Source organism: Carassius auratus, unplaced genomic scaffold, assembly GCF_003368295.1.
Source record: "Carassius auratus strain Wakin unplaced genomic scaffold, ASM336829v1 scaf_tig00016903, whole genome shotgun sequence".
In the NCBI taxonomy this organism is placed as follows: Eukaryota; Metazoa; Chordata; class Actinopteri; order Cypriniformes; family Cyprinidae; genus Carassius; species Carassius auratus.
The window spans coordinates 1,072-73,160 of record NW_020524722.1 but is presented as its reverse complement, the minus strand read 5'-3'; the positions used below and the strand labels follow the sequence as shown (position 1 = coordinate 73,160).

General features: G+C 36.7%; 1 protein-coding gene across 1 annotated transcript; it reads right to left on the bottom strand.

Annotated features, from left to right (window-relative positions):
• Positions 1 to 35,252: 35,252 nt before the first annotated feature.
• Positions 35,253 to 50,640, bottom strand: LOC113075368 (zinc-alpha-2-glycoprotein-like). Its single transcript, XM_026248069.1, has 5 exons — positions 50,468 to 50,640; positions 37,732 to 37,971; positions 37,360 to 37,629; positions 35,927 to 36,175; positions 35,253 to 35,383 (listed from the first exon to the last, which is right to left on the bottom strand). Exons 1-5 carry the CDS (start codon positions 50,529 to 50,531, stop codon positions 35,253 to 35,255), a joined length of 954 nt encoding a protein of 317 aa, XP_026103854.1. The 5' UTR covers positions 50,532 to 50,640.
• Between the last annotated feature and the right edge of the window lie 21,449 nt (positions 50,641 to 72,089).

Sequence of the window (72,089 nt, the reverse complement as noted above, 5' to 3'; positions counted from 1 at the left end):
GCACTATTAATGCCATATATTTCAATTTTAAACAACATGTTATCTTTATAAAACCATACTTATTTTTTCCACACTTCATAAATAAGTTCATAAATAAAATTGCTTTTTTATTTTAGGAAGCACTGACACTTCATTTTAAGTAAGTAATTAGAGTTAGTTGACATATGCTGTAGTTGCAAAGTTATTGTTAACAGCATGTCTAAAAGGGAATATCAAAATAAAGTGTAAAAACAATATGACAAATATGTTTTTCACATAAGAGTGTGATCACTTGAGTTGTCAGATTCAGCTGTCCATTTTGTTTTATGTATCTCTATACATGTGCATCTTAAGATTTTCTCTATATTTAAGTTTAAATAATACTTATAATAATAACAATAACAATAGATGAATCTTGAATAATTTACATCTGTTCAAGATTAAATTTTGAAGACGGTTAATTCATACCTTTCAGTTCTATTAAAGGGACATTATAAACATCATCGGCAGTAATCATTTTGTTGACTCGCATGTTAGTTTTCATAAGATTGTTTGCATTCTCTTTTGCATGACACCTTTCAAAGCTCTGTTTTTGCCCTTAGGCTGAGGTTGCGTGCATGAAAATCATGATAAACTGGATTGATGTTTGCCACTCCTTACCAAAAAGTATTATACTTCAAGTTGATTTTATGAAGGATACTTTATGTAGCAATTATACAAATATTGGTGTTCTAGTAGTGTGCTGTTTCAATACTCCTTGGGACTAAAGATATATTATTAGATATAATTCCCTCACGGTTATTCAAACAAGTCTTCAGTGTAATCTGTATCTAGAGCCCCAGATACAGATCCCCTGTAAAGACCTTGTCTCAGAGGACCACCAGGGCAAGACCACAGGAAACAGATGAATCTTCTGCACAATCTGACTTTGCTGCAGTCTGGAATTAAACTACTGGTTTCATCTGGTCAGAGGAGAACTGGCCCCCCAACTGAGCCTGGTTTCTCCCAAGGTTTTTTTCTCCATTCTGTCACCGATGGAGTTTCGGTTCCTTGCTGCTGTCGCCTCTGGCTTGCTTAGTTGGGGTCACTTCATCTACAGTGATATCGTTGACTTGATTGCAAATAAATGCACAGACACTATTTAAACTGAACAGAGATGACATCACTGAAATCAATGATGAACTGCCTTTAACTATCATTTTGCATTATTGACCCACTGTTTTCTTAATGAATGTTGTTCAGTTGCTTTGACGCAATGGATTTTGTTTAAAGCGCTATATAAATAAAGGTGACTTGACTTGACTTAATGGGCTGACACTTTTAAATTTGATCAATAAATGCTTAGAGTTAGGAGATGTTTAAAACATGCCTTCAGACTTAAGTGGCCTAATTTAGATTCCGTTGACGCATCAAATTTTAGACCTATTTCCAACCTTCCAATTTTAGCAAAAATTATAGAGAAAGTGTTTTTTCATGAACTATAAAGTTTCTTGGTCGTTTAGAACATTTTTGATGCTTTCCAATCAGGCTTTAGAAAAATTCAATCCACTGGGATGGCTCTTTTAAAAGTGTTCAATGATGTACTTTTAACTACTGACTCTGGAGATTCTGTAGCTCTGGTACTTTTAGACTTGAGCACTGCTTTCGACACTGTAGACCACAATGTTCTTCTGGTCCACTTAGAACAGGTAGCGGGCATTAGAGGTTCAGCTTTAAATTGGTTACAGTCTTATCTTACGAACAGGAGTTACTCAGTTAATATTGGCAAAAAAACATTTGACCTGTGGGGTCCCTCAAGGCTCTACTCTAGTGCCCATGTTATTTTCCTTGTATATGCTTCCCCTCGGTTCTATCTTTGAGAAGTATGGTATGAGCTATGATTGTTACGCAGATGACACACACATATTTATATTCCTTTGAAACATAAGAATGGATTAGACCCGGTGGCCGACTGCCTCGTGGATGTTAAAGCATGGATGTCTCTAAAAATTTTTAAAAGTCATTTAAGTCTGAATGACAGTAAAACAGAGACTTTGGTGTTTACCCCTTTGGATACACACGGTATACCAAATCAAAATTTTGGTGTTCTGGCACCTTATGTAAACCCATACAAGACTCAAGACTACAAGACACATTTATTAACCCTCTGGGTCACCCTGAGTTCGCCAAGTAAGACATCTTCCTGGATCAACATTTTTTGTTGATCCTGGTTCAACATTACTGCTCAAAAAATATAGATCTAGCCAAATCCCTTCCCCTAAACCTACCCCTACCCATAATTGATTCCTAAAATTAGAGAGAAATGATGGCTGATTAACAAGGGTGTAGAAGTACCTAACCCTGACTGTAAGGCTAAAACAGACATTTCTCGAAAACTTATCCCTCAATTCTGTTGATGTTGATCCAGGAACATGTTTCTCTTGCTGAAATCACTTTTAGCTTATAAACATGTTAATAGCTAAAGTCTGATAACACTGTATTCAGCACAGACAGTGCTACAATAAAATATGAGCAGCATGTAAGAAACCACACCATGCTTTTTTTCAACATTAATGCTGTTTATTTCCGTTTTAAACAACATACAATAGTATCTTTAGAAAATCATACTTATTTTTTTCCACACTTCATAAATAAGTCTTAAAATACATAGATTGCTTTTTATTTTAGGAAACACTGACACTTTATTTTGAGTAAGTAACTTTGCAAGTATGTCTACTTATCCTACTATCTTAACCTAACAGACTACTAATAATACTCTAATTAGAGTTGGTTGACATATGCTATAGTTACAAAGTTATTGTTAACAGCATGTCTAAAAGGGAATATCAAAATAAAATGTAAAAACAATATAACAAATTTGTATTTAACATAAGAGTGTGATCACTTGAGTTGAGATTCAGTTGTCCATTTTGTTGTTTGTATTCTATACATTTGCATCTTAAGATTTTCTTTATATTTAAGTGTAAATACTACTACTAATAATAATAATAATAACAACAACAATATTAATAGATGAATCTTGAATAATTTACATCTGTTCAAGATTACATTTTGAAGACGGTTACTTCATACCTTTCAGTTCTATTCAAGGGACATTATAAACATCATCGGCAGTAACCATTTTGTTGACTCACATGGTAGTTTTCATAAGATTGTTTGCATTCTCTTTTGCATGTCACCTTTTAAAGCTCTGTTTTTGCCCTTAGGCTGAGGTTGCGTGCATGAAAATCATGATAAACTGGATTCATGTTTGCCACTCCTTACCAAAAAGTATTATACTTCAAGGTTATTTTATTTAACTTTTCCGGCCTCTTATTGCTACCTGGAATGTGTAGCTCTCATGAAATATAAAATGAGCTAATATTTGTCATGACATTTCAAAATGTCTCACTTTCAACATTTGATATGTTATATATATATTCTGTTGTAAATTATTCCATTCCTTTTTTACTCACAATTTGTACAGAGTCCCAACTTTTTTGGAATCGGGTTTGTAGTTTGGTCGGACTTGCCAAAAACAAGTAAGTAAAACAATGTACAAGACCCTCACGCAGGGATGAAGGGAGAGAAAGAGAGAGAGAGAGAGAGAGAGAGAGAAAGCAAAGGACGCTGGCGCACTTCTTTTGTGTGATCTTTGATGTTCACTCACTTAACACACGCATTGGGATTTCTACAGTTTAAAGGGACATTCACTATAAACATAATTTATTTCCATTATGAGTTCTTGTCATATTTTATTAAAAAGTGCTATTGGTGCATCCCTAACTTGTCCCTATTTAGGTTTTAATTTGCATATATTTTGTTATATGAATATCTGAACATAGAAAACATCCAAAGCAAGAACAGGGTATCTGCTTGTAAACAAAAACATTTGATTCTAGCTTCATGCATTTTTTAAAACACTTTAATGTGGGTAAGTTTAATAAAAATAAAGAAATAACATTTTGAATAAAAAAGTTGAAAAAGACTATGAATAGGGCTTGGGCGTCGTGACGTCATTACTTGCAGAGGTGTCAAGTAACGAAGTACAAATACTTCGTTACTGTACTTAAGTAGAAATTTGGTCCAGCCAGGACATAGACAGTTTTGGGTTCGTTGTGTCGTTTCCACAACGCAATGGTGACAGGACTGTGAAATAGCAAACACGAGAAAAATAGGCATGACTTATTTCGCAACCAGCTAGACAACTCTGCCGTAGCTGTTATCATAGCCTAGGCTTTTTATTAAAAAAGAAAACAGCAAGGGGCCATGGAAAAAGACTGTTGCATTTTTTTTATGGTATTATTTTTTTTTCTTTCAGCAGGGCAACTCTAGAATGTTGGGCACACAAGTACTGTGGCTCTTTTGCCCCATGGCCAAGATGGCCAAGCCAACATCAAAGTTAGTTCACTAACTTTTAATTCTAGTTAAGTTGGCTTGAGAAAGCCAACTTACTGAAATCCTATTTAAACTTATTATGTTGGCTTGGCAACAAGGATAGAGCGGTGGTGTGTGCTATATCTTTTCAGACTGATCAGACTTAAAGTTTTTTTTTAATTAATTTTTTATGTAAAAATATATTACCCATAGACTTACATTGTCTGAGAAAAATTGCGCCCCTAGTTGCAATACCCGGATCCCCAGATTAAGGGAGGAGTCGGGTTTCGTTTCACTTTTAAACTGGTTAAAAATACAAGTAAATAATACAATTTCCTTCAAACTGACAAGCTAAACCAACATATCTGATTATTACAGGGGTAAGGGCTCATTAATAATTTATTTCTGGGCAGAGAGCAGTCAGATAGACGAGAGAAGAATCATGGCTGGTCAGCTCAGGCATTGTCTACACAGAGCTCACAACGAGCGAATTTATTCTTATTTAAGACCTTTTAAAATTAAATTATATCGGCGATTGCACGCAATCTACCCATTAGAACACACCAAGAGCTAAATTCAGATGTTTCTGAACTGTTTAAAGTAATAACATGATATATTCGCGACAGCCAACTGCCCGCGAGCTCGCTATGTATTTCTCTGAACATTTGAAGTCCCACAATCCACCCATTAGAACAGAACAAGAGCAAAATCCAGGGGTTTTTGAGCCCCCAGACAGCAAGCCAAAATTGAATAAACATTGTTTTTCCATCTGAATCATCATTATGGTTGATATTGAAATTTCGATGCAAAATAAATGTTGAATCACCATTACCATATCGATGAAAACCTGATGTTATTAATGTTGATGGCAACAATATTGGAACAACATTGATCTATAGTTATCTTTATGATTGATTAAGCATTGATATTTGGTTACCGGGTGATCCCTGAATGTGTTGAAAAGTAATTGATTTATAGTGGACAGAGAAACGATGCGGTTGCTGAAAAGTCATCGAAATATAGTTGACCGGGAAATATGATTGAAAATGCATCGAAATATAGTTGACCGGGAAATTGAAAATCCATGGATTTTTGGTTGACCGGGCGATCAACGGGTGGTATACCCAACGTACTGCACCGGACACAGCTCATTTCTGGACCCTTGGCACAAGTGTACAGGTAAGCTTGCTTAATGTTCGATATGAACCCAGACAGCACAGGCACGCGTGTGTTTTTATACAGTCTAATGGCAGCTGAAACGACTGGCTCATTTTCAAATAATTTTACCGTTAACTTGTTTAGACAACGGTCACGGTAAATTAATGTTAAAGCCTTGAGTTTCCAGCAGTTTCTCGGAGGGAAAATGTAAAAGCGGTTTATTAAAGAGAAGTCCTGACTGCTTTTTCGTCGTGTTTTTCACTCTTTTACAGGCTGCCAGAAAGAATCCGTCTCTATAGTGAGTGATCATTGAATGAGAATGTAAATTATAAATGTAATGTTTTAAGTCGAGATGTTTGTTTGTGTAAATGCTGTGTGTGCGGTGAGTTCTGCGCGAGCGGGGCGCAGAGTTGCCATAGAAACGGGGCGTCAACACAAAAACCGTTACTGGCAAGCAGTAATCTCCGTCTCTCGCGGAGAGTCTGATGGCGCAAGATGGCGGATTGAACGGTTGGAGGAAATTAGTGCACCTGGTTTTGTATATTAGTTACCCTGCTAAACAGCTGGAACTGACTGTCTGGCCATGCCGAATGAACAAAAGAACAAAAGAGATGATGAAAAAACCCTCCGAACTACGCGATATTCAGACCATGATTTCGGAATGGACATTGAGATTGTGTCCAACAGTGAAGGAAAAAGAGGCCATGATGAGATTAATAACTCCCCGCCATCAACTCCATCCAAAGGAGCACATGTCAAGAAAATGTCCGAGCAAAATCCAACCGCGGTGGAGGTTTTAGAAGCAATTCAAGCACTTCACTCCAGGTTTGATAGTCAAGACTAAAAGATGGCGGAGCTTGATGTTAAGCTAACTCAGAACACTGTGATGATTGCTAATCTTACGAAGTCAAATTGAATTCAATGCTGAAGGGGTCAAGGAATAATAATAATAATTCCTTACATTTATATAGCGCTTTTCTAGATACTCAAAGCACTTACATAGTCAGGGGGTCTCTCCTCAACCACCACCAGTGTGCAGCATCCACCTGGATGATGCGACAGCAGCCATATTGCGCCAGAACGCCCACCACACACCAGCTTACTGATGGAGAGGAGACAGAGTGATGAAGCCAATCAGTAGACATGGGGATTGTTAGGAGGCCATGATGGTCAGAGGCCAATGGGCGAATTTAGCCAGGATGCCGAGGTCACACCTCTACTCTTTTCGAAAGACATCCTGGGATTTTTAATGACCACAGAGAGTCAGGACCTCGGTTTAACGTCTCATCTGAAGGACGGTGCTTGTTGACAGTATAGTGTCCCCATCACTACACTGGGGCGCTAGGACCCACACAGACCACAGGGTGAGCGCCCCCTGCTGGCCTCACTAGCACCTCTTCCAGCAGCAACCTAGTTTTCTCAGAGGTCTTCCATCCAGGTACTGACCAGGCTCAGCCCTGCTTAGCTTCAGTGGGCAACCGGTCTTGGGCTCCAGGGTGATATGGCTGCCGGCGATGCAAGGAGAATGCAAGGACAAGATTTTTACTTTGGAAACCCAAATGTCTGTTTTACGGAAAGAAGTTGACGAATTCACAGAAAGATCAAAGGAGCAAGACAGATATAAACAATGCTGGAATTTGAGAATAAAGGGAATCAAAGAGAAGGTAACGTTGGATGAAAACATCAGGCAAGAGGTGATACGACTGCTGGGGGAGATCGCACCAGAATGGTCCCAGAAAATGGAGGAATACGTGGATACTGTACACCGCCTGGGGAGGAAGGAGGATAACAAGACACGCCAGGTGATTGTGCAGTTCACTAAGCGTCAACATAGGGATGCCATCTGGAGAATGACTAAGAAGTCGCAGGTCTGTGAGGCTGCAGGGATCCGTTTCGCCAAGGATTTGATGAAGGACGACATGCTGGAAAGGGGAAAACTCTGGCCGCAAATTCTGCAAGCAAGGAAAGCCGGTGAGAAGGCATATTACAGGGGACCTTTTGGCTACATAAACGGTCGTCGCATATATGCCAGAGAATAAAAAAAAAATTCATCATAGGCATGGAAAGACTTTTGAAAATTATCATTTAAAGGCAGGGTAACATTACATCCTTATTTGTTTAAATGTTAGAGGATTAACCGTTAGTTACATTTCTAAAGAACTAAAAAAAAAGATCTTTACTAATATAGTTATTAGTAAATTATATATAGTTATATATTAGGCTAAATATATATTTTTGTTTCCTTTGGTGGCTATTGTTACCGCTTTATTGTTACAGCAGTATTTTTTGTTAAAACACATTTTTCTATGTTAAAGACAAGTTTATTGTTTACTTCTTTGAACACAAGAGACCTTAGAGATTCAGTGAAGAGGAAAGCAGTATTTTTGTTTTGTAAGGGTCAAAATGCCCTCTGTACTTTCTTACAAGAGACTCACTCCTGTGACGCTGATGCCACCTTCTGGTCAAACCAATGGGGGGAAAAGATTATATTCAGTCATGGTTCTAATCGGTCTGGCGGTGTAGCCATCTGCTTCAATAAATGTCCAGGGAAAGTAATCACTTTTAAAGCTGATGGATTTGGTCACTGGCTTGCTGTTGTGTTAAATATTGAAGGGATTTTTATTATTTTGGTAAACGTTTATGGCTTTAATGGTACTAATCAGAACAAAATGCTGTTATCAGAAGTTACGGATGTAGTCACTGAATATAAGGAAATGTATCATACCGAACTTATTTTGATTGGTGGAGATTTAAATTTGACACCTGATGAATGGCAGGATAGATATCCTTCTAAATATAGCACAAACCACTGGAATACTACTCTTTGTGATTTCTTAAATTCAAACAGTTTAATAGACATTTGGAGGGATAGGAACCCAGAGGTCATACAATTCTCATGGATCAAACCCAGTGGTAGCAGTAAATCCAGAATAGATTTATGGTTAGCAACACCTGGAATTTCTAGCAATGTCTCAAATGTGTCGATTAATAGTGCACCTTTAACTGATCACTGTGTAATAAATCTTGAATTAAATCCAGATAATAGGCCCAGAAAAAAAAAAAAAAAAGATTACTGGAAATTTAATGCAGACCTTCTAAAAGATGAGGAATATAATAAAATTATCCGAAATTTGATAGAGAAAATTAAAAATGATATACATGTAGGCAATTATAGTAGTAGATGGGAGTACTTTAAGTTTAAGGCAAGGGAGTTTTCGATACAATACAGTAAATCCAAACATAGCAAACAAAAGCAATATGAGATCCAATTGGTACAGGATATTAATAGATACTGTGACAAAACTCTAAGGTCCAATGCTGATAAAAGCACTTTAATTAACCTTCAAGAAAAATTAGATCACTTGTATCTTAAAAAAGCTCGAGGGGCTTATGTAAGGTCTCGGGGTAAATGGATAGAGGAAGGGGAGAAAAACACGTCTTATTTTAGTGGATTAGAGAAAAGGAGACAGGAGAGAAAGGTAATTAATTCATTAATGATTAATGATATAGAGTGCACAGATCGTAAAACAATATCTGAAGAAATTTATAAATTTTACTCCAAACTTTATGGCTCTGAATATTCAAGGTATGACTCAGATATTTTCCTTGGTGGTTTGATGCCGTATATCCCCAAAATAGAATTAGCCTTTAAAGAAATATGTGACTCTGAGATCAGAATAGCAGAATTAGATAAAGCAATTAAGAGAATAGCAGTAGGGAAAGCACCAGGACAAGATGGCCTGACATCCAATTTTTACAAATTCTTTTGGGTTGACCTGAAAGGTTTTTTATTGGAGGCTATAAAGGACATTTTGAGCAATAGGACACTTACACCTACAATGAAACAGGGTTTAATAACTCTCCTTCCCAAACAAGGCAAAGACAAAAGATATATCAATAATCTTCGCCCTATCACCTTATTGAACACTGACTATAAGCTGTTTTCTCATGTGATTGCTGACAGGTTGAGGAATGGTCTGGCTGATGTTATAAGTGATACTCAATCTGGTTTTCTCCGAGACAGATCCATACATAACAATATAAGATTGGTATTAGATCTGTTAGACTATAAGCACTTAATTAAGGATGATGGAATTATTCTTTTTTTGGACTTTTACAAGGCCTTCGACATGGTCGAACATAAATTTCTTTTAAGGACTCTGGAGTGTTTTGGGTTTGGGAATAAGTTTATTGACATAATCAATCTGCTATATACAGACATCAACAGTTCAGTGTCTCTGCCATTTGGAACATCTAAGCGCTTTGATATAAAGAGAGGCATTCGACAAGGTTGTCCAACCTCGCCTTTGTTATTTATCATGGTAGCGGAATTACTAGCAATCCATGTTAAAAATAGCCCGAACATCCAACCTCTAAATGTCATGGGAAATTCATTGGTAATAAGTCAATTGGCAGATGACACCACACTTTTTTTAAAGAATGCAAGACAAATTCCAGTGGCATTAAAAGAGATTTCTTTGTTCTCCAAAGCATCTGGTTTAAAGTTGAATATGGAAAAATGTGAAATTTTAACTATTCAAGACCATGACATGATTAATATGTATAATATACCAGTTAAAAATGAAGTCAGATACTTGGGTATTATAATTTCTAAAGATAAAAAGGTTAGAGAAACATTCAAAAAAATAGAACTATTTTTAACAGTTGGCTTCAAAGGGACTTATCTGTTTTTGGACGTATTTTACTTACTAAGATGCAAAGCTTGTCAAGACTTACCTACCCAGCCTACTCATTGGATATACCCGACAAATTAATTAAGAAGATCAATCAAGATAATTTCAATTTTATATGGAAAAATAAATATCATTATGTAAATAAAAGCGATACAGTGAAACCTGCCAAAGATGGGGGGTTAAATGCCATTGACTTTGACCCAATGAATGGTACCATCAAATTAAAATGGTTACAGAATTTTATTATAAAAGGTGATAATTTCTGGTTTAATTTCCCCTTCAAAGTCTTCAAAATGTTTGGTGGCATACATTTCTTGTTAAGATGTGACTTCAACATCTCCAAACTACCGATTAAGCTTTCAACTTTCCATCAACAGGTTCTCCAATACTGGAAACTCATATACAAACATAACTTTACTCCTCACACGGTCCCAATATGGAATAACAGATGTATATTAATTAAGAGAATATCTTTTTTCTACGGTGAATGGATGGTAAAGGGTGTCTGGTCAATTGTTCATTTATTAGATAATTCTGGCAACTTCTTAACATATGATGTTTTCATCCGGAAATACAGTTTGATGTGCACTGAGAGGCAATTTAAAACTGTAATTCAGGCAATCCCACAAGCTTTGATCACTTTAGTAAAAGGCATGTTAACATACTCTGTGGTTATTCCTCGAGAGCCTATGTTAATCATAGATGTTTATAATTTCTTAGATAAAAATAAATGTAATAATACTTTTTTTAGAAATGTTCTCACTTCGATCTGCTTCCCATCACCACTTGTAAAAAAGCTATGGGTTTCTATTATTCTAACTCTATTTAAATCTCTCCTTCTACATGTTGAGACAAGTACATACACAGACCACTTCACCTGAGCGAATTAGCGTCCAGAAACCTTGACCACGTGATTCCCCTCGCCCTCACAGTGACTGAAGATCAGTGCAGCGGGATCCGGGCTGAAGGCTTAAGTTTCTGCATTATCATTGTTTTTGGACTGTTTAAAGATCGCCTTTTGGACAAAGTGTTGTGCGTGAATGCAAAAGTAAGTTTGAATCGCTAATTATATAGTCAATGAGAGACTCATTCACGTTTGTATACAAGTTAATATGTCCGTGAGGTAATGATGTCTATGTGTATGCGTGCATTTATAATTAGCGTGTAACATTGTAAACATTGTAACCCCGTTGTTTATATGCTTATATACATGTTAGAGTGCTAGAGTAACATCTGTTGTTATCAGTACAAGTTAAGTTCCCGTTTGAAACAGGGTTCGCTGCATTTCTTTATATCTAACGGGCATACTGTTGAATATAACTTTCTAAGCGCATGCGCTCTCGTAGCTCAGACTGAGTGGCGCTTCATAAGCGCCCGGCTCTAAAAGGATGTCAAGTTACAAATGTGCGCTGCTTATAATATAAGAATTACAGCCTGCCTTGTATTCTACATATCTTTTGTAAATAATGTTCATATTGATTTTTAATAATCAAGTTTAATTTACTTTGCTGTGTTATTGCCAGTTTGTTATAATTTATTTTTACTATTATCTTGTATATTATGTATATTTATGTTCATGTCATTGGTTTTATATTTTTTGTAGAAAAACCACAGCCACGACCAAACCATCTGTTGAGTGGTGACAATAAAGGGTTATTCCCCGAAAAGTGCATCTTCGTTTCGTCTCTAATCGGACAGTCTTTGGTGGGTCAGCACCCTGATCTGGCAACTTGTGTCTTATAAGCTCTACTAAGCAAACAAACTAAATTACACTACTCAAGAGAAAACATATCTTCCAGAAATTTACCAGTGATTGTTTAGTTAAGATAAGAACCAGTTACCTTTCTTTTCCTATTTCACCGAAGGTAAAAGAAGTTCACTTCAAAGTGATGAATGAGATTTATCCATGTAACAACTTCTTGCATCAAAGATTTAATATGGATGTGAATGTTTGTACTTTTTGTAATTCTGACTTTGAAACCGCAGAACATCTCTTTTTCTCTTGTAGTGTAACCCAGACCTTCAGGGTTTGCAGTACTGGATCATGTACGATACACAAAATATCCCAATGTTAACATATGAATAGGTTAAATTTGGTCTTCAATTAGAGAACAGAACAACTGAGTTTGGAGTGAATAATCTGATTTTAATGGCAAAATATTTCATACACAAATGTCGATTTCTTAAAACATCCCCTGTCTTTAATGCCTTTCTAAATGATATAATTTTGTATAAACAATCCCTGAAATGTTGCAAAACAAAAAAAGCCCTAATTTTTTTATGAATACTTATGCAAACTCATTCCTTAGTGTCTACTGCTGAGTCTCTTGGTCTCGTTTCCCTTTTATTTTATTTATTTATTTATTTATTTTTTGGAAAATGCATCAACGTTGTACTCCATGTTCAATTCATGTTGTAAGATTGACTGAATATGAATACAGTGTGCCTTGTTGTATGTTTGATATATGAATCTTTAATAATAATAATAATAAAAAAAAACATTAAGGTTCCGCTAGAGGGCAGTGTGTGTTATGTTGTGGATGTGTAGAAGTTGTTGCATCCGGTCTGTGTGCGTGTGTGTGTGTGTGTTCTAGTGGCGGTATTAAAGCTGATCAGCAGTCACAGTGCTCTCCTCTGATGTTTTATATGAACAAGCCCACATAACAAGAACATGATAATTTCAGAGTTATTCGATAATTAAATCTCTAATCAATCATGAATCGGTTAGTTGTGACAGTCGATGCTTTGGCTCGAGCGCTCCGTAAAAAACGGTTTGGATCAGACTCCTAGTATGTGAGAGAGAGAATGAAGTGGACTCTTGAAGCGCACAGCTGGAGCAGAAAACTACTGTTCATGGTTTCAAGTGCAGGTCAGTTTCAGCTGTAAAGATGCTATTGTAGTTGTATCTTTGTTTACTTAGTTACGCAGCAGTTCATTGCTCACAACAGGGTGACAAGTGACATTCAGCCAAGTATGGTGACCCATACTCAGAATTTGTGCTCTGCATTTAACCCATCCGAAATGTGAACACACACACACACACACACACACACACACACACACACCCGGAGCAGTGGGCAGCCATTTATGCTGCGGCGCCCGGGGAGCAGTTGGGGGTTCGATGCCTTGCTCAAGGGCACCTAAATTGTGGTATTGAAGGTGGAGAGAGAGCTGTTCATGCACTACCCCCCACCTACAATTCCTGCCGGCCCGGGACTCGAACTCACAACCTTTCGATTGGGAGTCCGACTCTCTAACCATTAGGCCACAACTTTCCTTCCGAGGGGCGGACTCGGACCAAAAAGTGGAATTTATTAATTTAATATTTAAGTAAACAGTTTGGGGATTTTAACCAATATGGCAACTGATTCTCTGTTGAAACAAACACACAAACAAAAAAAGCTGTACATTTAGCAACTCCTAGCATGCATACATGCTCATCACGACACAAACATTCTCCTAGAACTCACACTTTGCATTCAGTTAACAGATCCATATGAATCATGCATGAAATAGAAGTTGATAAACTCAAACGATAGCTTTATGTGCTTTACAGATGAACTTCAAGTCTTAATTTATTCGAAAATGTTCAATAAATCACCTTTGACTCGTTAAAACAAGTGCATGATCCTAATCGTGAATACACAGATGATTCTTCTGAGTCAATCTTTTGCTGCCCGATGGGCTGTCTTTAGTGGTGAAAAATTCTAAACTTTATTTGCGTTGTTCACTCGCTTGAAGGGGTGAAAGTTTTATATATATATATATATATATATATATATATATATATATATATATATATATATATATATATATATATAGTGAACAGGGGTGAGCTTAAAGGATACAAAAATGTTCTTCTTGAGCACAGACAGACTTTTGCATTTAATGATGTATATCTTAATTTAAATGCTTTTGTCATTTAAAATAAAACTGAATATGTTTGTGTGAGAGATTAATATTTTGTAACAACATTTTGTACTGAAACCAATATCTTGTGCACTAAAAAAACCTCTCTTTTGTGAGCTTAATATGTACATTTACTTGAATGAATGAATGATGCATTTATATATCACTTTATTGTGTATTGGTGTACACCCAAAGTGCTTTTCAATCATGTGGGGGTCTCTCCTCAACCACCATCAGTGTACAGCATCCACCTGTGACGGCAGCCGCAGGACAACGGCACCAGTGCGTTCACCACACACCAGCTACAACTGGAGAGGAGAAAGAGACAGAGAGCCAATCAAGTGGTTGGGGATTATTAGGAGGCCATGATTGACAAAGGCCAAGGGGGGATTTGGTCAGGACACCAGGGTTACACCCCTACTCTTTACAAGAAGTGCCATGGGATTTTTAATGACCAAAGAGAGTCAGGACCTCGGTTTAACATCTTATCTGAAATATGGTAATTTTTTGACAGTATAGTAGTGTATAATATAAGTATAATAGTGTCCCCATCACTACACTGGGGGGCTAGGACCCACACAGACCACAGGTTGAGCGCCCCCTGCTGACCTCACTAACACCTCTTCCAGCAGTAACCTAGTTTCCCAGGAGGTCTCCCATCCAGGTACTGACCAGACTTCAGTGGGGGACCAGTCTTGGGCTGCAGGGGGATAAGGTTCTTATATATGGCATCTTTTTATGCTTTTAAACCTATTTTTTTAACTGAAAAAATAAATAAATGCAATCGGACCGTAAATTTAGGCGTCATGTCATTGACCCATCCACTGTTAGAACTATTGTTTAAAAACAATAAAAATGTTTCCAAATGTAAAAAGCTGTGATGATTTTTACCTATTAAAGATAAATGTTTCATAGCTAAAAACTACTTATTGCTTTAAATGTATTATTGATGATAAGATCCTAATCACAGAGATATCGAGAGCCTTTAAAATGAGGTAAATAAAAATATGTTCAGCTGTTTACTAGGAGTAATGTTGACTCAGATGTTAGGGGCAATGATTTGGTGGGGAGTTGATATTCAGCACAACACTGGCAGCTCTTTCTTTCTTTTTTCCTACTTCAAACACATAAAAAATGCTAGGTTCAAAGAAATCCATGGCTGGGTGTTATGAGTATGGGTGTGTTTATCTTTCTTGGTATTTGTTGGTTTTGTTTATCCTTGTTTTGTAGGTGGCCGCAGAGATGCAGGACACCTGACTCCCATTGAGGTGGAGATATATGTCGTGGTTTCAGGCAATGAGGGAGGCAGGCCTCGGGTTGCCTCGCTTTAGGATCGATGTCTGCATTTTGTATTGTGTAAACCCCAAGATTTTGTAATAAATATTAATTATTATATTCATTCAGTGTTGTGGCTGTTCCATCTTTGTTGCGGTTACGAGCTGGCCGTAACAAATTGGGGGCTCGTTCCTGCGAGAGGTACGCGTTTGGTAATTAGAAACACCCCTCTCTCTCACTCTGCACATTGAGTTTCTCTGCAATATCAAATAAGCACTTTCAATAATCTATATTAATTATGCAGCCATCAATTGTATGTCCCCATGATCACAGTTCTTATTAGGGTAATCAAATACTGTACAGCATTGCATTTTGGACTATAAATTATATGCAAAATGTCTCCGTTCACATTACTTAATGTCCGATCTCTGTGTGCTAGTGTTTTGTTTGCATGTATGTCATTGCAGCAGCACATTAAACTTTAATTGTAATTAAACTGACTGGAACTACCTGTGAATCAAAATATTTTAATTATTTTTAAAACTAAAAACATCAACTTTTCAAAACGCACCTCAGGTCATGAGACAAGAACCAACCAATCGAGGAATCAGCTTCATCCTTTCCCTTGACAACGTTGAAAGTTCAGCCAATATGAAGGAACAGCTGATCATAGCTGTATATGGATAGGCATTTTTAACTAATTTAGTATCTAGTTCTAATTACGTTTTCCACGCATGTCTAGGTGTGATATGTGAACTCGTATTTTTTGTTTTAATAATGTGCCTTTTAACATCAAGTATATTCAAAACCTAAATAAATCGTGCCTACAAAGTGCACGCATCTAGGCTAATGTAAAGTTACATGATGTAGTCACAACTGCGCGTGTGCATTTTGAGTGCGTTCTTTCATTGCATTATTCGGTGTATTCAAATGTGGAGGAGAGCAGGGGCGAAAGTACCATTTTTCAGAAAAACTTCATTTTAAAATATAATGTTGTATACAGATATATATTTCTGCTGTGGCCAGTAACTCATAAGTGTAGTCTAACAATACCAGGTGGTATTTTGTAGAAATGTAGAAAGACTTCAGTATAATTTCACTTTGAACATAAGTTGAACATTGTTACTTTCGACTCCATCGGTTGGGACGAAAGTAACACACAGGTGGGTCAAAAGTAACACAGCAATATAAGTTAGATTTTTTTCTGTTAGTCTTATTTTTCTTAAGTATACCGGATTGTGACCTTGTTAATAAGTAACTACAAACATATTTTGTCCTTTAATCTATGCAAAAAAATTATTAAATTACATTTTCATATTTTCATTTTAAATGTAAGTTTAAGTTTCATCAGATGTCTTAAAACCTGACTGTATTTTTTTATTGTAAATTTCAATGTATTTTTATATAATAATAAAAAAGTTCTACAGAATGCACAATATAAAAATTTAATCACATTAGCATAATAAAAAAAAACTCTAAACATAATGTAACAGTAGACCTATTTATGTTTCCATCCAGTTGTTTTTATGCATGAATTGAAAATGTGCATTAAAACCTCTGGAAACACTGCAAATTCACAGGTGGAGGTGTAAAGGCTAAGATAATGGCTAAAACCTAAATATAAATGTGATGTAGCAGCTGCCCAGAGTGAGATGTTCCTCTATGTCCAGAAACGCCCTGTCATAAACATCTGGATAAAACCAGACCTCTGTCTGTCTTTCTGACCCTCACTAAGACATATTCTTTCGGTATAATATGACATAAACATTTGTAAGAAATGATGCAAGACACAGAAATTCACAATATAGCTTGCACTGGAACAAAATAAATACTTTTTGGGACTGTAGCGGGAAAAAAGTAACAATTGTTACTTTCGTCCCGACAGGAACTCCTAACATTTAAACTCGATTTAATTTTATATAAAAAAAAATTTGAAAATGCAAACTTTAGGATGTGTTAAAGCACTAAATAACATGTAGATCGATCATTACTTTGACACATGAAACAAGAAAAACAACACGACTAATAAAAAACAATTACCGCTTCAACAGTTTTTCGGACCTAACTTCCGGAAACGATGAGGAAATCACATGATATTTCTTAGCTCCGTCAAGGATTGCATGCTGAACATGCTGTCATAGCTGGGAATGCAAATGCAGAAAGAGGCTCGGAGAAAATCGCTTTGTTACTTTCGTCCCAGTTCTCCCCTATTTATGAATGCATGTGAATGATCACAAAATTCAAGATATGGGGGTTAGAAAATGTATATATCTATTAAATTTTATGTAGTTAATCAATATCACAAGAAGAGTGCCATTTCAGTTTTCTCCAAAAATCTGCATGATTAAAATGTGATATTATGTTACTACAAACAATAATTTAATTACAAATACAAAATGTTAAAAGAGGTGGGAGTTCAAAGGAGGAATCTTTATATTACCAAACTGCAGGTAGAGTTCGGAGAGTTCGGAGAGGATTCGCAAATCATTTAAATCAGTTTGGGGATCGCAAATCATTTGAATCAGTTCGGGAGTTCGGACTGGGATCGCGAATCATTTGAGTCAGTTCGGGAGTTCAAAGCGGGATCACAAATCATTTGAATCAGTTCGGGAGCTCGGAGCGGGATCGCGAATCATTTGAGTCAGTTCGGGAGTTCATAGCCAGTTCACGAATCATTTGAGTCAGTTTGGGGATCATTTTCGAATCATTTGAATCAGTTCGGGAGCTCGGAGCGGGATCGCGAATCATTTGAGTCAGTTCGGGAGTTCATAGCCAGTTCACGAATCATTTGAGTCAGTTTGGGGATCATTTTCGAATCATTTGAATCAGTTCGGGAGCTCGGAGCGGGATCGCGAATCATTTGAGTCAGTTCGGGAGTTCATAGCCAGTTCACGAATCATTTGAGTCAGTTTGGGGATCATTTTCGAATCATTCGAATCAGTTCGGGAGTTCGTAGCGGGTTCGCGAATCATTTGAGTCAATTCGGGTGTTCAAAGCGGGTTCGCGAATCATTTGAGTCAGTTTGGGGATCGCGAATCATTAGAATCAGTTCGGGAGTTTGTAGCGGGTTCGCAAATCATTTGAGTCAACTCGGGAGTTCAAAGCGGGTTCGCCAGTTTGGGGATCGCGAAAAGTGGATAATTCGGGATTATTTGTAGTCTTTTGAAAATAAACCGTGATTTTACTACAGCTTTTGCAGTAAAACCATAGTAAAAACAAAAATAACCATTACTACAGTACTTGCATGGTTAAATGTTGTATGAGTATAACACTTTTTTTTTTTACAATACTTATATCAAAGTAGGTTTACAGAAAATGCATTTTTTCAAGGTTACAGTTTAAAAAGCCAGATGACTGAGACTCACTGGGAAGACCATCTTCTAGTTCATAATAAAAAGTAATGTGTTCATTATCAAGTATATTTAAAAAGTTCGGGAGTTCGCGAATCATTTGAGTCAGTTTGGGGATCGCAAATCATTTGGATCAGTTTGGGAGTTCAGAGCGGGTTTGCGAATTATTTGAGTCAGTTTGGGGTTCACGAATCATTTGAGTCAATTCGGGAGTTCAAAGCGGGTTCGCGAATCATTTGAGTCAGTTTGGGAGTTCAAAGCGGGTTCGCGAATCATTTGAGTCAGTTTGGGGATCGCAAATCATTTGGATCAGTTCGGGAGTTCAGAGCGGGTTTGCGAATTATTTGAGTCAGTTTGGGGATCGCGAATCATTTGAATCAGTTCGGGAGTTCGTAGCGGGTTCGCGAATCATTTGAGTCAGTTTGGGGATCGAGAAAAGTGGATAATTCGGGATTATTTGTAGTCTTTTGAAAATTAACCGTGATTTTACTACAGCTTTTGCAGTAAAACCATAGTAAAAACAAAAATAACCATTACTACAGTACTTGTGTGACCTTCAGGAGTCTAACACTCTCTATATTAAATAAAATCCAATTATAACATATTCAGCTCAAAAGAGCCACCTGGTTTCACGCAAGCCACCCTAATTAAAGGACGCAGATGGAAGCTGGTATGTCAGAAAAAAATACATTTATTTATATTTTTTACAATTGTTAGATTATATAAACAATCTTTAAAAGACAACTGTTATACTTTATGAAACTTCCCTCAATCCAAACACCAAATGGTTAAGGGCAGGCACGGAGTTTCCCTCCTGAGACGTGTCAGAATTTAAAGCACACCACACGTCACTCTTAATAAATAATTTAAGAATACACAGGGAACACAACCCAATTAAATAGGTCACACGTGATTCACAGCAATATCCCCTCTTCACTTCACACACACACCACTACAGGCGTTTTGTCTCTTTGGAAAACTACACAATCACCCTAGTATTTCAATTAGAGAACCTCACATTGTATACACAAGTTATCAGAGGGAGTAAAAAAACAAAACAAAACAAAACAAAAACAGTGTAAAACACACAGTCCGATATCTCTCCCCTCTCTTCACATGCCTCTAGGGCGTTCAGCAAACACTAGTATAAAATATGGTAAGCAGTTTATATAGCTAAAACTAAATAGGAAAAACAGTGACTGGACACTGGACGTCCTGAATAGCAAACAAATGTTTGCACAATGCGTCTTCACCACAATCGCACGATGTTACTGCAACAGTTTGCCCAGAACAACTGTTTTGTCCACTGGCCAATCTCCAGCCTCAGGCAACGACAACAGCACTGGTTTAAACCATCGATCCTGGTGCTTTCATTCCCCACGCTGTACCGACACGCTATGTTGGAATGCCAGCTTAGCTTATCGCTCTGTGACTACGTCACCCTAAATAGCTGGCTGAGTAATGCCGCGCTTCGAGGTGGTATCTACTGGGTCCTAATGTCCTACCGCTTACACTTGCATGGCTAAATGTTGTATATCACTTTTTTTTTTTTTTTTTTTTACAATACTTATATCAAAGTAGGTTTACAGAAAATGCATTTTTTTCAAGGTTACAGTTTAGAAAGCCAGATGACTGAGACTCACTAGGAAGACCATCTTCTAGTTCATAATAAAAAGTCATGTGTTCAGTGCTACCAGCATCGTAGGCTAACCTTATGCCAAAAACTTTTTAAAAAGAGTAACACAAAATAAAACCAGGAAAACAATAATTAAGCAATTAAAATGTTTTAAATTGCATGATAAAAATTCTTAAATATTTTCTGATAAAATCTTACAAAACGAGTCTCTAGTTTTGTGTTCAGTTAACATTAACAATGTTTTTGAAAATTTTTAAAGGGTAAGTTAAAAATATTTTATCCATTTTGCATTGTTACAAATTTGGTAACATTTGTAAAAGAACAATGTTTATTCTTTCTCCAAAATACCATTTATTTGCCTGCAAAACAGCAGGTTTTCATTTAGATACTGCATTGTGTCATTTTCTCAAAACTCATCATTTAATTTTGCATCATGCTGCGGAGTGCTGCTTACAAATAAAAGGGGACATGTAGGTCCACATAACTCAGAGAGTAAATACTGTTCATTTACATATATTAAATACATTGCAATAAAGCAGTTTGAAAATCATAAAATTTAGTCTTATAGGCAAAATAAGGATAATTTAGATAGTTTTGTGTGTTCAATGTTTTTGTGTTCATGTACAGTCGCTGTCGTCTGTAGTCTTTGTGAGCGTTGGTGTCATCTGAAGTCTTCACAAGTGAGTTTGGATTCAGTCTGGAGCTGCTGTAATCTCTAGAAACCTTGGGATGGGCATCCTCAGATAGAAACAGGAAATAAAAAATAGAAAGTTTAGCATAGCTGCTGCTGTTCATATTATTTCAGACAAAAGATTATGTATTTAATCACATATAACTGGAGTGCATGGTTATTAGATGTGTTGTGTGAATACTAAACTATTTATTTTAATCTAATTTAAACTAAAAAAGTGTGCCCGAGCCCCAAATATTATTAGGAAGGCTATTTCAAAGAAAAATACCAAAAAGTTCTAGTTCCTTGATCACAAGTAGGTTTAATAATGGCACATCCAAAAACTTTAGGCAGGTGCTCAATCACGATACACTTCACCAATCAATAAACAAAAATCAACACACTGCCACTAATGCTCTCAAAAATCTGTTTATTGATGGTGTTTCATGTGATCCTTTAGTAAAAGTATTATTTGTGGAACAGGTAGCCTCTTTAGAATATAATACACATGCCATAGTACCATTATAGTAGGTGGAACATCATATTTGTAATTTTGTAAGTTTGGGGTCAGTAAGATTTATTACATCTTTGATAAAAGTCTCTTCTGCTCACCAAGGCTGCCTTTATTTGATCTAAAGGAAGTAAAAAAACAGTAATATTGTGAAATACTACAATTTAACACAACAGTTTTCTACGTTAGTATATTGTGAAATGTAATTTATTTCTGTGATCTAAGCTACTTTTTATTACTCCAGTCTTCAGCATCACATGATCCAAGTCGAGTCAAGTCACTTTTATTGTCAAATCACCACAGCACATGTGCCTTGGTGAGTGAAATACTTTTGAGCTTGCTCCAGAAATTGCAGAAACATTATAACCATACAGACTTCAACAGGTGAAAATGTACAATACATATAGTCAGTACACACAGTGTACTATTAGACATACTTACAGTTAACACTTAACATTATACGCAGTATGTACATACATACAGTTAGCACCAAACATTATACACTATACACAGAATGTACACGTTCCACATTATGTAAACATATATAAGCATAAAAATATGCTAAGGTGCAACAGAGTGTACGTGAAATGGATACAGAAATGTCATGAATGTGCATTGGATGGTATCCAGCAGAAATGGGTAGAGTATTGTATTAAAAGCAGTGTGTATGTGTAGTCCAGTGTTGAACTGTTGGAGTTAAAGTGCAGTGTGGCATACCATATTGTGGGAGGGTGCTGTAGTGTGTATTAGTTCTGACTGTTCATTAGTCTGATAGCCTGAGGGAAAAAGCTATCCCTGAGTCGGCTAGTGCGGGATCGGATGCTGCGGAAACATCTTCCTGAGGGCAGCAGAGAGAGAAGTCCGTGGGATGGGTGGCTGGAGTCACTGATGATCCTCTGGGCTTTCCTTATACACCGGCTGGTGTAGATGTCCTGGAGAAGCTCACCTCCAATAATGTGGCGGGCAGTTTCGCACGACCAGCTCTTTGGTCTTGTCGATGTTGAGTGAGAGGTGGTTCTCCTGACACCATTTAGTCAGGGTGCTCACCTCCTATCTGTAGGCAGTCTCATAGTTGTTGGTGATCAGGCCTATCACCGTTGTGTCATCAGCCAATTTGATGATGACGTTGGAGCTGTGTTTGGCTGTACAGGCGTGTGTACAGGGAGTACAGGAGTGGGCTGAGGACAAAGCCCTGAGGAGCACCAGTGGCGGGGATGAAGTATTGTTGCCCAAAATATCCTTACATTTATTTGTTACCCCTCCATCCTAGTACATCCCTGCATAGCGTATATTAAGTGTTTATACACTTATTTATTTGCCTAATTGTTTTTTTTTTCTGTGTGTTGTTGTCTCTGTGTACTGGAAGCTTATGTCACTAAAACAAATTCCTTGAATGCGCAAGCATACTTGGCAATAAAGCTCTTTCTGATTATGATTTCTGATTTTGATTCTGACCAGCTGACTTCTGTCTGTCAGGAAGTCCAGGATCCAGCTGCACAGAGATCTGTTTAGTCCCAGAGTCTGGAGCTTCGCAACAAATGTGGCAGGCACTATGGTGCTGAATGCTGAGCTGTAGTCCACAAACAGCATTCTCACATAGATGTTCTTATTTTCAGGTGGGAGAGAGCAGTGTGTAGGGTGAAAGCAATAGCATCATCTGTGGAACGGTTGCTGTGATTTGCAAATTGTAGTGGATCCAATGAGGCAGGCAGCACAGAGCAGATGTAATCTCTGACGAGTCTCTCAAAACACTTACTGAAGACGAGTGTAAGAGCAACGGGCCTCTAGTCACTTAAGCATGTGATTTTGTTTTCTTTGGTATGGGCACAATGGTAAAACGATTCAGTTCGATTTGGTCAACTGAATGATTCGTTCGCGAACCGGATATCCAGACTGTTTTGATTTGAACTGATTGATCTCTCACAACAGACACGGAAGAGAAGACAATGCTGAATAAAGTCGTAGTTTTTGCCAATTTTGGACCAAAATGTATTTTCGATGCTTCAAAAAATTCTAACTGACCCTCTGATGTCACATGGACTACTTTGATGATGTTTTTCTTACCTTTCTGGACATGGACAGTAGACCGTACACACAGCTTCAATGGAGGGGTTGAGAGCTCTCGGACTAAATCTAAAATATCTTAAACTGTGTTCCGAAGATAAAAGGAGGTCTTACATGTTTGGAACAGCATATGGGTGAGTTATTCATGACATAATTTTCATTTTTGGGCGAACTAACCCTTTAATATACCTAGTAGTCATATGTTCAGACTCATTTTCAGTACTATTAAGTTTAAAGTGTGGCGAACCTTCAACAAGACAATTTGTCAGTCATTTTACAGAGTTTGTTCAGAATACAACCAAAAACAAATATTTTGTATAGATACCTGCACATATAGGAATAGAAGGTAGTGGATCAGATAAAAACATTAAAATGTCAGACATCAAATTTAATACGCCAATGAGTAAATTAGAAATAAAAGGGGTAATAATAAAAAAAAAAACATAAAAAGATACGTGGCAAATTAAATGGGGTGGTAAGAATAAAGGACGACATTTATATAATATTCAAAGAACAGTTGGAAATGAAAGGAGAATTTTGGGGTTAGAAAGGAAGATCTCACCATAGAATTGGACCCATTGCACTTAATCAGTCATTATTTATAAGAGGAAAAACATGTGTCTGGACTTTGTGTTAAATGTGATCTTCCTGAATCAGTTGAACCTATTTTAATAAAATGTAAAAGATATGACAACGAAAGAATACAACTTACTTACACTTAATATAGAAATATATTTTTTGCCAAAAAAAGCTCATGTTACTCCTCTCCTCATCAGGTTACACTGGCTACCAGTAGCCGCTCGCATCAAATTCAAGGTACTGATGCTTGCCTACAAGACGACCACAGGCACGGCACCAACTTACCTAAACTCACTGGTTAAATCCTATGTGCCCTCCAGAAGTTTGCGCTCTGCAAGTGAACAACGCCTTGTGGTGCCATCCCAGAGAAATTCAAAATCACTCTCACGGACCTTTTCCTGGACTGTGCCCAGCTGGTGGAATGACCTCCCAATCCCAATTCGTACAGCTGAGTCTTTACTAATTTTCAAGAAACGTCTAAAGACTCATCTTTTTCGCCTGCACTTAACCTACTAACACCAGTACTTTCCCTTTTCTTGTCTTTGTTCATTTAAAAAAAAAAAAAAAAAAAAAAAAAAATAATATCCTGGCTATGCGTTCTATACTAGACTAACTGAGACTTGTCATGGCACTTGTATACTGTTGTTGTTCTCTTGTTGACCTGACTGCTTCTATTGTTCTCATTTGTAAGTCGCTTTGGATAAAAGCGTCTGCTAAATGATTAAATGTAAATGTAAATGTAAATGTAAATAAACCAGATCTCATTTTAGAAAATGTTAAATAAAGATGTGACTAAAGATGTGACTTTTTTTAACATTGTGACAAAACGCCAAGTTTTCTGGTTTGTATCGCCGCTTTACATTAGTTTCTTTCTTAGTTTGAGGTAAGGTATAAATGATAAATGCTTTCTTTTCTAGCTGGTAACAAAACACCTTTTAAATTGTAATGCTACAAGCTCTCACATCTTTTTCGCGTGTTGCTTAACGAAAACATATCTGATAGTTTTGACTTGTTTAGTTGTTTTAGATAAATAACCAGTAACCTAGTTTTCTTTAATTTGTTACAACTTTAACAACGTTTTACACTTTTCCAACTACGAAAACGATCATTAAATCGTTTCCATTTCGAATGTGTACTTAAAACCTTAATAAAAACTTCCCTTATACCATTTTCATGATTTCGCCCTTTTCAGAGTTTAACAAAAAAAAAGCACATAGATCCCCACACATTTTCCCCTCCCTCACCGAAATTCCTTCTTAGGTTCGTAAGTTCATATCTAGGTCACCGGGGTGTACAGGGAGGGGAGGGGGTGTACAAACAGGTGTCCAGAACAGATGGCTTTTATGACCCTCATCAATCAAATTTTTGAGACATTACCAGCCCGGGATCCTCTCTACCAACGTAGTTCAACGATTCGGTGTTTCCCGAAACCATAGATCCACCTGTGGTTAGAAGCTTAGTTCGTCGTTAGTTTGTTGTGTCGAAGTCACTGATTGCGCCGCACCTGGGCTGTGTGCTATTCAGAGTTACGCCCTATTCCTTTATAAAATTTCACAATCCACTTTGAGTGATTTAAAAGACTTAAAGTTGTGGTTTAAGTATATTGCATAATTCGCCTTATTATTACAAATTAAGTTTTAAACTATATAGCAGCATGGCCCTCGCGATGATTCTTCCTTAGAAGTGCCCTCTGAAAGCATTAATCTTGCCGATTAGAACGCAGCCATTGTTTCGTATATTAAATGTTAACACTCAAATCACAGTATTTTTATAGTAAATTAATTTATTTAATTTTAATTGAATGTACCAAAATAAAGTAACAAATGTATAAATAAGTGAGTGATTTTGTTGTTTTTACAGAATACTCTACAAATGTGTTTGTGTGTAGAGAGAGAGAGAGAGAGAGAGAGAGAGAGATTGGTGAGCATTATGAACTTGTACTTCCTTAGGTACTTGTTCAGTGCATAGAGATCTAATATGGAGTGGAGAGCTTTAATCGCTTTTTTTCAGGAAATATCTCGAGTAAAACCCACTGTGACTTTCCTCGGGTGGGACCACTCTTATTGCCTTTTTGTTCAACAGTAACAGAATAAATTATTCCTTTAAACTGCGGTGGAGAAGTGGCAAAATGCAGTCTGTAACCGTACTGTACTGTTGTCAGCACCCAAAGGGACTGTGTGCATTCTCACCAACAGTTTATTTGCAGCATTCAGAGTCGAGAAGGGCTCCGTGGTCTGTACTGTGCATGCGTGAACACTTAGCACTTGGTTAATTTGCATTGCATGATTACATTGTTTTTTTCACATTGTGCATGACGTAACACGTCTTCTAGCTTTTAATTGCCTTAGAAATCTATAACTGCTGGACAATAACCAATAATAGGCTAATGATTTGTTTATATACTACACTTTTTTTTTTCCACAATCACATTAAGCAGAATAGTTTTCTATACTGTAATGAATGCTAGGCCAATGTCAATTAGCACTGCATTGTTCATATACATAGACATTAAAATAAATGGACACAGCGACCCCATTGGATTCAATGGAGAAAAATGAAGTCCATTAGAAGCACGCACTTCCTGTGGGTCGTGTGTACTACGCAGACTCAAACTGAGCTTGATGAAGTCAAGTGAGCAACCTGTAAGTCTTCTAACCGCTGTGTCAAGAGAAATCTGAATCACCCACCGAATCTTCCAGAGAAGGCAAGCGTTAACAGGAGCAAATTTTGATAAGTATTCTGATTAATTATCTCCCTTGACTTTATGCCTCCGCGTCTCCCCGAAAGCCTCATAGACAGTAAAGGATTGCATGCGAGCTTCTCCTCCTGTCCATACAGTAATTTCTCTACTATGCGAGAATCGCTGGTTATGATGCAATCGTTAGCTTAATTTTTACAAAAACTGCTTCTACGGGACCATAACGTAAGAAACAAGGTAATGGAGCCGTTTATACATTTTCGTGTGTCTTTAGAAATAATGGACAAATGGATTATTTAAATGCCTCAGATGTAAAATTATTCGCTGTCAAAGTGACACCAAAATGATGTCAATGGAATGCTAACAGCAGGTGGGGGGTCCGCTAGCCAATGGCCGTGCCCAGGGGTGCTTCAAAAAAAAAAAAAATGAAACCCTGCCCCCCTGTTCATTTACCGTAGGCTACTTTATTTATTAAGCTATCGGATATGACTTGGAAAAACAAATAAACCATATCTTGTCACAATCGAATGTATTCGTGTTTCCAAACGTTTCTAGTGTCTGTGAAAATACAGCGATAGCCGGACACTGTTGCCCATATTAGGAAATAAGCGCCCTCCGTCTTCGAGTATGAATGAAACACACTCTTCAGGAGACTTTAGCGCTCTGGTGATGTTCATCTCGCCTTTATACTGGGTCCGAAAAAAACATCAGATCATGCGCAGACTATCCTGTATCTTTGTATATATTATTAGGCTTTTATAGTATACATCGGTCCAGGCTCTGAACAAATGTACAAACATAGTTAAAACTGGCCACCATACACTAAACGACTGAGGATCACACAGTCTTTAAAGTTGTTCCAGTCACAACAAACTCACATAAAACGTGAAAACAATGTGTGCTCTAAAATCAGCTAAATTTTAAACATATCTGATACCCTCCGACTGGATTGAATCAGAATCTGAAGCAAAAAAATCAGTCTGTGACCATCAATCACTACGTGACTCTATATGAAATCTCAAATCTGCAAACTGGATCAGACTTTAGGCAACTAGCGCTGACTTCTCCAGACTTTAGATTGGGAGACACATCTGAGCATTAATCATGTAGTGTATTCCAGCCTTTACAGTGCATACTATACATTTGGTCAATGCATTTTTACCCAAGACAACATGTTTTACTTTAAAAACATTCCAACTTTAATTCAGATGTTAAAGTTAAAACAAAATCACAGTATAACCTACAGTATGGTAGTGAATTTGATTATGGTTGGATGAGAAGTATAAACATATACCATTCCGACACCCTATTGAGAATGAGAAGGTTTTTTTAGGTTACACCAAGCGCAAAACAGCGGTATTTGGAGAAGCTCTCAAGCGGCACAGAGACCTGGACCATTTACATCCATGCACACATATGGACATTGGGAATTATATTGTTTTTGGTTTAAGTTACTACACAATGCAGGAGTTTAAAAGCCACAAGTCTTTGGAAAGTTACAAGGCTTTCTGCTGTAGCTGGGTCCATTTACAGCAGGTGATGAAAACAGTGTTGTACTGTCCAAAGTAAGTTTATTCACATGCGTTTTAGTGTATTGTAATTACATTGCATTTAGAATGCACTTCTTGACCAAAATGACAAAGTAATTAACTGCGACTGTTTCGTAAACACTAGATTGTAACGAGATGTTCAATGTATACGAACGTTTCCAACATGTTTTGGTGTAGGCTAAAGCTGTGTATGTTTAGTTATAATTTGATTTTAACCCAATGACACATACTGTACCAGGTTTTTTTGTTGGGGGCTGCAAAGTGGACAAACCAGTTCTGGGTTAGCTAGGGTAGTTAAATGTGTGATTGCGAGATGTAAATGTCCGGGTTAGATTAAAGCCATTAACAGCGTGAATGCAAAGTGACTTACATTGTAAACAATATAATTCCCAATGTCCATATGTGTGCACTGAGGTAAATTGTTCAGGTCTCTGTGCCGCTGCAGGGAGCTGCCTGAGAGCTTCTCCAAACACCGCTGTTTTGCGCTTGGTGTGAGCTTGTTCCTGTAAGGTCCCCTTTCTTTCGCCTTATGTTTTTGCATTGCTTTACTTTCTTCATTTTCTTTCGCGTATTCGTAGATCCGTCTCGATCTGTTCCGCCGACAAAATAAATGCGCAAAAATGAAAGAGCTCTGAAATGTTTAGTCGCGCCTCTGTGAAGTTCTGAAGGCATTGCCCCTGGCAACAGATAGCGTATCCTTCCATCAGGGCCGACCGACTCAGACCCCTCCCAAATCAACCCAAATCGGCACGTGACTCCTCAATCTCAATTGGTTTTTACGCGATCCATCGCACCTGCACGTGACACAAATCACATCACACTTTAGCAAGGACAAAGCAAGTGTTGGGTTCGTTTATCAAAAAATATATTTCTTAAAAGTAGGGTTGGGTATGGAACCGGTATCCGATCGCCTCAGAGTCAGTCCGCTTAAATTTCAGATGATGAAACCGGCGTCAGACCGGTCTCCTCCCGTCTTTCAGCGCGCTCTTCAATCCACAGACCGTGGCGGAGCAGCGCAAGCTCAAACAGAGACAGAGGACACAAGGTGTGTGTTTATCGATAGATTTGTTAGAATCTGTATCTGTGCAGTTATTTGTCATAAATGCAGTTTACAAAAGGTCACGAAGAAGCAGTCGCTTTCTCATCTACTGTAAAGTTTTCGCTTGTCACCGCTCATCACACCACAGCCGTTTCCCCCAGCGAAAATCTAGCCCTTAACACATACTTTAATTACACTTATTTAAATATACTTAATTTAATCATACGTACTTTATACATATAGCCTACTGTGCAAAAGTCTTAGGCACGTTAGTATTTCCACTTAAAAGAATGGTGTTCGGCTATTTATATATTTTGCTGTAGTGTGTCAGTAGAAAATATCAGTTTACCTTTCCAAACATTCATTTCGCCGTTGTCAAACTGCTTGTGCATTCAAAATCGCAAACTAACGGCAAACTGATATTTCCTAAGGACACACTACACTGTTAGAAATGTCTGTAAATTTAACAGTATTTAACTGTAAAATGAACTGTATTTTACTGTAGGACAGTTATACAGCATATTACTGTATTTTAAAGTTACATTTTGGGGAATACCCTCTTGGCGACACTAAATTACAGTATTTTTAATTTACTGTAAATCTAAATACAGTAAAGAAAAAATGAGCGCGAAACCTGACCAGTCACAGATCAAGTTTTATTTCCCACTTGGAGAAAGAAGAAAACAAGACACACAGATGCGAAAAGAACCAGTCAGATGCAAAGGTGGGTACAAATATTACTTCTTTTACTTTAAATATATTATATCTTTGGTTTAATTAAAACAAAAATATAAATAAAAAAAACGCTGCCACTGTATGGCGCGCAGTCACCTCACATTTATACTGTGAAGAGAGCTAGAGAGAGTTGTGGTGACACTGTGCAAACATTCATATTTCTTTCCTTTCTTTCCCTTTTCTGAACGTTTCACCGTCAAAATATGGACATTCACGGGTCTCTGCCTTGGGTTTGACCACTCCAGGAGCTGGTGAGTGTTCATGTGAACTGTTAGCCGAACAACAAAGCTTTCGTGGATTTAGCTTAATGTCAGTCAGATTTTTTCCCGCTATTATCGCTTGCTGTTAACTGATTACCCCATATAAATGCACGTCATGCTTGTAGTGCTAGAGTAAACCCGCAATGTTCGTGTCGTGTGCAAACACTGGCGTCTCTGTGGAGACATTATACGCGTTTATTAATCATGCCAAAGGGCATAAAAACACGGCGAATTTAAGGTTTTCGTGTGCAGTTCCTGAATGCTCATACACTTTCCAAAGCCCCTCCGCCCCTCAGTCTCACATTTAACGTTACCGCAAACACATAAAGTTAAGGAAACTAAACAACCAAGAGAAAAATATGTGTACTTCAAATGTAACATTTGTTCTGTACATCAGCATCGGGAGAATAACATAATCTCGTTCGCGAAAATGCGCCGCAAATGGCACAGAACACAATGGAAATGTTTTCAGGGGACCCCAGTAAGTGACGAACCCGACTGTGTACATCCAATGCGCGATCAACGGCTGTCCGAATTCATTCACAGCTTCAAGTGAACCGTATTAGTGGACTAATGTAGAAATGAGTGAATGAGTGTTAAGGGGGCGATTTCGGATTTAGGCAACGTAATTTCCTCATTATTTTAACCTGGGATGTTCTCGTGACAAAGCAGCATGGTGTCTATCAGCTTAATAGCTGTTCTTAGGACATAAATGTCTTATTATTGCTGTTAACATAACTGTTGCAAATAAATACATTTTATACAAAAAAAGTTTTTGTAATATGCTTTATTTATCTCTGTGTGTCTCAACTTTAAAATTAGCTGTTTCATCTTTGGACCCTATATTACCTTACATTTCTTACCTATGAAACTTATTTAAACATAACATTACAATTTTTTTTACAATGTTACTAATGTATAGATTAATATCTCACCCTAATGTTCTTTTTACATTTTTTATATTGTATATAAAGTTGTATGTCATAAATATGTAATCTCTGTATTTTTTGCAAGAAAACAAAAGTAGACGTTGAGTACTAAACATGCTCCATCCGGGTTCGTCACATATTGGGTCCCCTGGAAATATTTCCATTGTGTTCTGTGCCATTTGCAGTGCATTTCTGTATTTGGTTGTGTTGTGAGTATTTGGTTGTTTTGTTAGACATTTTTCACATCAAATGATCTAACTTTTTTTCTGTTATGTAAAGGTTAAATGTTAACCCTGACAACAGCAAGTGCTCCTCAAAGTTCCAGGTCATCAAAAGAAGTGGGAAGATGGTGCAAAGGAAGAACTCTGGTCTGAACCCTCATGTATCCTCCTTCATTAAAGGGATAGTTCACCCAAAAAATTAATTCACCCATTAATAACTCACCTTCATGTCGTTCCAAACCCGTGAGACCTCCATTTATCTCCTCTGTCCCTCCATTGAAGCTGTGTGTTCGGTCTGCTGTCCATGTCCAGAAAGGTAAGAAAAACATCATCAAAGTAGTCCATGTGACATCAGAGGGTCAGTTAGAATTTTTTGAAGCATCGAAAATACGTTTTGGTCCAAAAATAGCAAAAACTACGACTTTATTCAGCATTGTCTTCTCTTCCGTGTCTGTTGTGAGAGAGAGTTCAAAACAAAGCAGTTTGTGATATCCGATTCGCGAACGAATCACTCCATGTAATTGGATCCTTTTGAACCAGTTCACCAAATCGAACTGAATCATTTTAAACGGTTCGCATCTCCAATACGCATTAATCCACAAATTACTTAAACTGTTAACTTTTTTTAATGTGGCTGACACTTCTGAGTTCAAACAAACCAATATCCCGGAGTAATTCATTTACTCAAAAAGTACACTGACTGAACTGCTGTGAGGAGAGAACTGAAGATGAACACCGAGCTGAGCCAGATAACGAACAAAATACTGACTAGTTCACGAGTCAGCCACATTAAAAAGTTAACAGCTTAAGTAATTTGTGAATTAATGCGTACTGGAGAGCGAACAGTATAAAACGATTCAGTTTGATTTGGTGAACTCGTTCAAAAAGATTCGGTTACATCGAATGATTCATGAACTGGATATCACAAACTGCTTTGTTTTGAACTGTCTCACAACAGACACGGAAGAGAAGACAATGCTGAATAAAGTCGTAGTTTTTGCTATTTTTGGACCAAAATGTATTTTCGACGCTTCAAAAAATTATAACCGACCCTCTGATGTCACATGGACTACTTTGATGATGTTTTTCTTACCTTTCTGGACATGGACAGTATACCACACACACAGCTTCAGTGGAGGGACTGAGAGCTCTCGGACTAAATCTAAAATATCTTAAACTGTGTTCTGAAGATAAACGGAAGTCTCACGGGTTTGGAACGACATGAGGGTAAGTTATTAATGACCTAATTCAGATTTTTGGGTGAACTATCCCTTTAAGGAGTTTCTGGATTTCAGCTGGCAAAACTATTATGCTACTAAGAGCAAATACATTCTACACAGGAGTTTTCTGAATTAGTAAATTTTTAAGATTGTTCTTATGACTGAATCTGTTCATGTCTGTTGTTTGAAAATGCTCTTAATATGAAACTTTTATGTATGTATCATGTATGTAATGAAATGTATTCAAGTTTTTGGAAAACTGAAAGTACAATCTGCAAGAATATTAAGTTATTTCAAGTATTACAATTTAACTATTAAACCAATAAAAGAAGTTAAACAGTCTTTTGTTTCTTTTTATAGTTTTTACTACTGAGACATGAGACCTGTTGAAATACAATAATTTGTAAAGTTTTACAATACATAACAAAAGTGAACCAATTACAGTAAATTTCACAGTGTAAAGTAATATTTTATTGTATTAAAATATATAAAAGGAGAAAAAAAACATAATTGTGTTTTACAGTAAAAAAATATATTACTGCAAATACATTTACAGCAAGTTAAATGGTACTGTAAATATGAATACAGTATTTTTACTGTAAGTTTAATTTACAGTAAGTTACTGGCAAACTGCTGCCAGTAAGTTACTGTAATTTCTACAGGAAATTTTTTACAGTGTACAGCAAACGATATAAATAACTGTCTTAAAACCTTTTTTTGGGGTGAAAATACTAATTTTTTTCTTTTCCATAAGACTTTTGCACAGTACTGTATTTTAAAAATGACATTGTTGCTACTTTATAAAGAATGAGCATACAGTAATTCACAGAACTGATTTAAGACAGTGACAGACAGCACTCATCTTAACTAAATATCAGAGTGAGTGACAGAGATACAGTAGAAACCTTATGCGTGGTTTTGTATTAAATAATGACCCAGATTGTGAAATACATTTATTAGCCTTAGATTAAGGGAAGCACAACTTGGGAAATGAGAGCAAGGTAAAAGCTATGGATTTATTTTAAATATTTGTAATGTTCTTTAAAGTTATCCATAGCTTTTTTTTTAGGTTCTTTTTTTTTTTAAAGTATCGGTTCAGCACCGTTTAGGCGCCGGTACCATTTTAAAAGTATCGAAAGGGCACTGGACCCTACTTAAAATTTATTATTTCTCACTGGCTCATTTACCAAATGGGTGCTTTCTCTTCCTGCACAAATTAAGCTGTAGCTAGTTCGGTAGCGTGACGTTTGAATAAATTATCATATTTTGCGATTGATCATGCGATTGACAATGTTGTGATAACTAGGCTTTACCAACTTTGTAACTCGTTACCCCCCGAACACTGGACACAGCAGACGTATGTAGCATATACAGGAAGCTATCAATCAAGAAGGTATCAGGATTAGGAGTTATTTTTCATTTTTAGTTTTTGATTAATCACTTGGATTAATCATTTATTTTGACAGCACTATAATGTAATTGTTACTAAGCCTGCACTAATGTTCTTGACCATTGCCATCGCAGATTCCTGCAGCTAAGCTTGGATGTACATTTACATTCCATTAAAGGTTATTGATGACATGCCTCTGAAGTTTGACTTTTTGCACCATAACAATACTTATAGGCAACTAGTCATCATATCTCTAGCTCTTTAATGTATTTGCATTCTACTAAAATGCGTTAATTTTCAATGGACATTTATGCGGCTGAAACAGGTAGCCTAGTGCATCCCAAATTTTTAAACATGAACATTTTTTTGTATTAAACATGAACATAACAGTTTTTTTTTTTTTTTTTTTTTTTGAGGAGGTGGTGTAGTGCACAATAGGCCCCTGTGGCACGGCCCAAGCTTTTGTTCTTAATGGCATTTTTTCCCTTACATTACTTGTACTTTTATACTTTAAGTAGTTTTTTAAACCAGTACTTTTACACTTTTACTTGAGTTAAAAGCTTGAGTTGATACTTCAACTTCTACAAAAGTCTTTTTAAACCCTAGTATCTATACTTCTACTTGAGTAATGAATGTGAATACTTTTGACACCACTGGTAAATGGAGAAGACTATACAGTGATAAAAACACTATCATATCTAATAGCAATAAGTATTAGAAAATACAAATTCTTGATTAGCTTTTTAGTAATGTTATAAATAAAAACAAACAATAGAAACAAGTAGAGAACTGAGTTTGATGTAGGACATATCATGTAATCTTGACCTTATGAATTGTTTCAAGAATCTCTCAACTATGAAAAGCAGTGTCACTTTAAGTGAGCATAAACAATATCATAAACAAGAACTGTGATAAGAGCTGACTCAGATTAGAACCTGCTAACCTTTTTCTTAACAGAGCTGGATAACTAGAATACAGTTTCCATTTTGAATGAACAGAAATGAAACACCTGTTCGTTCACACTCCAGCCTAGATTGCAGATTCATCAACAGTGAGCTCTTCTTCAGAAGAACCAGCACTCGCAGCTGTCCTCATCGATATCTGCTCACTCACTGAACCATAATCAGGATGATGACTTCCCCGCAGAGCAGGGACAGGTTCTACAGTATTAAAACAGATGTAAATAGGGTCACACTTCACATTTGTTTGATAAATATTAAGCATACCAGTATCAAATTAAAACACAATAATGAAAAATCTTACCATTATCAAAATCTATATCACAATGTTTACATATTTCTACCATTATACACGGTCCATGTATTTTAAATAGTCTTTAAACTAAAATATTAAAAACAAGCCATTTAATGACTCACCATTGGATCTTTTCTTGCACTTGTAAATAATACCAAAAATAATACCAAAAACTACAGCTACCACTGAAACCAAAGGTATTACTCTAAAGGTTTGATCAGATTCTGTCTCAAATGTAGAGCATTTTCCATCTGCAGAATGAAAATACAGATAATAAATACACATTGCATATAATCACCGTAAACTGTTAAACTGAGTTGAGTCACTTTACGTGTTTGTGATCAGCAACATTAATCTATTTCAGCATCATTATATTTTCCTGCTACAAATACGTGAGTGACTGTATTTCTGGTGAGATTTACCCCATTCTACTGAAACTGGTTCTGTACTGCTGTGAAGGATAAAACAGTCATAAGATCCTTCAGAGTTTATGTCGATCTTCACACTGGTTCTCATCTGAAATGTTTCATTAGCATTTGGTCTGATTTCAGAAGATGTTTGGTTGTCAAGAACAGATCCATTCAATCTGATATTCATTTTAATATCTCTGGGATAGAAACTAGTGACCAGACAGCTCAGATTCAGCTTTGTGTGATCATCAGAATCTCTCCTTGCAGAGATGTAAACCTCTGGTGAATCTGGAGAAATAGGTCACGCAATTAACAAACTTTTTTTTATGCAGTGAAGAAAGCGGGGTATATATTCCACAGAAGATTGCACATCAAATGCATTCTGAAAGACATGAGTAAGCCTATGCATTTTTGCTTTTGTAATTCTTTCTTTAATACTATCTCCGCCATTGGGGGGTAATAATCTCAGTGAATCTGTGAATCATGCGGTTTCATTAATTGAGATCACCATTGAACCAGCGTCTATGGCTTGAACTCGGATCAGTTTCATCAATTTGTAGACATTTTTAGAGAGACGTGTAATAAAAAGGGTGAGAAGTAAGCTAGTTAATATTCTCTTACTGGCTTCTATATACAAGCTCTCAAAATTAATATAAAGCATATACAGACACTTCATATGTTATTATTTTTATTGCATTAATGAGTTATACTTTAAATAAAACATTTGCAATCTGTTTAAAAGCGGGGGGGGGGGGGGTTATTATTATTATTTTTTTTTGCATGTTTTAGTTTGATTTTTCATTTCATTTACACACTTTTGACCAGATCAGCCAGTGTGCATGCGCACATCTCAGAACATTGACTGTTTCTATAGCATTAACATGTTTTGTGACCACTGCAGTGACACGCTAAATTCTCATGTCATCGGATGCCCAAGTTGATAGGATTCTTTAGGGTCTTAATGAAAAGTCTATGACATTCTTTGGTTAAAATTTCCCGAAGGTAGAGTGATGCAGAAATGGTGGCTGCTGCATCGTGTTTTTTCGAATCGATTTAGCATTTTGTGAGAGTTTCGATGACGCTGTGCCAGTTTTATAAAGGTCACTTTAAAAGACCTGAATAAAAATGCAACTTCATTCTCTGACAGGAAGAGGCGCTTATGAAAGCCCAGAAATACCGCGTTTACCATAGTACCCTCTAGAAAAGAGAAGCACCTTTCCATGTGTACTTGCTTATCTCAGAGAAAAAGGGAAGTCAAAACAGGATTAACATGTTTTCATTTACATGTTTGTTTGCGCATATATATATTTTGCATTTTAATCTGGATTTACAAGACTCTTCATTCTATAGGATTTATAAGCCGTTTTCCTCATGTTTTTTGGATATTGCCAACATTTTGTCCTTATAACATACAGTAGGTTATACCTGAACAACACACATAGTCTAGATAAAGTAATCTGATAAAAACATACTCTTATGTGTGTTGTTAAATGTTAAGATCCATTCCATGCATTTCCCAAAATAATCCTTGATTAACTGGTTTCGTCCTATCTGAGGGTCCCATCTCTTTTTCATTTCTTTGGCTTTGGGACTTTCAACAATCCACTGCATTGTGTCATTATCAAAGGCAATAAGATCCTCTCCATCAAATCCATATTCATCAAATGCTCTCAGACTCTTCACTGTTCCATTAGGAAATTTCTCCACTTCACAACCAGCTATTCTCTGCAATGTATGGAGCTCTACAATCACAGTCACAACAGTGATGAGACGCTTACAGTAGGACATACACACAATTTCATAACATGTCTGATAATTAATAAGAAAAAAATCATTAAACTCACCAGAACAATTTGTGCAGTTTGACAGAATGTGTACCTGAGCCATAAACCAGTCTTCAGAGTCACGTGATTGTACAAGAGTCTCAATCCCATAATCTTCCGTCAGAATTAGTCTTGTCCAATCTGGAACTTCAATACTGTAGTTTGAGATCAGTCTGTCATCAACAACACCCACAACAGTGAACTCTGGGAATAGATCTGCTTTGGTCAGGACTGTAAACATGTAGTGCAGGTAATGCTTCTCTGAGGAACATAAACAACACAAACAATAAAACACTTTTTAATGGGACAAAAAACTCTTGTCATAAAGGGAGACAGATATATCGAATATAATTACTTGACTTTTTGTGATTTGATACTAAGTTTGTAAGTGATAAGTGAGTGACGTGACATACAGCCAAGTATGGTGACCCATACTCAGAATTCGTGCTCTGCTTTTAACCCATCCAAAGTGCACACACACACACACAAACACCCACACCCAGAGCAGTGGGCAGCCATTTATGCTGCGGCGCCTGGGGAGCAGTTGGGGGATCAGTGTCTTGCTCAGGGGCACCTAAGTCGTGGTATTGAGGGTGTAGAGAGCACTGTACATGCACTCCCCCCACCCACAATTCCTGCCGGCCCGAGATTCGAACTCACAAACCCTTTGATTGCGAGTCCAACTCTCTTCCCCATGAAGTCATGGACGTGGAAGTGCACTAAATCACATATTGTGATTTCAGTTCTAGTTTGTGCCAAATCTGTGGTACCAATGTCTGTCAAGTCACCTTTATGTCAAAGCAACTGAACAACATTCATTAGGAAAACGGTGTGTCAATAATGCAAAATGACAGTTAAAGGCAGTTTATCATTGAATTCAGTGATGTCTACTCTGTTCAGTTTAAATAGTGTCTGTGCATTTATTATCTGTGTAAGTAACTGTGGTTTAAGTGTCAAATGACATTGTCACATTTGTTTTCATGTCATCATGGTTCTTTAATTCTGGAACTGCAAACTGTACGTACACAGCACACAAGAACGTCGCTCAAATGCATGTACTAAAATATATTCTGCAGTTCGAGATGACCATATGGCACAAGATGAAACGTCTTTTTAGGCAAGAACCAGACATGGGTGTGATTTAGGGTAAATACTTTTTTTTTTTTTTAATGGTAATGAATTTGTATTTAGAAAGATTAAAATTTAATAATAACGTCAGAAATTTATAATTCTATCATTTTATAGCCTACTTTCCACAAATATTCATACAGAATAAATTGTATCAAATCAGATCTCTTACTTTGTACATATATCTGCGTTTTGTTGTTTTATGATGAGGGAATTCGCAAGAGTCCGGAATTCAGTCAGCGAACACGCACGAGCACAACAAAACTGATGAGTTTTAGAGAAGACTCATCTGAACGCTTCTGATTGGCCAATGCATTCCTAAACTCAACAGAACTGTGTGTGATTGGTTAAAAGGCGCAAATCTGTAAAAACGCCTAAAATAAAATACGGCGCAACATGAAAAGATCTTGATTTAATGTCTATTTATATTCTATTTGTGAGCAACAGACGCAATTAGCCTACATTTGTTTGTGCAGGGGCATTTTTGTCCAATTAAGTGCCGTTATTTACCCAAGTCCCTATGGCCAAAGCTCCGCCTATGCTCACACAAAAAACTGTTACGCTGTAAAAATGAATTTCTTCCTAAGTATTTCTGTCTTGATTTCGAGTACAAATATCGACAAATTCTTTAATCAAACAAGCATTTAAATGAGAAAACATAGACATATTGTATTCGTTTCCGAAAAAGTTTTAGCTTAAAAACAACAAATAATGTGGTGATAAATAATCTTGAATGATAAACTTAAACCCCATTGCAGAATTGTGTTCCTGATTTAAGCTAATTTTGATCAGTTTTTCATAAAAGAGTTTTATTATCTTGGATTTAAATCCGGTTCAGGTGAAAATACTTTTAGAGAAACTAGAAGACTATTCCAGTTCTGTCAAGTGTCAAGCAATGTAGAAGGTCTCGGACCAATAATCTCTGTTCAGATGACTCCATACTGTATAGCTATACTTCGAACAGATGTGGTGAAATCGAGTAAATTGGGACACTTGTGCCATTGAGAAAACTGGGGGAAAGTCACAATTACCCTGAATTAAACCAATTTGCACTCATTTCACATAAATAGTGTGGCGCCTCTCCTGTAACAAAACGGCAACCAGTGCAAAGAAAATACATGGCTTTTCGTGAAACCCGGACAGAAACTGCTGAAAAAGCTTTCAAACACTTCTCATTAAATAGTGAAACGCTGTATTTATTTGTTCACACTTTTTCTTTTAAAATTGTGAATGTAAAAATACGTAGGGTGTCCGATGTGCTCCCAAACTCACAGCACATGCAGATTGACTTTACTGCATTCACTGAACCCAGCCGCAGAAAACACCATCACATCACAAACTGATCGCGTGAGCAGAGTGCGCGCTTCTCTTTAAAACAACAAGTGCAAACATTCATCATTAAGGGCACAAAGCCTTTCGATTATACTTCGTTTGACACGCTTTGCCAAAGCAATAGAGCAAAACATTACACACCTGTTATGTTGTCACGAAACCTGTAGACTAAAGACCGGCCTATTTTCGGTTTATTCTGAAACTGCTAGAGAAAGGAGTATTTTTAAATGGATATCATTTCTTCTCATTTGCGGATCAGAAGTAAACAAATACACTTACCTAGTTTATCCTGATGCGCATCGCTTAGACAAGGGTGAGAAGTAAGCCAAACCGTTAATACGCATATAAAGAAAAGAGCGCGTCTGAACCATTTTGCCATTTTAGACGCGCGCTCTGAACGCGTCTCTGGTGGCGCCACGCGCTTTATTTCTGCAAAAGTTCGCCACTACAGGAAAAGTCTTTATTTAGACGTGAGTGTTCAAGGCGGTCCGTTATACGATTGGCCAAGAAATTAAAAGGAAGCGAAAAATTCAACATGAAACACCTTAAATGTTTCATCTAGCTGACACTTTCAGTGGCAATATGCAAGCCTTCGTTTTCTCTAAATAACGCATTGCTGCTCCTCATTGGCTGCTTGATGACATTACACTTTTGTCTTCATTCCCGACACATTGTTATGGGAAAAATGTAGTCCATTTAATTTCAGATAAATATAAGTGATTTGTATTTAAGGTGGCGATAAACAAGAAATGCATATAATATAAAGTTTAAAACTCTATATTAATATGAACTAGAGCACACAAGATTCATTACTGCATGTATTGAACTGAAATGAACAAAAAATAAACAAATCTACAGTTAACAAGAAGTCATTGCTCGAATTTCTGAAGATTGTAAAACCTGAAAGTCCTGTTTGGTAAAATCAAACACTTAATGAAAATAAAGATACAAAATACTTCTTTTTGATGATTTCTTTCAGTTATTAGATTGGTTTTCTTTTGGTTCATATTTGTTTTCAGTGCAAAAATGAGTTGTAAATCGGTGAAGATCTTTCTACCGTGTATATGTTGCTCCACTTCCACTTAATAAACACACATTCACACTTAAGATATTTATTTCCAATATTGCACACTGAACACATCACATTCTCTGAAGAGGCACATTTATGCATTTGTCTGAAACAAATGAAATAGACTTACAATGCGTACAAGCTTATACATTTAATACATGCTTTCTCTGGGAATCAAATGCATGACAACGACACAGATATCATGCAAAATCATAGTGTAGAAAACTGCAGATTTTAATTCAACTGTAACTTTGCAGTAAATATTCCTGAATGTGTTCAAAATTTCTATTACATTATTTTTGGTCTGCCAATATATTTTGACAACTATGATTTTTATAGGACAATTTGATTACAAAATGTAATTAATGATTTCAGTGTCAGTAATTTCAGTTGATTTTCAAAATGTCTGTACATGTGGCCAATTAAGACCAAAATCAAAGCTTTGCTGAGAAATGAATCATACAGTAGATTCATTGCTTTACCAATGTTGTTTATACAGAGATCAAAATATACAAATAAAATGGAACTGGCTTTATGAATCTAAAGTGTAAAATGTCACAATAATAATTCCCTCTTCCCTCTCACTCCTTTGAAAATAATAATAATAATAATAATAATAATAATAATAAATCAATAAATCTGTGAATCAGATCCTTAGTTTTCTTACTAAAATGTTTTTTTTTTTTTTATACAAATCTTTAGTACTTTGCCCCTCGACATCTTTGTGTGTGCTTGCTCTTGTGTCACTGTAAAACATATATGAGCAAATAATTATGAGCTTTGAACAGCTTTCCCGGACAATGAGATGCTAATACAGTCATGAACTGAAATGGACCCGATGATGTAGTGATTTATCAGAAAATGTACATATTATTTGGGTAGCAGTGATAAAATAAAATAAAATAATAGCTTGATGAATTCAGTTGTACAATAATCAGTTGTTCAGAAGCATATATACTATAAGCTATTTGACCATGTCAGTTTGCCAGAGAATAGAGAACTACATTTCATGTTACACATTTTATGTATTTTTCATCCTCTGAAATGTTTCAAGGAAAAAAAAAAGTCAACTGATCACAAAGAAAAATAATAAACAAAGTCTGCTGTGCAATAATATTCTGTTTTGTTAAAAACAAAAACTTTTAAGAATTAAGGATTTTAAGAATACTATCTCTCTTCAGAATGCTCCAAAATGATTTAAAAATGATTTTGTGCTAATGAATCTGGTCACATCCCAGTCCATCCACACTGAGCCCTTGATCAAAACACATGACAGTAATGTACCTGCAGTTTGGACTGAATTTGGATTAGATTTTTCCCAATTTCTTTGCACAAAGACAGACAGCGAATGTGATGTGGAGTCACCTGTGTGTGGAGGATGATAATATATGGTTATCATAATAAAACCCTTCTCTCCTCAAACAATCAACTCTCTAAGGCTAGAAATCTCTTAAATTTTTCTATTATATCTATATTATATCTAAAATAAAAAAACTTGCTATTCGTATTGCATTATACAACCAGGACTTACCACAGCACTTACATATTATTGCTCTTTTGTTGGTTTGATAGCTTCTATTGTTTTCATTTTGCTTTGATAAAAGCGTCAGCTAAGATACCAAATATAGATGTCAAATCATAACTACTCACCTTATATATCCCACTTGTAACTTCACAGACCTAAAAAAGATTAAGCATATCATAAAACTTCATATATAACATATACACACATTGATGTTTTTACTTTGTAGTAAAAAAAAATAAATAATTATCAGCAAAATCTCTACCTGTTTACATGTTTTTACTGTCATATAGTATATACTGTTATATATCTGTCCATTCCATGTTCATACATATTAAAATGTCTTCAAAACAACCATTTTTTTAGAGGTTTAAGGCAACAATGATCATGTTGAATATTTCTAACTCACCATATGATCTTCTCCTTTTTAAGCAGAAGCAAGCAATGATAAAAATGATAAAAATGGTAATTGCCCCTCCTGTCAATACTCCTGTTATAGCAGACGGTGGATTATCTGGTTCACAGTTAGAACATCTTCCATCTGCAGAATGAAAATGAAAATAATAAATAAACAATAATTGTAAAATCACTGTTTTTAATAAACTTTAGAAAATACTGAAATGCATTAAGACAATTTAAACTTAATTTGTGGCTGCAGCAACATCTATTTCAGTATCATCATGTTTCCCTGCTGTATTCCTGCTGTATTACTGTATTTGTGGTGATATTTACCCCATTCTTCAAAAGCTGGTTCTGTCAGACTGCTGTGAATGATCTGACAGTCATAAGATCCTTTGAGGTTTCTGTTGATCTCCACACTGGTTCTCAACTGAAAGGTTTCATCACCATTCGGTCTCATTCCAGATGATGTTTGGTTCTCAAGTTTAATTCTGTTCAACCTAATGTACATCTCAACATCTCTGGGGTAGAAACCAGTGGCCAGACAGCTGAGAACTAACTTACTGCGATCATAAGGAGATTTCCTCGCAAAGACATGAACATCTGGTCGACCTGGAGCAGAAAATAATAATGCAATCAATCAACAAAAAAACAAAACAAAAAAAACATTAAACATTCTGTAATTGCTTTCTGTGCTCTCAAACTTGTATTCTTCATTTCCTTAAAACAAAGTAACATTTTGTTTTGTCCCAAAAAGAATACTGCAAAATTATGATCAATAAGAACAATAATGTTTTTCATTACTTTACTTTTTTACTTTATCAATTTTAACTTCATTGTTTAAGATATATGAAATTGAATAGATATATTTAAAACATAAGCAAATAAAGGACTTGTACAGACAGTTGAGGTGATTTTTTGTTTCCTACAGTGAAAGTTATACAGGTTTGAATATTTAAACATGGCTTAAAGTGTCTTCAATGGTGGTGATAATGATGATAAACAACTTTTCACACACAATAGTATTGCAATCAGAACTTACTCTTATATGTGTTGTTAAATGTGGAGATCCACTTAGAGCAGTTTTCAAGGAAGTCTCCGAGGAATGGGTTTTGTCCAGTTAGATGATCCATTTTGGTTACTATGTCTTTATCCATCCATGGAAGAAGGTTATACTTGAAGGTTGAAAGTTCCAGTCCATCATATGCAAACTCAAGAAAGAGAATGACTGTTCCATTAGGAATTTCTTCCAGCTTACAGCCAATTATTTTCTGGAGTACATGTAACTCTGCAATCACACACACACACACACACACACACACACACACACACACTATTTTGTAGTGGGTGCCTTTTGAGGGAGTAGGGTATAGAAATACTCAGTGGCCACTTGATGAAATGACACCTTTGTTTTTATTCCTGAGCTCATATGTTTAGTTGTTGATAAGAGAAAAGCACTAAACTCACCAGAACACTCTTTAGTTGGTGTGCAGCCTGACAGATCATACAGATGATTTAAGAAAATGTCTCTAGTTTCAGGTGGTTCTGCAGGAGCTTTGTTCCAGTCGTCTAAAGTCAGATTGTCTCTTACCCAGGCTCGTTTTTCATTATTGTAGTGAACAATCTGTATGTTATCAGACTCACCCACAGCACTGAACACTGGGAATGGACCTGATTTGGTTAAGCCTGTATACACGTAGTGGAGGAAGTGTTTCTCTGAGGAAGATAGAAAGCACAAACTGTGGAAATAAGCCTTTAACACCGTCTCCTACGGCAAGCCGTTTTGACTTATATTAATTCACAGGATATGCATTCTCGATATCAACGATTACATTTTCACTAGTTAAAATGTCAATTCTTAAAATCAGGATATTTATTTTTACTAATAACAATGGTTATTTTGATATCAGGAATTACATCTCCAATAGTAAAAAAAATATTATTGATATCAACAATGATCATTGTCACAGAAATCAAATCCTTGATTTCATGAATTACATTTTGAAAAGCTGCAGTAGGTAACTTTTGTAAAAATATATTTTTACATATTTGTTAAACCTGTCATTATGTCCTGACAGTAGAATATGAGACAGATAATCTGTGAAAAAATCAAGCTCCTCTGGCTCCTCCCAGTGGTCCTATTGACATTTTCAGAAACTCCATCGCTCCCGGTAAAAAACAACCAATCAGAGCTGCGGTCCATAACTTTGTTTGTGTTCAAAATGTAGAAAAATGTATATAATAAGCGAGTACACCATGAATCCATTTTCCAAACCGTGTTTTTAGCTTGTCCTGAATCACTAGGGTGCACCTATAATAAGTGTTTATATTCGGACTATTTTAGATTGCTTCGGGGATACCGCGCGGAGTAACCCAGTACCTTTGTGATTCTTCATAGACATAAACAGAGAGAAGTAGTTCCGGCTACGATGTTCTTCCGCAAGACGCAAGCAGTTCTGTTTATTAACCGCTAGAGCGTCAAAAGTTACCGACTGCAGCTTTAACTGGTAAAATATTATTCTTGATATCTGTAATTGTGTTTACACTATTTAAATGTCACTATAGGCTGCCATTCAAATTCAATTGTTCAGATCAACAAATTATTTCTTACTAGTTGAAATTTGATCCTCCTTTCTGATATCAGTAATTGGGTGGTTACTAGTGCAAATGTCTAGATGTAAACAGTTGAATTGCTACTAGTAAAAACTTTCATTTCTGATATCATGAATATGATTAGTAAGAAGTGATTAACTTAATTTCGTGAGGAGTAGCCTATGCCCATCTAATCTTCCAATTAATATCCAAGTATAAATTACAACCTGTTATCTCTTCCATTGTTAGTTCTTTCAGCATTTAATTTTTCTTAAAATGAATCCCTGTATGTTTTGGGGGGCTATCAGAGCTAAAGTACAAAAGTCTCTCAGAGCCCTCCATCAAGCCAAATCTGTTTACCACTAATGCTATGATCATATGGGCACTCAAACTCATTTAGATATCTGAAATTATATTGATATCAAAAATACTTTTTTAGATGTCAGAAATAACAAACGGTTAAAGACAAGACATTTACAGATATCAAGAATTAACATTTAAACTAGTAACAGTTTTAATTCTTGATATCAGAAAAAAAATGTAAAGATAAAAATCTGATTAAATCTTGATCACTCGATGGCGCCGCAAACGGCTGCTTCAGTGCTTGGCTCTCCAGTGTTTGTACGGTTTTAGTTCATTTTTCCTGTTTTTGGTTTAACAAACACGACCAGTTTCACCAGGGATGAGCTGCTGAACATTCGGCAGAACACACCATAAGATCTTTTACCGGATTTCTATTATTCAGACGCTTTAGTGAACGTTGTTATCGGAGGAGCAGCGGCGCTGATCAAACGCTTCAGGACGCGCAGACGGGGGAAGCGAGCGGGAGCGCTCGTCAGACTCAGGAAGCGCGGATTTCGAACGCCGTCCATCTGGCAAATCTCCGCTCTCTACCCAACAAAACGGACGAACTCCTTCTGCTCTCTCGGACAAATAAGGATTTCTCTCACTCTGCTGCTCTGTGTTTCACGGAAACCTGGCTGAATGACGTCATACCGGACAGCGCGCTCCATCTGTCGGACAGTTGTTCAGAGCGAACCGCGACGCAGAATCAATGGGGAAATCATGCGGTGGCGGGACATGCTTTTACATCAATGAACGGTGGTGTACAGATGTAACGGTGTTAAAGAAGATGCGCTATCCTGATCCAGAAACGCCGTTCGGACATCACTGGACCCTTACTGGACCCCCTGCAGTTTGCTTACCAAGCAAACAGGTCCGTGGATGATGCAATCAACATGGGATTGCACTTCATCCTGCAACATCTGGACAAAACGGATTTATGTGAGGATCCTGTTTGTGGACTTTAGTTCGGCTTTCAACACCATCATCCCAACAACCCTCCAGACCAAACTGACCCAGCTCTCTGTTCCTAGCTCTATCTGTCAGTGGATCACCAGCTTTCTGACAGATAGGCAACAGTTAGTGAGACTGGGGAAATTCACATCAAACAGCTGCTCCACCAACACTGGTGCCCCTCAGGGATGTGTTCTCTCCCCTCTGCTTTTCTCCCTGTACACAAACGACTGCACCTCTAAAGACCCCTCTGTCAAGCTCCTAAAGTTTGCAGACGACACTACAGTCATCAGCCTCATCCAGGACGGTGATGAGTCTGCTTACAGACAAGAGGTTGAGCAGCTGGCTGTCTGGTGCAGTCTTAACAACCTGGAGCTGAACACGCTCAAAACAGTGGAGATGATCATGGACTTTAGGAGAAACCCCCCTGCACTTTCCCCACTCACCATCATGAACAGCCCTGTGACTGCAGTGGAGTCATTCAGGTTCCTGGGAACCACTATCTCTCAGGACCTGAAGTGGGACATTCACATTGACTCCATTGTGAAAAAGGCCCAGCAAAGGTTGTATTTCCTTCGCCAGCTGAGGAAGTTTAACTTGCCACAGGAGCTGCTGAAACAGTTCTTCTCCACCATCATTGAGTCCGTCCTGTGTACTTCAATAACTATCTGGTTTGGCTCAGCAACAAAATCAGACATCAGAAGACTACAGAGAACTGTTCGGACTGCTGAAAGGATTATTGGTGCTCCCCTGCCCACCCTTCAAGAACTGTATACATCCAGAGTGAGGAAAAGGGCTCAGAAAATCACTCTGGATCCCTCACATCCAAGTCACCCCATATTTGAACTTTGCCATCTTTGCCATCATATCATACACATGTAAATGTTCAAAGGGCGACAAAACTATTAGATATCAAAAACATATTTATATGTGTAGGCTACTAGTTAAAGTTAAAAATACACATTTATATTTCTGACTAGCAGAAATTAAATGTTTGATTTCTGTTGGGGAGGAAATGACGCTGGTCACAGTGGTCGGTGCCTTTCATCTGTGCGCTTCACTGTATCTACATTGTTTTTACATACCAGAGACAAGCCTCGGCAAGTCGTGTATTCACATGACAAGTCACATTTCACCAGGCTGCCGTCTTTGAATGGAACATGTATGTTACTTTTGAACTGGAATCATGGTGGAACCTGATGTCCACTTCACAGGGCATTTACAGTGAAATTGAACAAACCTCTAAAGCAAGAAGAGGAACAAACAAAATGTGCAAAGCAGGGAGGGGGTCACAAGGACTGTGATAAAGAAACGCTGTTCAAGTAGCAATGACAAAATAAAAATATCTTATAAGAGATCATTTCACTTATATGCAGTACACTAGAAGTCTTTGGTAGTTTGACTTTGTAACAGTTTGACATTAATCTGTTGGCATGAGTTTGGGGGTGGGACTACAGGTATTTATCCAACCAATTACAGAAAAGAGGAGTGTTCAGGAAAAAGTTTGAAAGTCATTTTTATTTTTTTCAGAGCCTCAGAAATAAAATACCTTACCTTTATAAAAACTACAAAGAACACCAGCTAGACTACAATAACTGTAAATACACCTCAGTGACCAGAAGTGGTTAAGCATGAATTTATTCATCATCTGTACAGTAATCAGTTGTTCAGAAGCATATATATTATAAGCTATTATACACAATTTCATAATTGAACATGTCAGTTTGCCAGAGAATAGAGAAATACTGTTGCTGTGTTTACTGCATCTTTCTTGTCACAGCATTTACATAATATTGCTTTTTTGTTGGTTTGATTGCTTCTATTGTCCTCATTTGTAAATTGCATTTGTTGAAAGCATCTGCTAAATCACTAAATGTAAAATAATAAATACTCCAACTACTCATCGTATATATCCCACTGGTAACTTCACAGACCTGGAAAAGATAAAGCATATTATCCAATCTTTATCTCTTACACATACAGATATCATATCAAGCAGTGCTTTAAGTGGTCCAAAAGAGGTGCCGGTACTCTATTATAGCCTATATATATATATAGAGGGGGGTGTCTGCGGTCTTGGGTGACGGGATGGGGGGCTTATGATATTAGACTTCATAGCCTATAATAAAAGAATGAATTTCAAACCTTAACTAAACACATTTTTATTCAAAGATCAACCGTCTGTCATTACTCTTTAGTCTGCCACAAGAAACAGCAACATTAAAATCATGAACTCAAATGTCATTGTAAAAAAAAACAAAACAAAAAAACAATGACTGTTGTAACAGTGTTCTAGTTGAAATGTTAACTCTTGATATCTGTAAACTTCTGTAACCGTTTGTTATTTCTGACATCTAATTACAATTACAATCACAATCATGATATTCATAATATTAGAAAGTAACATTTTACATTTTGACTAGTATTTAATTATCATGAATAGACATTAGTAGCCAATTTCATGATTACTGATAGCAAAAATATTGTTTTTCTAGTAGAAGTAAAATGGGAATTTCAACTATAGTAAAAAAAAAAAAAAAAAAAAAAAAAAAAAAATATATATATATATATATATATATTGATATCAACAACTGAATTTGTATGGCAGCCTGGTGAAATGTGACTTGTCATGTGAATACACGACTTGCCGAGGCTTGTCTCTAGCTTGTAAAAACAATGTAGATACAGTGAAGCGCACAGATGAAAGGCACCGACCACTGCCCTCGTAACGACATTTCTTCCCCAACAGAAATCTTTGCACGCGATTAAATGTAGGGGAACACCAGCCATCTAAACTGGGACGTAAAATCCACCCTAGAGGCTTGACTCGTAGCCTAAACTAACTCAGAAACTAACTTTATAGCTATTCGTCTGCACTATTGATCTTAAAGCTGAACATAGCTGGCTACACTCCGAAAAAAGTGCTCACTGAGGTGGAATCTTTTCAAAAGGTACACCTTTGTTCCTTGTTTATCCCTAAATGTGAATATAAGTACTTTAAAGGTGCGCATTTTCCCACAAATAAGAAAACGTTTCAGAAACTGTTTTCAGAATACACAATGACCAACAAATATATAGGCCTATACATAAAATAAATAAAAACTGAAATTTAGGCCTTTTTATATATATATATATATATATATATATATATATATATATATATATATATATATATATATATATATAAAAAACAGCCTAAATTTCAGTTTTTATTTATTATATATATAACAGCCTAAATTTCAGTTTTTATTTTACTTTGCTACGGACTAAAAACGCTAACAACGTACTTTTTTAACAATGTTCTCTCTGTACTTGACAACATCAATAATATGTCTTAATTGCAAAAACACTCTGTACATTAAAAGGTAAAGTGTAGATCCCAATTTTGCTACCGTCGATCAGAAAAACTATGTGCTTACCTGGATTCGCATTGCTTGTAAGAGAAATGAAAGGACAAATCAATATTAACATTAACAAAAGCATTCTTGACTATATAAAAAACGAGAGTTTAAACTACTTTTAAACGAGAGCGAATCAACTTTTGCAGTCCTTTTATTTCGATCTCTCGCCCTAGAGTCAGATCTGCTTAAGTTTCTTCTCTTCCAGGTATAATTGAGCGTATTGCTGGCTGCTAATGAAATAACACTTTCGTTTTCCAGCCGTTATTCAATCCAATACTGAATCATTCCAGCAGGGGCCAGTAAATGACACAAACGCAAGAATAACTGGAAACGCCTTTTCACGAGTCTCAGCCAATCAGAATCCTTCTCATCAGAAGGGCTTTACACAATATAACACTAAACCTCAAATCCTCATCTTTAAATTTATTTCAGAAAAAAAAAACTTTCTTTGCTAACAAGAGAAACATATTTTGACTGATTTATAGAGATGGGTAAGCTGTTGTATAATTACTTCTCAGTTGCAGATCAGAAGTAGGGTCCACATATAAACTTACCTAGTTTATCTTGATGTGCATCGCTTAGTCAAGGGTCAGAAGTAAGCCAAACCGTTATTATTCCTTTAAAGAGAAGAGCGCGTGTGGACCATTTTGCCATTTTAGACGCGCGCTCTGACGCGTCTCTGGTTGCGCGCGCTCTTTATTAATGGAAGAGTGCGCCTCTACAGGCCAATGACAAAAAGTTCAAAGCGGGCCGTTGTAGTACTGACCTACATTAAAAGGAAGCGACTCCAACATAAACACCTAAAATATTTCTTTCAGCTGACACTATCTGTTGTAAATTGCAAAACTTTGTTCTCTTTAATTAGTCTTCATTGCTATGACACATTATGCCATGGGAAAAGTGAAATCGTAAAAATGTAGTCCATTTAATTTCACTGTCAATAGAGAGAAATAAAAGAAACAACCAATCAGAGCTGCGGTCCATAACTTTGTTTGTGTTCAAAATGTAGAAAAATGTATATAATAAGCGAGTACACCATGAATCCATTTTCCAAACCGTGTTTTTAGCTTGTCCTGAATCACTAGGGTGCACCTATAATAAGTGTTTATATTCGGACTATTTTAGATTGCTTCAGGGGTACCGCGCGGAGTAACCCAGTACCTTTGTGATTCTTCATAGACATAAACAGAGAGAAGTAGTTCCGGCTACGATGTTCTTCCGCAAGACGCAAGCAGTTCTGTTTATTAACCGCTAGAGCGTCAAAAGTTACCGACTGCAGCTTTAACTGGTAAAATATTATTCTTGATATCTGTAATTGTGTTTACACTATTTAAATGTCACTATAGGCTGCCATTCAAATTCAATTGTTCAGATCAACAAATTATTTCTTACTAGTTGAAATTTGATCCTCCTTTCTGATATCAGTAATTGGGTGGTTACTAGTGCAAATGTCTAGATGTAAACAGTTGAATTGCTACTAGTAAAAACTTTCATTTCTGATATCATGAATATGATTAGTAAGAAGTGATTAACTTAATTTCGTGAGGAGTAGCCTATGCCCATCTAATCTTCCAATTAATATCCAAGTATAAATTACAACCTGTTATCTCTTCCATTGTTAGTTCTTTCAGCATTTAATTTTTCTTAAAATGAATCCCTGTATGTTTTGGGGGGCTATCAGAGCTAAAGTACAAAAGTCTCTCTGAGCCCTCCATCAAGCCAAATCTGTTTACCACTAATGCTATGATCATATGGGCACTCAAACTCATTTAGATATCTGAAATTATATTGATATCAAAAAATACTTTTTTAGATGTCAGAAATAACAAACGGTTAAAGACAAGACATTTACAGATATCAAGAATTAACATTTAAACTAGTAACAGTTTTAATTCTTGATATCAGAAAAAAAATGTAAAGATAAAAATCTGATTAAATCTTGATCACTCGATGGCGCCGCAAACGGCTGCTTCAGTGCTTGGCTCTCCAGTGTTTGTACGGTTTTAGTTCATTTTTCCTGTTTTTGGTTTAACAAACACGATCAGTTTCACCAGGGATGAGCTGCTGAACATTCGGCAGAACACACCATAAGATCTTTTACCGGATTTCTATTATTCAGACGCTTTAGTGAACGTTGTTATCGGAGGAGCAGCGGCGCTGATCAAACGCTTCAGGACGCGCAGACGGGGGAAGCGAGCGGGAGCGCTCGTCAGACTCAGGAAGCGCGGATTTCGAACGCCGTCCATCTGGCAAATCTCCGCTCTCTACCCAACAAAACGGACGAACTCCTTCTGCTCTCTCGGACAAATAAGGATTTCTCTCACTCTGCTGCTCTGTGTTTCACGGAAACCTGGCTGAATGACGTCATACCGGACAGCGCGCTCCATCTGTCGGACAGTTGTTCAGAGCGAACCGCGACGCAGAATCAATGGGGAAATCATGCGGTGGCGGGACATGCTTTTACATCAATGAACGGTGGTGTACAGATGTAACTGTGTTAAAGAAGATGCGCTATCCTGATCCAGAAACGCCGTTTGTCAAACGGACATCACTGGACCCTTACTGGACCCCCTGCAGTTTGCTTACCAAGCAAACAGGTCCGTGGATGATGCAATCAACATGGGATTGCACTTCATCCTGCAACATCTGGACAAAACGGATTTATGTGAGGATCCTGTTTGTGGACTTTAGTTCGGCTTTCAACACCATCATCCCAACAGCCCTCCAGACCAAACTGACCCAGCTCTCTGTTCCTAGCTCTATCTGTCAGTGGATCACCAGCTTTCTGACAGATAGGCAACAGTTAGTGAGACTGGGGAAATTCACATCAAACAGCTGCTCCACCAACACTGGTGCCCCTCAGGGATGTGTTCTCTCCCTTCTGCTCTTCTCCCTGTACACAAACGACTGCACCTGTAAAGACCCCTCTGTCAAGCTCCTAAAGTTTGCAGACGACACTACAGTCATCGGCCTCATCCAGGACGGTGATGAGTCTGCTTACAGACAAGAGGTTGAGCAGCTGGCTGTCTGGTGCAGTCTCAACAACCTGGAACTGAACACGCTCAAAACAGTGGAGATGATCATGGACTTTAGGAGAAACCCCCCTGCTCTCCCCCCACTCACCATCATGAACAGCACTGTGACTGCAGTGGAGTCATTCAGATTCCTGGGAACCACCATCTCTCAGGACCTGAAGTGGGACAATCACATTGACTCCATTGTGAAAAAGGCCCAGCAAAGGTTGTATTTCCTTCGCCAGCTGAGGAAGTTTAACTTGCCACAGGAGCTGCTGAAACAGTTCTACTCATCCGGCATTGAGTCTGTACTGTGTACTTCAATAACTGTCTGGTTTGGTTCAGCAACAAAATCAGACATCAGAAGACTACAGAGAACTGTTCGGACTGCTGAAAGGATTATTGGTGCTCCCCTGCCCACCCTTCAAGAACTGTATACATCCAGAGTGAGGAAAAGGGCTCAGAAAATCACTCTGGATCCCTCACATCCAAGTCACCCCATCTTTGAACTTTTGCCATCTGGCCGGCGCCTCAGAGCCGCAAACACCAGAACAGCCAGGCACAAGAACAGTTTCTTCCCCCAGGCAATCTACCTCATGAACAGTTAAATGTTCCCTACTTATGCAATAAAAATGTGAAATATCCTTATATTTATTTGTTACCTCTCCATCCTATTACATCCCTGCATCTTACTCAATCCTATTCCATTATCATTTATAGCTAAATGTATTTGTTGATATCAACAATTCATATCATACACATGTAAATGTTCAAAGGGCGACAAAACTATTAGATATCAAAAACATATTTATATGTGTAGGCTACTAGTTAAAGTTAAAAATACACATTTATATTTCAGACTAGCAGAAATTAAATGTTTGATTTCTGTTGGGGAGGAAATGACGCTAGTCACAGTGGTCGGTGCCTTTCATCTGTGCGCTTCACTGTATCTATATTGTTTTTACATACCATAGACAAGCCTCGGCAAGTCGTGTATTCACATGACAAGTCACATTTCACCAGGCTGCCGTCTTTGAATGGAACATGTATGTTACTTTTGAACTGGAATCATGGTGGAACGTGATGTCCACTTTACAGCACATTTACAGTGAAATTGAACAAACCTCTAAAGCAAGAAGAGGAACAAACAAAATGTGCAAAGCGTGGCGTCACAAGGACTGTGATAAAGGAACGCTGTTCAAGTAGTAATGACAAAATAAAAATATCTTATAAGAGATCATTTCACTTATATGCAGTACACTAGAAGTCTTTGGTAGTTTGACTTTGTAACAGTTTGACATTGATCTGTTGGCATGAGTTTGGGGGTGGGACTACAGGTATTTATCCAACCAATTACAGAAAAGAGGAGTGTTCAGGAAAAAGTTTGAAAGTCATTTTTATTTTTTTCAGAGCCTCAGAAATAAAATACCTTACCTTTATAAAAACTACAAAGAACACCAGCTAGACTACATTAACTGTAAATACAGCTCCGTGACCAGAAGTGGTTAAGCATGAATTTATTCATCATCTGTACAGTAATCAGTTGTTCAGAAGCATATATATTATAAGCTATTATACACAATTTCATAATTGAACATGTCAGTTTGCCAGAGAATAGAGAAATACTGTTGCTGTGTTTACTGCATCTTTCTTGTCACAGCATTTACATAATATTGCTTTTTTGTTGGTTTGATTGCTTCTATTGTCCTCATTTGTAAATTGCATTTGTTGAAAGCATCTGCTAAATCACTAAATGTAAAATAATAAATACTCCAACTACTCATCGTATATATCCCACTGGTAACTTCACAGACCTGGAAAAGATAAAGCATATTATCCAATCTTTATCTCTTACACATACAGATATCATATCAAGCAGTGCTTTAAGTGGTCCAAAAGAGGTGCCGGTACTCTATTATAGCCTATATATATATATAGAGGGGGGTGTCTGCGGTCTTGGGTGACGGGATGGGGGGCTTATGATATTAGACTTCATAGCCTATAATAAAAGAATGAATTTCAAACCTTAACTAAACACATTTTTATTCAAAGATCAACCGTCTGTCATTACTCTTTAGTCTGCCACAAGAAACAGCAACATTAAAATCATGAACTCAAATGTCATTGTAAAAAAAAAAAAAAAAAAAACACAATGACTGTTGTAACAGTGTTCTAGTTGAAATGTTAACTCTTGATATCTGTAAACTTCTGTAACCGTTTGTTATTTCTGACATCTAATTACAATTACAATCACAATCATGATATTCATAATATTAGAAAGTAACATTTTACATTTTGACTAGTATTTAATTATCATGAATAGACATTAGTAGCCAATTTCATGATTACTGATAGCAAAAATATTGTTTTTCTAGTAGAAGTAAAATGGGAATTTCAACTATAGTAAAAAAAAAAAAAAAAAAATATATATATATATATTGATATCAACAACTGAATTTGTATGGCAGCCTGGTGAAATGTGACTTGTCATGTGAATACACGACTTGCCGAGGCTTGTCTCTAGCTTGTAAAAACAATGTAGATACAGTGAAGCGCACAGATGAAAGGCACCGACCACTGCCCTCGTAACGACATTTCTTCCCCAACAGAAATCTTTGCACGCGATTAAATGTAGGGGAACACCAGCCATCTAAACTAGGACGTAAAATCCACCCTAGAGGCTTAACTCGTAGCCTACTTAAACTAACTCAGAAACTAACTTTATAGCTATTCGTCTGCACTATTGATCTTAAAGCTGAACATAGCTGGCTACACTCCGAAAAAAGTGCTCACTGAGGTGGAATCTTTTCAAAAGGTACACCTTTGTTCCTTGTTTATCCCTAAATGTGAATATAAGTACTTTAAAGGTGCGCATTTTCCCACAAATAAGAAAACGTTTCAGAAACTGTTTTCAGAATACACAATGACCAACAAATATATAGGCCTATACATAAAATAAATAAAAACTGAAATTTAGGCCTTTTTATATATATATATATATATATATATATATATATATATATATATATATATATATAAAAACAGCCTAAATTTCAGTTTTTATTTATTATATATATAACAGCCTAAATTTCAGTTTTTATTTTACTTTGCTACGGACTAAAAACGCTAACAACGTACTTTTTTAACAATGTTCTCTCTGTACTTGACAACATCAATAATATGTCTTAATTGCAAAAACACTCTGTACATTAAAAGGTAAAGTGTAGATCCCAATTTTGCTACCGTCGATCAGAAAAACTATGTGCTTACCTGGATTCGCATTGCTTGTAAGAGAAATGAAAGGACAAATCAATATTAACATTAACAAAAGCATTCTTGACTATATAAAAAACGAGAGTTTAAACTACTTTTAAACGAGAGCGAATCAACTTTTGCAGTCCTTTTATTTCGATCTCTCGCCCTAGAGTCAGATCTGCTTAAGTTTCTTCTCTTCCAGGTATAATTGAGCGTATTGCTGGCTGCTAATGAAATAACACTTTCGTTTTCCAGCCGTTATTCAATCCAATACTGAATCATTCCAGCAGGGGCCAGTAAATGACACAAACGCAAGAATAACTGGAAACGCCTTTTCACGAGTCTCAGCCAATCAGAATCCTTCTCATCAGAAGGGCTTTACACAATATAACACTAAACCTCAAATCCTCATCTTTAAATTTATTTCAGAAAAAAAAAACTTTCTTTGCTAACAAGAGAAACATATTTTGACTGATTTATAGAGATGGGTAAGCTGTTGTATAATTACTTCTCAGTTGCAGATCAGAAGTAGGGTCCACATATAAACTTACCTAGTTTATCTTGATGTGCATCGCTTAGTCAAGGGTCAGAAGTAAGCCAAACCGTTATTATGCCTATAAAGAGAAGAGCGCGTGTGGACCATTTTGCCATTTTAGACGCGCGCTCTGACGCGTCTCTGGTTGCGCGCGCTCTTTATTAATGGAAGAGTGCGCCTCTACAGGCCAATGACAAAAAAGTTCAAAGCGGGCCGTTGTAGTACTGACCTACATTAAAAGGAAGCGACTCCAACATAAACACCTAAAATATTTCTTTCAGCTGACACTATCTGTTGTAAATTGCAAAACTTTGTTCTCTTTAATTAGTCTTCATTGCTATGACACATTATGCCATGGGAAAAGTGAAATCGTAAAAATGTAGTCCATTTAATTTCACTGTCAATAGAGAGAAATAAAAGTGCTTTTCCTGAGGCAATAAACAGAAGAAATACATATAATATAAAGTTTTAACCACTGTCTAGAATAGTAAGGCTTCTATATATCTTGAACTGAAATGTAATGTTTCATTCAAGTATAAATGACAAAAGCTACAAATCTATTAAAAAAAAAATATTATTTACTGTACATTTTTGTTTATTCATTTTCACAGTCAACAAGAAGTAATTGCTAGAATCCCTGAAGACAACATTAACACTTTCAGTCCTGTTTGGTGAAATCCCACACTTTATTTAAGAACATAAACGGCAATAATAATAAAAACAATTCACAGCTTTTCACCGCTTTCAACAATCAGTTATTAATTGTACATTATTAGATTCATTTTTTATAGATGTTTCCAGTGAATTCATATCATTCCAAACAAAGATGACAGCACTGTTTGTGTCTCTGTGCAATGGACAGTGTTTCATTACTGAATTTGCTTGAATCAGTATTTGAATGAATCGGTTAAATCTCAATGACTCACTCAATAAAAGTCACTTGCTGGCAGTTATAATTTCACATCTGGACATTTTTTTTCAAGTTTTAAATTATTTCAAATATCAGTATTCAATGTTTTATGTTAAAACAAAACATAAGATCTATTTATGTATCTGTAACTGCAGGTTAAATGCATCCATGTCCCCTCTGAGACACATAAACTGTGTAAATACATCTAAATGCTGTTTCAGGTGCAGATTCCAGAAATTATTTCTTATGTTGGGATGAAAGACACTAAGTACCTGGTGTAAGAATTACAGAAACCTCAGACACTTTGATCTTCTGAGATATACTAAGGACACACAGTGCATTAACATACAGACATCTGTTCTCACATCTCACTGAGAGAAAATGCAGGAAATGCCTCTCTCACATATGCAACAGTTCCTTCTCATTCCATTCCTTCCCTTCACATAGCTCACTCAGAATGGTCAATAGTAGAATATAATGGTATATATTAATGCAAGTGATATTTACAGTCATGTTTGGTGTCATTTGAATTGTCTCAGTGCAACTGGTACAATGGTGTCTGTCTTACAAAAGTAGATTAAAAGATAATTCATTTCCTAAGAATTAAGAGTTATTTTGCCTACTGTAATGGGAGGGAGTGCCCCTTCCCAGGGTCCTCCATGTAAATTACCTTCTGTTCCCATTGAGGTGTAAACTAGGTCTGGGACCTGACCTAATGCAAATTCCAATTGTTAGTTTCTGTCTTCATCTCGGGGGATGTTTGTGTTGGTCTGAGGTATTTAAATGATTGCAGCAAAAGGATCAGGGCCTTCTGTAGCTGGAATGAGCCCATAGCATGAAGTGTGTCCACACACTTCATACTATGTATTTTTCTAAGAGTCAGGTATGCATCTTTTACTATTAGATTCATCTTTGAGAATTTGGTGTCTAGTATTGATTTGATATCTATGAATTGGCTATGTAATTGGCATAATCCTTACCTGACTGATAATAAATTGTTACATTTGATTTACTCTGACTGACTCTGAAACTATTTTCTCAAGGAGATTAAGTGAAGGCTATGTTTCCGCAAATCTGCGTCCAGGGTTAAGTGCATACTAAAACTCAGACTAGATGGAGCATGGGGCGCATCAGGTGAGGTTTTAGATTTCTGGCTAAACCGCTTGACTTTAGTTAAGTTGTACTCGGTTGCATTAACTATGGGGGGCTAGTAAAAGTACTGGTCATAACCGCTGGTTATTGTCTCAGCTTTAATTAAGTTGTACGAAGTTATATGACTGTCTTGGGGGCTAGACAGATAGTGCTAGCAGAACCGCTGATTATTGTTTTGAGCTTTAACTAAGTTGTACATGGGTAGCTGAGGGGGACTAAATGGATTAGACATAACCTCTGACTACTGTTGAGACTGGCGAGTTTGTGATCGTGGGGCACACGTAGAAGAACGGCCGTCGTGGGGCACCCTGAGCGACATAGATTCCTAATGAACGAGTAAAATAAAGTAAAGAGTTACATTAGAATAATCAAATTAGAGACCAACAAACAACCAATTTGCCTTTCAACCTAAATTCGAGGTCATACTAAAATGGAGTCAGATTAGATAAGAAAATGGAGTCAGATTAAATAATAAAATGGAGTCAGATTTGAGCTTAACCTAAACTGAATAACTTTACGCACTGAAAGACAGAACACGCAGGAAACCTTCATCCAGCACCGGATACCTTCCTTGGGCCGAGTGTCTGGACCTTACACTGGTAAAGTGCTTCTCATTCTTACCCAAAAATACAAATTGGAAGAAAGAGTTAAAACCAAACACAATCTTGCTACTCAAGCTGTGTATGAAACATTTCATATATAAATATATATATATATATATATATATATATATATATATATATATATATATATATATATATATATATATTTGCTTCTTTTTCATTTTGCATTTACTTGTACGTTTGCTTACAATACTTAAACATTTGTTTTTTTTTAATTGTAGTCAAGTACAATTCAGCTTGGTGTGATCATCAGGAGATTTCCTTGCAAACACGTGAACATCTGATGGAGCGGAGCAGAAAACTTAATTGTTAAGGTATATGTGATTAAAATAGATCAGCCTATACATTTTATGACTTGTACAGACAATTTCATTATATTTAAAAACTAAAGTTGCAAATTATATTTTTTAAATGAGGTGGATTTTCTTTTTTTTTCTTTTTTTACAGTGAAAGTCATATGTTTGAATATATAAATATTGCTTGAAGTGTCCTCCATGTTGGCGATGATGATGATAACCTCTCTACCAAGACAGAATGAGAAAGAGTCAAACACACACAAGAGCTAATTAAAGTATTGCAATCAGCAGAACTTACTTTTAAATGTGTTGTTAAATGTGGAGATCCAGCATGCAGTTTTTGTGGAAATCTGTGAGGAAGGAATTTTGTCCAGTTGATGATCCATTTTGGTCCCCGGAAGAGGTTGGTTGTACATTTGGCTAATAAAATCCTTTCCATCGTATGCAGACTCATCTGAGGCTTTCAGACTCACTTTTCCATCATGATGTTTCACTACTTCACAGCCAATTCTTTTCTGGAGAACATGAAACTCTGAAACCACACACAAAGTCAATGATAAATCATTAGTATGAGGTCAAAAGTTTACTTTCAGAATCTGCAAAATTTTAGTTATTGTACCAAAATAAGAGGGATCATACAAATTGCATGCTATTGTTGTTTATTTAGTACTGACCTGAACAAGAAATTTCACATAAAATATGTTTACATCTATTCCACAATAGAAAAGAATAGCTACATTGATAAAAATGACCCCGTTCAAAAGTTTACACCCCCTGACTCTTAATACTGTGTTGTTAGCTGAATGATATATGAAGAGTTTATTTGCAAAAACTATTTTTTTTATTATGTATTTCTTATGTTATGGTTTTATTTTGTTATGTTATGATTTTTTTCTAGTTATTTTTACTTAATCAGAATAACCCAACTGCAGTTTGATTGAGATGAATTGCAATCAAAAATAAAATATTATATATAAGAGAAAAGCACTAAACTCACCAGAACACTCTGTAGTCAGTGTGCACTTTGACAGATCATGTAGTTCACTTAAGAGGGCTTCTCTAGTTTCAGGCGGTTCTGCAGGAGCTTTGTTCCAGTGAGTCAGATTGAATCTTTCCCAGGCTTGTCGTTCATTACTGTAGTAAGCGATCTGTTTGTCATCAGATTCAGCCTCAGCACTGAACTCAGGGAATGGACCTGCTTTGGTTAAGCCTGTATATGTGTAGTATAATGTTTCTCTGAGGAAGATAAAAAGCACAAACCACAATAAAAGAAGCTGCAAAAAACACTTTTCTCCTGCCAGATAGCATGTAAACAATAATGTAGGGTCGCACCTGCCATTTGTAAGTTCTTAAACTGGAATGTAAAATCCAAACTAGAGACTTTAGTGACTACTAGCTAGTCCGAAACTAACTCTGTACTTTCTTTGGCTGCACCATTTGTTCTTAAAGCTCAACGCAGCTAGCTACAGTCTCGAAAAAAAAAATAGGATACAAAAGCTGTAACTGTAGTCTTAGCTTTTCAAAAGGTATATTTGTTTTTTATTCATCCCTCAAAGTACATATTAGTATGTTAAAGGTGCATTTTAGTACATATAAAGTATATTTTAGTACCCAAATGGTGGAATTTAATAACTTTTGAAAGAGTACCAGGCCAGTGGCATCTTTTGTACCTTTTTGTCTTAGAGTGTATGTGGGCCAAATGTGCACAAAAAGCAAACTAGCAGCAGAATCAAAACCACACCGGAAACTTAAGCAACAAAACAACGACCACGTAATGGAAACAAGCAACAACATGATGGGTTTAATCTGCAACATTCTGTGACTGTATTTGACATAAGGATCAACAAATCAATAGACAAAACAACAACAACAACAAAAAACACGATTTAAAATAAAAATTATTATTATGATTGATTTTGCTATATGCAACAGATGAGTGCTGTTTAGCTCAGGTTCGCGTCAAAGACAGCCATTTACTCACACAATGTTCTCTCTCTTAAAATGTAAATTTTAGCATTGCACTTGTCAACATAATTATACTGTATTTGTCTAAATGACTTAAGTCTGTCAGGTAAAACTAAAGTTTATTGACGCAGTTAATCTTCTGTTTTATTACAATCAGTAAGCTATGTAGCCTATATTATTTACGTAACTGTATAAGTGCCCAATTTGACCAGAACACTTTGTGCTTACCTTCTTTCGCATTGCTTTGAGGAGAAATTAAAAGGAAAATAAATAATAATATTAGCCAAACCATTCCTGTCTACACACACACGCACACGCACAGACAGACAGTCAGAGCGCGTGAATATCTCAGTCCTCGTTATCTCAGACGCGCGCGCCCTGAACAGATCAAACAGTGAAGTGAATGTTTATAACTCTTCTTCCAGGTGTGACTTGAGCGCATTACTGTCCCTCACTGGCTGCTGATCAAATTACACTTTTGTTTTCCATTCGTAAATTTAAATTCATTGTCAACAACATCTTCGTTAAACGCTCTTTCTTTGACACTATTAACCACACAGGTCCAAACAGGCAAACAAACAAATTCACAAATAAATTAATAAATAGTCACGTAATACTAAACCTCAAATCCTCAATTAAAACATCTAAAGTTTTCTTCAGGAAGGAATATTTTTTTTTTTTAAAGGATCTGATTTATTGTAAAATGTGATTGTCCCCGTAAATATCAGACCAAGGCTGTTTCTCAAAAGCCTTTATTGGTTTTCATCACTGTGTGATTTATCAGATATACCATACCTGGATGATTCACGACTGTTTCTATATGTTTTCATGATAATTTCCATGTTTGTTCTTAGCAGTCTGGTTCAGTCCACAGTTCTTCAGAAAAACCCTGCACATTCTTTGGTTTTCCAGCATCTTTGTCATATTTTAACCCTTTCCAGCTGTGACTTTATGATTTTTGAGACCCATCTTTTCACACTGATGTCAACTGAGGGATTCATATACAACTGTTTCAGATGGAGAAGATTTTTATTGATGCTCCAGAAGGAAACATGGGGTGTATGTAGCTTCTGCAGGGCAATACTTAATAATAATAATAATATCGAAAGAAAATATTTATCTTGAACTGTGGAAACTAGCATTTATAAACCATAAATAAACAATTTAATTATCAGTTACAAATTCATTTATACCTGCATTATGGGTATTCTTACCGACACCTGTAAGCTTTATCCCAAATCATTTTACGTCACTTCCATGATGTCGCCAAATCCTGCTTCCAATGAGAATAGTCAAGTCAAGTGTGCTTTATTGTCAATTCTTCCACATGTACAGTACATACATACTGTACAGTTCATAGATGTGTTGTCTGGGGCAGAAGATGGAGGGGGGCAAGTTCGGTAGCGAGATCAGCTTCATGTAAACCGAGACGAGCACTTAATAATCATAAACTCCAGCAGGGGTGAGCAGTGTTTGCAGATCACAACAGCATCACAGCACCAAGCATCACTGATGTAAACACAAAGCCTACACACGGGGTGACACAATGTGTTTTATTTTATTATTGAACGTTTCTAGCCTAATGCCATGAATTCAGCACAATGGCATTATGTAGAATTACACGCATCCAACATTGTTCTAACATTGCAATACAGAAAACACACACGATCAGACATGGACACAAAACGTTATAAAGGTCTTAAAAGTTCTGGACTCTCAGACACAGGTTCATGCTGCTTTTTCTGGTTACAATCAGAACTAATACAGAATTAATACATTTAAGACTTAGCAAGAAGGTAAAACAACAGAAATGTCACTTTACCAAATGTCTGTGAAATTTCTAGTAGTGAGTGAGGATTCAACATCTAAACTTCTTCAACATCTAGGAAACAAAATACTAAAACCTTGATTTCTCGCACTAAATAGAGGCTCAAAGATGCACTGGTCCTCAACACCAGAGACAGGCCAGTGAAAAAATAAGAAAAAAAGTTGCTTTTTTTTTTTTGAGAGGAGAGCAATAACGTTTATTTTCTATAATCAAATAAAAACTAAACATCTTAAGGATGACACAACAACCTATTAAACCTTTATTTTACCAGGAAGTCTCTGAAAGCTCTATTACAAGGGAGACCTGACCAAGGTAGCAGTAAGTTATTTTACAATACATCAAGTACACAATAGAACAATATTGAAATATAATATCCTCTCAACAAAAAACAACCACAAGCCTCCATTGCCTCCATTTGTAATGCCTTTAAATTCATTAATTTAAATTCATGAATAAACAAGTATCCTTTAAAAAGGTCTCTTCAATGTTATGGATAAATAAAATATGAAGTAAAATGAAATAATCCTTCTTGTATTGGATGTGCTGGTCTCAGCCTCATGCACCCATGTCTTCATCTCTTAAAGTTATACAACCATCGATTCAGACAGGTGGAGCTGGAAAGAAAGCATAAAATCATAATGAAATATATATGTGTGTATATAGTATATAGTTTTCTGAACATTAAATGAAGTAAACATGCTCTATTAGACTTACACAAGATTATGAACCTGTAAATGAGGATTATAAAATTAAAATGAACATACTCTTTTTAGTGTTAATAGATGTTCATGCAGGTCTTGAGGAAATGCTGCAGGAACTGGTTTCGTTCTGTTTGAAGATCCCATTTCATAGCTTTGTGTTTTTTATCGATCCACTGCAGAGTATCAGTATTAAAGGCAATAAAATCCTCTCCATCAAATCCATATTCATCAAACACTCTCAGATTTGATCTCAGATTTCTTCAGTTCACAACCCATTATTCTCTGAATAACATGGTGATCTACAATCACAGAACAACATTTATGAGAAACTTATAGATATGAGTTAATGAAAACTTAACTATCTCCAATGTAAATGAATACATTAAGTTTCATAAAGTGTGATGATTAATTAACAAGAGAAACCATTAAACTCACCAGAGCACTCTGAGTATGCACAGTTTAACGGAGTCCTGGTCTGATGCATGATCCAGTCTCTAGAATCAGGATCTTCCTCAGGAGCTTCAGTCCAGTCATCTTCAGTCAGAACCACAGCACTGAACTTTGGGAGTGTGTTTGCTTTAGTCAGGGCTCTAAACACTGAAGAAAAAAAAAAAACTATGACAAAAATATATACATGCAACAGAAGCACTTGACACGTTTTGTCTGAACAAAAAGCCATTTTAGAATGTTTGTTGGGTGACCAAAAACATCCAAACATTATTTCTTATATTGCTTAGAATGACCGTATTTGCATTGTTAATCCTACACTACTAACTGCATCATTATGATTTGGTCATTTCTTGTTCGACCCTCTATTAGTGATGTTATGTCCAACACGGAAACTCCGAAGCTAGTATCAAAATACAACACATTTCACATTAAAGCACTGTATCGGAGCTTTCTGTGCTTTGCCAACATTACGTGATCAACGTATGTCTGACGTCTGAAGTTTTGTTAATCTGAAAACAATGTGACTGCTTCAGTATCTGTTTCAAACAAAGTGGAGCATAGTTTCCTCTACACTATATTACATTAGAATGCATTACCAATTTTTTTTATTTTTTATCTTAATTTATATATTAAGCTCAAATGAACTTTTCCCATGAAATAATAGTTTGAGGACTGAGGCAGAGTTAAAATAAACAGATCATAGATTTAATTTAGGAATTTATGTTTGATTTGTTTTACTTATTTTAGTGACAGTACAAATGAATGACTTTGACAGTGACCATTATTTATATTCAATAAAAAATAATAATTTGTAGAACCAGATGTGAAACCAGTGGCAGTAATGGAACACATCAACTTGGAAGGTGTTTTTCATTTTTATGACCACTAGATGGACACAGCTTGAACCGTGTTGAAGAGCCTTGTGTAACGAACCTTTTTCTGATACAATTGTGTTGAAAGCCTTGCTGGTTCAGAATGCCTTACTTTGCCATCACTAATATTATTTGATGACTGATTAGCAATATATATTTGTATGTCTGACTAAAGTTAGTAAGACTGTTGACTGTAGCTACTATGGTTTCCCAGTCATGCACAACACAACGAACTGCTCCGGTTACGGCAAAATCTATTTTTCTGAGATATGGGAAATAGCTTTGCATATGATGAAATTCCTTTTTTTTTCTTCTCTGTACTGAAGCATGATTTGTTCACATTTGTGTAGCTGCTAAAAAAAAACAATCACACTTTCGTCTTCCAGAAAGGGTGGAGCCAACCTCCATCATTTCATCAGAATCATTTAACTGAAACGACAGTCATCAATTCACGTGAAGCTTATAGCACGGCTAATGATGCAACACTCATTCCCTTATTTTAGGGAACTGAGATTACGTCAGTAAATGGATCGTTTCCTATCAAAATGTTCACTTCACATTGCGAATGGAGAACAATATCCAATCAAGCGATCTTATGAGCAGATAAAGAACTTCTCTGTGAGCCCAGCCCTGGAGCACTTAAGTTAAGGGCCCCAAAAGAAAATGAGCCAAACTGAGTCGCAAGCATAGCTGAGGACTACAGATACAGTATAACCATTTCCATCAAAGGGGAGAAATAGGCAGATTAAGCAGACAAAATCCAGTAGTGACTGTGGGACAGAGACATCTAAATGATAGAATCTGGCAAATATGGACGATGACCTGGCCTCACAAATCTCACCAATAAGAAATTCTGCTGGAGCACGCTGAGGAGGAGGCCATTCCTCTGGTGGAGTGGGCCCTCACATCTTTGGGGCAATGCAAGCCTTCTGGTGCATGCAAGGCTTTAGCATCAACAATCCAGCGAGAAAGTCTCTGCTTCATAACTGGCTGCCCTTTACACTTACTTAACCGACACCAAAGCTAAAAATAGTGAGGTTTTAAGAGACATGGGCTGCAATTTGGCCAAATGGCGTGGCTTGAAAGGGGGCCTTGCAGGGCCCTTAGTGCTATGGACAAGTTCCAGGACGGTACAGTCTGAAGACGAGGAAGGTTCATTCTACGGACACCCTTCAAAAACTTAATGATCAGATCGTTTCTGTCAATCAACCGGCTGATTCACTGTGATAGCTGCCACATAAACTTTGAGTGTACAAGGGCACGGCCGTTGTCCAACAACTCCTGTAAGAAGATTAGTACGTTGAAAATCCCCACCCCAAAAAAAGCAACAATTATTCTTTTTCCTGTTTCCTTTCTTCTTAATAGATTAAAAATCTTTATTTCATTACACTAATTAAGAAATGTAGCATGTTGTATTAGAGAACATTTATTTAGGCCTATGTGAAAAGGCATTGAAATAGATATACACTGAAAGATATTTATTGAATGTTAAATATTTGTAAAGTCATGTAATGTTAGCCTACACCCATTTCACACTTAAAGCTTTACCTTATATAATTTTTGTTTTTATGTTTATTTTTGTTTGCCCGTGGGATACCATGAAAATGAGTAATAGTTCAATAAATTACCTTTCTGCCAGTTTGCACCTGATAACATTGATTTATAATTAAAGTTACATATTCTGTAGTATGCGAAAGTCTTGTTGTCGGGTGCTGTTGCAATGGTGAATCAATTTCTGAGCTTCTTTGATCATGGCTTTTCATAGTTCCCCATCTCAGGTTAAGTTCAAGTTCAAGAGGAGCTTTATTGTCATTCCGCTACTGTAATGACTGGAAGGAGGGGAGGAAGCAAGTGCGAGTTAAGATATTTAATGAGAAGTCAGACAAACAAATAACAAGGAGACAGGAGGCTGGGTGAGTGCTGTAGGTCTGGTGGCAATCCGGGGAGTGACAATGTTCAGCGGTGATCCAGGGCATGGTGGTGAGTTGGCAGCAGGAGAGCGTGACACAGGAACTGCAGTGAGCGAGCCGTGAAGGTGATGCGGGAAGTCCGTAGGTGGTGAGGAGTGGATGGGGTTCAGAGGATGAAGACAATCCAGAGACAAGAAGAATACATGAAACTGGAACGAGAGATCAGGACACAACACTGGGACTGCATACAACGCTCTGACAAACACAAGACAAAAGACAGGGCAATAAGTAGATCGGGTAATGAGTAGCAGCTGGTGATAATGAACAATTAACGGAGCTGCCCACATGAAACAATCAGTGCTGACGCGAGACACACACACACCCCACCCACATAGAGCAAAACCCGAGGCCACGGTTTACCAACCGTGACAGCTACATGTGGGAATATACAGTGGAAGGAAACGTCATGCCTCACAGGGCCATGTTGCTACATAAATACAGACACACAACAATGAAGTAAAACAGTATAGACCTATACACAACTAATTTAATGACAGATTTTGTATATGAATATACTATATATAAAAGTTTATCTATACATAGAATGAAAAAGAAACATTTATAGACTGTACGAATGCTTCACATAATACTGTACAGTATTTGCAAAGAGGAACACTATAAGTTTAGAAGCTGGCTGGGGAACAGTGCAAGATCATTTTTAGTGCTCAAGCATGTAAACATATATTTGAGTCTTTTGTGGGATTATGTACATATAGCAGTGTGTGTGAAAAGTGTCTGGTGGACATAGAGGAGAATTGCACAAGAAGAAAGAAAAAAATGGATTGTTTCAGATAGTTTTTTTGTAAAGTGGAAAGGTGTGGGGGTGGAGGAGGTGGGGTGTTTGTGTGGGGTTTCAGAGGAGGACAGGTGATTTGTGTTCAGGGCTCTCACAGCCTGGGGGAAAAAGCTGTTGAGCAGTCTGGCGGAGAGGGCTCTGATGCTCCGGTACTGTCTTTCTGATGGTAGGAGCTGGAAGAGACTGTGGGAGAGAAAGTGTAGCTGCTGTTGTGCCTTCTTGGAGAGTGACATGGTGTTTGTTGGTCCTGGTGAGATCCTCTGTGATGTGCACCCCCAGGGATTTAGAGCTATTGACTCTCTCCACAGTCAAGCTGTCGATGGTCAGTGGTCAACGGAGTTTCTCCTGAAGTCCATCACAACCTCCTTTGTCTTCTCCACATTGAGGGACAGGTTGTTAGTGCCACACCATTCAGCCATTTGTGCCACTTCCTCTGTGTAGTGCGTTTCTTCACTGTTGCTGATGAGACCTACCACCGTTGTGTCATCTGCAAACTTGATCATGTGGTTGGAGCTGAACTTGGCAGTGCAGTCATGGGTCAGCAGTGTGAAGAGCAGCGGGCTGAGTACACAGCCTTGTGGGACACCTGTGTTCAGTGTTGTAGTGCTCGAGGTGTTGTGGCCGACAGGGACTGACACAGACATGGATCTCTGAGCTTGTTGAACCTCATTTCCAAAATACACTCCTGCTAAAATGTCAAGTACTGTAGGACTCTAAAACACAAAACAACATGGAAGATCTGATGAAATTGTAAATCGATCATATGGTAAATAAATAAATAAATAAATAAATAAAAAAAACTAAAATAGAAGTGAGATCTAATGGTAATATCGTAAAATAATTTTACATATACTTATTTTACCATATTAACAGAAAACTAATACAATAAAAGGGAAGGATGAGAGTAAACTGTATGGAGAGCTATATTCAAAGGTATATGTCAGAAAAAAAAGTTTCATCTTGTTAAAACATTGTATCATCCACCACTACCACCGAAATACTAACTGACACATCTGTCACAGATCACCACATCACCCAGCCAGCACTATATAAGCACACACTACCCACCTTTTCTATGTTTGGTCTCCCATGTGGATTGAGAACCTTAAAACCTATTCTCTGTTTACCTACAATCTCCGTTTTACAGCCTTCCAAGATATACTTTGTCTCCCTCATGTTCTCCAGCATCTCCCTCGATTCTTTCCTGCAATATTTACCTGTCCCCTGCTCCTGGCAATCTCCATCATCACTATCCTTGTCGATTACTCAGACTGTCAATTTACCTGAACTCACCAACCATTATCCATTATCCATTGCAAGAAAACTGTCAATAAACACACCTGTTGGGTTAACCTATCATCTTGTCTCCGAGTCTGGTATCCCATAACACACTTATTTGACCTAATTTTTTAAGTCTTTCATGTCAGAGTGTTTTAATTCAGGTGCTTATGAGGTTGCATCTCTTCTTGGAATATTTATATGTACATATATAAATAACATTTTATTTGACATTAAAGAGATTAAATATCACTAACAATGCATGTGCCATGCAAATGCTGACAGCAGATTTGTAAGTGAACATGGAGAAAGCACCAGCTCCGACTACAACACAGATAAACTAAACTGAACAAAATAAATAAAAAAAGAGATAAATTTAACAAATCACATTAACATCAGATCCACTGTCTAATACTTTCAAAACAAGTTAAAATGTATTTATAGTTCACATGTAACATAACAGATGTTAACCTAAAATGGTTTTATGAATTACTGTAGTATCCAAAGAACAATGATAACACTATATTTAAAAAACAAATTAAGGAAATATATAAATAAATATAACTTCTTTAAATATAACTTTTTTTTATTTCAATTTAAAGTGCCACTAAATAAACAAACTGTGGTGTGCTTAATGGCTTAAATGTGTTTTGAGCAGAGGTGTCAAGTAACGAAGTACAAATACTTCGTTACTGTACTTAAGTAGAAATTTGGGGTATCTATACTTTACTTGAGTAATTATTTTTCAGCCGACTTTTTACTTCTACTCCTTACATTTTCAGGCAAGTATCTGTACTTTCTACTCCTTACATTTTAAAAATAGCTTCGTTACTGCTATTTCATTTCGGCTTGTTTTCATTCCGGCTTGTCATCATTCAAAAAAAAAAAAAAAAAAAAAAAAACTATCCAGATAAATCGCGCCATCCGTATGGAGTGAATTTGACTGTGGTTGGATGAGAAGTATAAACATATACCATTCCCACACCCTATTGGTTTGTACGCGATCCATCGCACCTGCACGTGACACAAATCACATCACAGTCCAGCCAGGACATAGACAGTTTTGGGTTCGTTTATCAAAAAATATATTTCTTAAAAGTAGGGTTGGGTAAGGAACCGGTATCCGATCGCCTCAGAGTCAGTCCGCTTAAATTTCACATGAAACCAGCGTCAGACCGGTCTCCTCCAGTCTTTCAGCGCGCTCTTCAATCCGCAGAGGCGCAGACCGCGAACGGAGCAGCGCATGCGCACTAAACAAACAGAGGACACAAGGTATGTGTTTATCGATAGATTGTTAGAATATCCATATCTGTGCAGTTCTTTGTCATAAATACAGTTTACAAAAGGTCACGAGGTAGCAGTCGGTCTCTCATCTGTAAAGTTTTCGCTCATCACACCACAGCCGTTTCATCCAGCGAAAATCTAGCCCTTAACACATATGAACGAACACATACTTTAATTAAACTTATTTAAATATACTTAATTTAATCATACGTACTTTATACATACACTACTGTGCAAAAGTCTTAGACACGTTAGTATTTTCACTTAAAAGAATGGTGTTCGCCCAGTTATTTATATATTTTGCTGTAGTGTGTCAGTATAAAATATCAGTTTACATTTCCAAACATTCATTTTGCCGTTGTCAGACTGCTTGTGCATTCAAAATCGCACTAGATTATTATTAAAATTAATGGCAAACTGATATTTCCTACTGACACACTACAGCAAAAGATATAAATAACTGGCTTAAAACCCTTTTTGGGGTGAAAATACTATTTTTCCATAAGACTTTTGCACAGTACTGTATTTTAAAAACGACATTTTTGCTACTTAATAAAGAATGACCATACAGTAATTCACAGAACTGATTAAAGACAGTGACAGACAGCACTCATCTTAACTAAATATCAGAGAGAGTGACAGAGATACAGTAGAAATATTATGTGTGGTTTTGTATTAAATAATGACCCAGACTGTGAAATACATTTATTA

What these genes read in the sequence shown, in the direction of transcription:
- LOC113075368 (XM_026248069.1), bottom strand. Translation starts at nt 50,531, where the DNA reads ATGCTTTTGTTAATGTTAATATTGATTTGTCCTTTCATTTCTCTTACA. An exon ending in TACAAGCAATGCGAATCCAG is followed by an intron (nt 37,972 to 50,467) that starts GTAAGCACATAG and finishes TATGTTCCTCAG; the next exon opens with AGAAGCATTACCTGCACTAC. An exon ending in CTGTTTTATCCTTCACAGCA is followed by an intron (nt 35,384 to 35,926) that starts GTACAGAACCAG and finishes TTAATACTGTAG; the next exon opens with AACCTGTCCCTGCTCTGCGG.